Consider the following 69,456-nt stretch of genomic DNA (forward strand, 5'->3'; position numbering starts at 1 on the left):
AGGAAGAGAAGACCAAGAGGCATAAAAGCCCCTTTCTCTTCTGAGGTAGTTGCAACCTTGAGGGATTAGGGAAGAGGTATCATGTTGGGAGGCTGGGACCACAGCCTTTGTAGTTGGCTTCCTTAAAGCAAAGATTGAGTCAGCCAAGCTCAGGCACCACCCTGCATGGGCTCCCACTCAGTGTTGTGTTGTTGAGTAGCCTGAAAGATACAAATGAGCCACCTGTCCGTGTGGGCTTTAGCCTCGCTTGCTTGGATGTGCACAATTCCCTGAGGAGGTCCTTCAAACAGAGATTTCTGAAACATGTGCTCAGGACTGAGTCTTCCTATAAGCCAGCTCTGCGGAACTGATGGGATAGTGGAGGAGGCATAGATAGGAGCAAGATATGGAAGGCCTTATGTCCTATGAAATGAGGTCTGGATCACATCCTAAAAGAAATGAAGCTATTGAAGAGTATCAGACAAAAGAAGGGGCTACATTTTTACTCTGGCAGTTGTATTAAAGATATATTTGAGTTGAACCTTATTACGATTGGGGAGTGGGTGGTGTTAGGAGAGAGGAGAACTTGAGCAGAAGTAGGAATGGGAGACACAGGTTTGGGGAAAGTTATAGATAAGATTGTTAGGGCAGCATGACTGAGAATTCATGCTCATAACGAGTATTTACTATGTGCCAGGCACTGGGCAAAAGCTCTTAGTATACATCTTCATGAATCCTAATACAGCCATGACGTATAAACATCAAAGGATGTTCTATCTTTAGAACAGATAAAGCAATGGAAGAGTAAGGTGGTTTAGTAAACTTGGATTGGTGGTACACATCATATAAGCCACAGAGCCAGGATGCCACTCCTGGTCTGTTCTACCTGAAAGCATTAATCCTGACCCCCATGCAATCCTGCATGGTGGGTTAGGGAGATGGAGGAGTCTAGGATCACTCTCAGATTTTTTGCACAGGCTGAGGAAGCTGAGATAGAAAGTATAGGAGGGTGGATTCAGCTTTGGGCTCTAGTTTGTGCTGTTAGAAAGAGCAAGTCTGGGGACTGTGAATGAAGGACTATAGAAAGAACACCAATGGGTCTAGGATGCTTACTGGTGAAGGTGAAAGGGCTTTCCTAAGAAGTCCCATGAGCTGAAGTTGTGTTGCACACATGTAATCCCAACATTTAGGGGACTGAGGCAGGAAGATTGCCAGTACAAGGTCAGCCCAGACTACACAGTGGGAGGGAGGCCCAAGATGTAGACAATACCTTGCAGGCAGACAAGCTAAGAGGCCTGTAGTAGTCAAGAACTGGGACTGAGAGGCTCTAGGGGCTAGATTTTTGGCTCTGATGTAGGGTCAGATATTTTATGAAAAAGTAAATTAGGAGCCTGATTCTCTTTCCCAGGATGACAAACTTCTCAAAGACCAACCGATAGCGAGAGTCTTATCAGACCAGGCCAGGTGATCCATATCCCCTTGAATCCAGATCATGCTGTCAGATCCAACCTGCCAAGTTCTAGGCTTCAGGATCAGCATGCATAGATTCCTAGGAGTGCTCTGGTCGACAGGCCCTGGGTCACGGGTGAGGGGTATTGGCATGATAGGAATAAAGTTGATGATTGGGGACCATAGGGACCACAAGGAGTCCTTGTGGAAGTCCTTGATCCTCACCCTGGCACTTTGCTGGTAGGCCTCTGTGGCCATGGGCTCCTGGGCTTCTGTGGGTGGGATGACACAGTAGAGGACCCTCTCAAGGTCAGGAATAAGAAGCACTTGTTCCTCAGAAACAAGACAGTGCCTTCTTCCCACCTTGCTGTAAGGGCAGAGCCAATGGACCAAAAAAACATCAAAGAAAGCCCAGGAACTTAGGAACTTTGGCAAGGGGTTGGAACCAAGTGTTCTGCAGACACCAGAGAGGAGGAGACCAGACAGTAATGTCTCTTTCCTCCCACCCATCCAACCACCTCAGCACAGGGGTTTCTTAAACTCAGGGGTCACCCTCCCTGCCACACAAACACACTGGTTTTTACCCAGAAACCTTTTTAGCCTCTAGGTTGTCCTTGGCCTTGGGAGAGAAGCATCCCTGCCTCCAGCTGCTTTTAATTCCTGTCCTTCCTCCAGAGCACTCAGAGAATCGCTGGTGCAGCCTGTTTCTTCTGTCTCCTCTGCATTTACCAGAAGGGATTTCAGGGGCCAGGGATAATCCAGAAGCACCTCTCACTCAAGAACCAGGCCTCTTATTCTGTGAGTATTGCAGTCCATGGACTGGGTGCTGAACCATGGCAAGAAGGAATGGCTACAGGTGGCTGATCAGCTGGGTGGCCTTGGGCAAATGCCTCCTCTCTGAATGATCTTGAGGTACTGGCCACTTAGAGGGTAAGGAAGGCACATAGGAAGGTTGGGGAATGCTGGAGGCTCTGGAAAGGGATGGAAAGCCACTTTAGGCCCATGCTACCTCCAACCACCTTAACTCTGACACAGGACGAATGGCACCAGCTGTGGCCTGGCTCCTTTTCCTCCAGCTTGTTCTCGAGCCAACTCTGGTCATGGACATGAAGCTGCAGCTCGCCATCAAGAACTTCCGCATCTTGCATGTTGACTATCCCAGGGTTAGGTACCCAAAGGGTTTCCATGGCTACTGTAATGGTCTTATGGCTTATGTGCGGGGCAGGATGCAAGATTGGTATTGCCCAAAGATCCATTATGTGGTACATGCCCCCTGGAAAGCCATCCACAAGTTTTGCAAGTATAGTGAGAGTTTCTGTGAGAATTACAATGAATACTGCACGCTCACCCAGGGCTCCTTACCTCTCACAGTCTGCACTCTAGACCCTAATCAGCCACCAACCAGCTGCCGCTACAAAACCACCCTAACTAACCAAAGGCTCTACCTGCTCTGCTCCCGCAAATATGACGCTGAACCAGTAGGAATCATTGGCCTCTATTAGGGAATTTAATTCCCAAAACACCCCCACCTCCTGCAGCCACTGTAGGCCAGCCTGTCGCCATTTCCCAAACTCTGACTCCTGCAACAAGTTTTTCTAGATGACTTCCAAGGCAGGCAGAGCCCCTCCTAAGAGACCATGTAGGTAGGAAAAAGTCCAGCACTTTGGTAACTATGCAAAGTCATACTGTCTTTTAGGTTCTTTCCAACTTGTTTACCACTCCTCATCACCCCCAGCCCCCTTTCTCCCTCTCCCAGCAACAGTAAAACCCACCCAAGAAGCTGGCTGTGTCCAGTTGGCACTGCCTGTCCATCTACTGGGCCAGATCTTGAGTCCTGGATGGAGGCCCAGGGACCCAGCTCCAGTCTCTCCCCGCTTCCTTTCATCTCAGTCTTCCCTGTTTCCCTTATTACTTCCTCCACCCTCACAGTCACTTAGGCTATTTTAGCCTGATTTCCCCACAACCCCTCAGTCACCAGCCTGCTCCTTTCTGTGAGATCACTGATTTTCTCTTCATATAACCTGCCCTTTTTTCCCTCTTCTCAAGGAGCCCAATGCTATCTTTTCTGAACTCCCAACCACTGTTAGTCACCTTGCTTTCCTTTTTCCCAACCTCTGCTTTCCAACCTCTCATCTTGGAATTTCAGGTTATCTTCTCTCATCCATTCCTCCCAGGTTCTTGCATCCATTTCCTTCCAGTAGCTCTCCCAAAATCATCCAGAGTCTAAGATCTGCTGCTCTGAAGGCAGTGGATGAGACAGGCAGGCCCAGCTCCAGTCAAGTAAAGTTTTAAAACCACATCTGAGTTAAAATGGAACACTGGAGGATACTGGGTGAAAGGTACCTGAGATCTCTTTGTACTACTTTTTTTTTGCAACTTCTTGTGACTCTATAATAATTTCAAAATAAAAAGTTAAAAACACATCTGACTCAATTATCATTTTTTCTGCTGTTGGATTCCTGGTGAACCTCTGGCCATATTTCTGTGCTACTCTTAGCAATCAGAAAGGTTTTTCTGTTCTGTGGGTTCCATGATAGAGGTGGGGTGGGTAAAACCCAATTCTGGACTAGGTGTTGAAAATGGTTTCTCCCTCCAACTCTATTGCTTCTCCAAAAAACTCCAACAGATGAGAAAAGGGGAGACGGGATAGGGTCTAATCAGTGATATCTGTGTCACAGTATGTCAAATTGGGAATTGTTCTCACTTTTGGAAAGTAGAAAGGGCTGAGACCAGTGATATATGAACACAGTAAGCAAATTCTTTTACCTCCACATCTGGTTCATTTCTGCTTCCAAATATATTCCTCAGTCCTGTTCTTAGACTAGTTGCTGAGGAGGATATTAACAAGGCTGGTACACGTGAGGATTAGCAGGATAAAGGCATGTGGCTGAAACCATCGCTTCTCCAGCTTTCTCTCCACCCACCCCCACTCCCTACCAATGGGCAATCCATCTCTTGCCCTCATTAGACTGAGCTCATTAGCTGCTACCCACACAGATGATTATTGTTCTACAGGCTCCTTGGTGTTGAAGATGCAGGGCCAGGGTACGAACAGGCTAAGATGAGCCTCCTCTCTACTCTTTGGTCTCCTTATCATAGGTTCCTGCACCCTTGTAGCCACTCACATAGCTTGAGTTGTCAGTAGTCTCTTCCTATCCTTCAATGCCCTTGCCCTTGCCCTTGCCTCTCTCATCAAAGCGCTCCTTGTGGGTGGCCCTGTACTTGCTGGTGTAAGTCAGATGGTCTACTCCACCCACTGCTGTTGCTTTCTGAAGTCGGAGGATGGGTGGAGGGAAACCGCACTCTCACAGCCCTTCCCCAAAGATGGCCTTAGAGTCTATGAACAAGTGCTCAGAGCTCTTGCTCTGCCTCTGCAGGGTCAGATGCAGCTGGGGGCAGGAGCTGTGACGCAGAGGCAGTGGGAATCCAAGGTAGGATTGTGTGTGGTGTGTGGGGTGGGAGAGTGGACACCTCTGTTTTCAGAGAAGTTATACTGACCAGGCTGCTGCCAGAGGACTTCAGCCTGGACCCAATATGCAGAGTAGAAAGAGCTTTTTGTACAGAGAGAACAGTTAATGAAGAGGGAGAGTGAGAGGTAAGAGGTCTGAGGTTAAACCCCAAATAAGAGGAGGAGGAGGAGGACTAGGGTATTAATTCCTCAGTGCTAATGTCCCTCCAAAGCCACCAAGCCCCTAGATGTCTAGATCAGATACTGGAAACTTGGACATAAGTCTAAATCCTACTAGTAAAATGGCTGTGCTGTGACTGGGCATGGAGCTTGGTACCCCCAAATTGCTGTGCACCTTGGGCAAGTTGCTTCCCTGCTCTGGGCTGGTTTTCTTACCTCCTCTGGAATAGGTAAGAAAACTACATGGTCTCTAAAGTCTGTTCCAGTAGCGACAGTGCACAATAGCTTTCTGCCCTGTCTCCCATGTTACAGTGTTGGCAAGGTTTGGGACACTGGAGGGTGGAAGTGGAGACTGGAGTAGGAGGGACTTAGGAAGGCAGAGTCATGGGCCATGGAGGGATGGCTCCATCCTCACTTGCAGTGACACCAGTGGTGGCTGGGTCTTTGCCCTCCATGAGTTTGTAAGTGTCCTTCAGGGCTTCATCTGGGTTCTTCTCCTTAAACTGCTTGTGGCCCAATCCCTCCACTGCCTCTTGGCACTGTTGAAATGTGATAGTCCTGGTCAGTCAGAAATCCAGGAGCTTTGGAGGGCAAACTCACTGCCTCCAATGGCCAACCTTTCCCTCACTCAGATTTATCTCTCTGTCCCATCAATGTTCTATCAATGAGTATCTCTCTCTTTTTTTTTTTTTTGGCAGTGGTACTGGGATTTCAGGGCCTTTGTTCTTGCTAGGCAGGTATTCTACCACATGAGCCATGCCCCCAGCCCTTTTTGTGTCTGTTGGTTATTTACTTATTTATTTATTTTTGTGGTGCTGGGGATCTAACCCAGGGCCTTGTGCATGCCAAGTGAATGCTCAGCCATGGAGCCCCAGCCCAGCCATTGTGTTGGCTATTTTTGAGGTAGCATCTTTTTTTTGTTGTTGTTTACTTATTCATTGATTCATATGTACATACATTGTTTGGACCATTTCTCTCCCTGCCCCCCTGCCCCCTCCCTCTCTCTTCTACCCACCTTGCTTCCAGGCAGAACCTGTTCTGCCCTCTTCTCCAATTTTATTGAAGAGAAGACATAAGCAATAATAAGACACAGTGTTTTTGCTAGTTTGAGATAAGGATAGCTATATAGAGAGATACCTAGCATTGGTTCCATGCACAAGTGTATTACAACCCACATTGGTTCATCTCTACCAGACCTCTTCACTACTTCCTGGTCACCTTCCCATAGTGACCTCTGTCGTTTCAAGGTTACTGTATTAGCTCCTCTGCAGTGGGCATCAAACACTTTCAAGTTTTGGGTTTCCTACCTTTCCCTATTCCTCTTGTATGTATTCTCCCCTTAGCGTGTGACCCGTATCCAATAATATTACTGCATTTGTTTTAGGTCTAAAGTCCACATATGAGAAAGAACATATGATTTTTGGTCTTCTGAGCTTGGCTAACCTTGCTCAGGATGATGTTCTCCAGTTTCATCCATTTACTTGTAATGACAAAATTTCATTCTTCTTCATGGCTGAGTAGAACTCCATTGTGTATAAATACCACATTTTCTTAATCCGTTCATCAGTAGTGGGGCATCTTGGGAGATAGGATTTTGCTTTATGTCCAGGCTGGCCTGGACTGTGCTCTTCCTATTTGTGCTTCCTATGTAGCTAGGATGACAAGTGCATGCCACTGCACCCAGCTATTGGTTGAGATGGAGTCTCACTAGCTTTTGCCCCAGACTGGTCTGAACTTTGATCCTCCCAATCTCCATCTCCTAAGTAGCCTGGCTCAATTAATGTCTTGTGGACAGAGAATAACACAGAGCCAGGCACCTGCTAGGTGGTCCATGGGCCCACAATTGCCTTGCCACATAAACCCGTCTGTGGCCAACCTTGCCTGTGCTGCTCCCCACTCCCCACCTTTGGCTCCTTACTTCACTTTGCTGAACACTATGTCCACATCTGTGGAAGTGACTATTTTGTCACCCATGATGCCACGATCTTTACACAGTTTGGAGAGGTTCTTGTCGTTCATTTCATCGTGACTGCTTGATGATTCTCCAAAGACAGCAAATCAATGGAAAATTCTCTCTACTGATAATGTCATGGTCAGCTAGAGGTGGGGAGCCTTGAGGGTGAGGGAAGAGGGGGAGGACTGAGGAGTAAGGAGAATGGAGGTTATGATAAAATGAGCAACATGAACAATTCTCTTTTTCCCCTCTCACTTCATCCCACTTTCTGCAGCCACAGTTTGAGTTTCCCCTTCCCAACACTACTGTGTATCCTATGTATTGAATCAGCCCTCTTCCCCACTACATTTGTGTACCTAACAGTGCCCCAGATGGTGTCTGAGCCTTCCCAGCCTTTGTAGACAAGTGTGTGTAGAAATGTGAGAGCCAACCATTTGATCCAGCAATACCACTCTTGGGGATATACCCAAAAGACTGTTACTCCAGAGGCACCTGCACATCCATGTTTATTGTGGCACTATTCACAATAGCCAAGTTATGGAAACAGCCAAGATGCCCCACCACTGATGAATGGATTAAGAAAATGTGGTATCTATACACAATGGAATTTTATGCAGCCATGAAGAAGAACGAAATGTTATCATTCGCTGGTAAATGGATGGAATTGGAGAACATCATTCTGAGTGAGGTTAGCCTGGCTCAAAAAACCAAAAATCGTATGTTCTCCCTCATATGTGGACATTAGATCAAGGGCAAACACAACAAGGGGATTGAACTATGAGCACATGATAAAAGCGAGAGCACACAAGGGAGGGGTGAGGTTAGGTAAGACACCTAAAAAACTAGCTAGCATTTGTTGCCCTTAACGCAGAGAAACTAAAGCAGATACCTTAAAGCAACTGAGGCCAATAGGAAAAGGGGAACAGGTACTAGAGAAAAGGTTAGATCAAAAAGAATTAACCTAGAAGGTAACAGCCACGCACAGGAAATCAATGTGAGTCAATGCCCTGTATAGCTATCCTTATCTCAACCAGCAAAAACCCTTGTTCCTTCCTATTATTGCTTATACTCTCTCTACAACAAAATTAGAAATAAGGGCAAAATAGTTTCTGCTGGGTATTGAGGGGGGGAAGAGGGAGGGGGCAGAGTGGGTGGTAAGGGAGGGTTGGGGGCAGGGGGGAGAAATGAACCAAGCCTTGTATGCACATATGAATAATAAAAGAAAAATGAAAAAAAAAAAAAAGAAATGTGAGAGCCAACTAGCTGGGGAGAAGGTGTTGGAAGGGGTGGAGAGTGAAGCTTCTGACTTTGCAGTGTTCATGTGACGTCACTTCTGGCTTTGGCTAGACCCTTGTCTTCAGGGAAGGGGCTTTGTGTCTCTCTACCTTACATGCTGGGTTGAACAAGTTGCCAACCTTCTAGCCTCATCAGATGATCAAATGCCTCATAATTTCAGCCCAGTTTACTAATCCTCTGGGTCCTGGTCAAATTGCTTTCTGCTCTGCCCAGAAAGAGCTAAGAACAGCCCAGGGAAGATGTCTTAGTCTGCTTGGGCTGCTACAATAGAGTAGCATAAATAACAAAAATTTGTTTCTCATGTTCCTCGAGTTTGGGAAGTCTAAGATCGAGGTCCTGGCAGATTCATTGTCTGATAAAGTCTGCTTTCTGATTCATAGCTGGGGCTTGACTGCATCCACATGGCGGGGCAAAGGGGCAAAAGAGCTTCTCTGTGTTTATTTACAAGAGCACTGATCCCATTTCATGAGGGCCTGACCCTCTGAAACTTAATCATGACTCCCCAAAGGCCCCACTTCCTAATACCACCACTTTGGGAGTTAGGATTTTAATATGTGAATTTGGGGCTGGGGGAAACAAACATTCCGACCACAGTAATTGGAATTACTGAAAACACTTTGCTTCAGTCTAACACTGTCCTCCTGTCTGGTCTTCTGGTTCAGGTATGGTGCCAGCATGGAGCATCCACTGGCTTTGGCAGATCAACCAGCAGGAACTTTAAAGGCTTCCAGTGTTGAACCCAATAGGGGAAAGAGCAGGGGTCTGGGAGTGTGACAGATTTGGGTGGGTCAAGGTAAAACGGGTCAGAGTGAGGGTGTTTCAGACTCTGATAATCATCCAGGTAAGTTTCTGCACAGCTCAAGAGTGCTCCTCAGGGGCTTCTCTCTGGGGTTTTGTCTCTGGTCAAAAGCCCTGTAAGACAGACAAACTTCAGGGATCCTCAAAGAACAACTAGATTGGTGACTTCTCTCTGTTTCCCACCTAATCACTCACCAATTCTTGGAAATGTTTTGTTTTTACTCTTATAATTCCATTCCTTTCTTTCCATTTGTATTACTTTCATGCTTATTCAAGTTCTTTCAACTTTCACCTTATGTATGGTCAACTACCCTGGCTTGTATAATGCTTTATTCCCACTCACCCCACAATCCATCTCTATCACCCTCTCCCCTTTGGATTAATGGTCACAAACTGCATTTTTGTAGCCATTACTCCTGCTCAAGAACATGGTACAGCTCAGGAATATTTTATGGTTCCTGATTGCCAAATCTTTTTGCCTAGCATTCAAGAACCTACACAACTTGGCCCCTAATCTATCTTATGAAGCATCACCTACCTCTCAGCCGAGGCCACAATGGCCTAATAGTTATACACTTGCGAGGCTACTTGGTAGTGGAAAGAACACTGGACAAGAAATACACTTGAATAATGAATCTGGGTGGGATTTGAATTCTAGGTATGTCATTTATAGCTGGGTGACTGTGGGCAAGTCATTTAGTATCTCTGAGCTTTCAGTTTCCTCAACTGTTTAGTAAGGACAATAATAGTTACCTTGTATCACTGGAGGACCACATATAGGAAGTGCCTTGCACACAGTAGCTACTTTTTGATTTTTCAAAGTATCTTGTGCATTTCTACCTCTAAACTTTCACCCTTGCCCTCTCTGCCTGGATAGAATGCTACTCAAATATTCCATGGCTGTATTCATCTGGGTGATTCGCCCTAGAAAGTAAGATCATGGCTCTTAGCCTCTGTGCTGCAGCTTCCTGAGGAAAGAGTTTCTGAAGGATGCAAGGGGCAACGGAATCTTCAGATACACAGAAGATGAATATTGCCTTGCATATATAGGTATTGCTACATACAGAGATATTGTGATTATCAGAATACTAAATTATTTGAAAGTACTGCTGAAATTACGGTTTGTATTTTTTCCATCATGGTATACTAGGACTATCATGGAGGAGTGGAAATCTCTGATCTTCCACTTGAGAAGAGTGGGAACCTATGGCTGCAGGACTTACTGATTTTATATATTCATAATTTTCTCTAACTTTTTCTGTTTCTACCTTTTCTTGATTACTGGATCACAAACTTCTAGTGGTCTGACCAAGCTCCATAACTTTTCAAGTTCCATCCATACAGTGGCTTGTATAGCAGGTGCTTAAAACTTGCTTCGTTGAAGGTATAGTTTGAGGCTGCTTCTGGCCCGGAGGAAGGAGGTTAGAGAGGTTGTTCTTGTTGGGACACTCAGGTGTCCCAACCTGGGCTTGGAGTTGTCCTGACAGAAAAGAACCCTACTCTAAGGCAGAAACAGCCTTACTTGGGCCTGCAGCAGGCTGAGGGAGACCCCTAGGCCTAGGAAGCAAACAGACCTCAGTGGAAATTTCCCATCCCTTGCCCTCCCCAAGCCCCTGAGTAGGCCCCTTATCAGGTTCCCCCTGAGTCATCCTGACCCAGAACAGATTTAGATGCTGGAACCTTCAGGTCTTTCCCTCCCCCACTCCAAGTAAGGCTACTTTAGACCAAAGAAACCTGCAGGCAAAAGTTCCCTAGCTTCTCTTTCTCCCCAGGTTCCACTAGGGCTGCTATTTCCCTTTTATCCTATGTCGCTGGGACTATGACCCCACAGCCTCTTTGTCCAGGAGAGTGCTAAATCCACATCCAGAGAGATGAGGGATGGGGGGCTAGGATGCCAGCTTCTGTACGTTTTGTAGGGAAGTTTTTATGATAGGCGTGGGAGAAAGGAAGAGGAAAACTTGGGTGTTCCAAACTGGGGGATATAGGGAATCTCTTAGTTTTGGGATTGCTGAAGGCTGGGTTTGAGCCTAATCAGTTCTCCTACCCTGGGTCCCCTCCTCCCTCTACACTCTTCCTTTCCAATAGACCTGCCAAGTGGGGATGAAAGGGGCATTGATGTTCCTTGGGTGGGAGGGGGGTTGGGGGTGGTGAGGGCGGTGGTTCCCAGGCAGGACGGGGAGGGTAATTTGGGGGTCTTGCGGGGGGCAGTCTGTGCTGGTGTTGCGGTTGGCAGCTCGAGTTCCATTAGCTATTGTTCCCTTCTGGCCTGGCGCCCAGCCCCCGAAATGGCAACTCAAGAACCCGGCAGAAGGGGGATGGGGTGGGGCCGATTCTGGGAGAGGGGTAGTTAGAAGGGGGGCAGGTGGGGAGAAATTCAGTCTGGCTTCCTTTTGCCTGAGACAATTGTGTATTAGCCACGTCAACTATCCCATTCCAGGGGCCTTCCCTTATGCATCTGGGTGTGTGCGTGTGAGGGATGACAAACCCACCCAGGCACCGACAGTCCCCGAGACATCATTGCTTGGGCATTGCCGATTCAACCGGTCTAAGCTGGTCTCGCCCTTCTTTTCAGGGCTGGACTGGGAGGGGTTAGCTCCGAAGCCACAGGGTCTCTTGGGTCTCAGCCCGGGACACCGCGTCCTCCCCAAGCTCCTACTCCACCCCTGCAAGCTTAACTCCGCCTCAGCGCCTGTTTACCCAGGAGTCACAGTCCTTGGGGTCCCCGGCCCCTCCCCGGCCCTCCTTGGGGCCTTGACCCGGGAGTCCCCGTCGGCCATCCTCTCCCCCCTCCTGCGATCGCCCTCTATTTATAGCGGCCCCCAGCATTCCCCGCCCCCCACCTTCGTTGTTATCCAACTTCTCACGGAGCAGCCGGAGAGCAGGCGTCGGGACGCAGCAGACAGAGGAGGTACCAAGGTCCTGCTGGCCCGGGAGTCGGAATTCCTGCGCCCTCGACGCCCCCAACCCTTGGGCACTGGTGCACCTGCCCCTCCCACCCGCGAGACCCCGGCCTCCTCCGTGGCGGCCCTCGCTGGCCCCTCTCCTTAACCTAGCTCTCTTTTTCCGGGCGGGCGGAGTTGAACTCGGGGTGTAGGCCCCTGGGCTTGGTCTCCCCTCTGCCGATCTCCACCACAGAGTGGTGTCTAGAGTGAGACAGGCAGGGCCAGGTCACGGTTTGAGGGTGGGCGTGGGGATCCCTCGCAGGGTTAAGGGGTCCCCACGTACACCCCACATCGTCCTGTTTGCGGGGATGGCGGTGGGGGGAGCCCGGAAGCATCAGCAGTTCGCTTGTCTTGGAGCCCCGCCACCCCCCGCACGGCCCGGGGCGGGGTGAAGGGCGGGCGCGTTTACTGGGGGTCTGGGCGGATCTGCAGGGAGCGGGCGGCCCGTGGGCGGGCCGGGCGGGCCGGGGGCGGGTCTGCGGGGAGCCCGAGCCGGGGCGGGCCCGACTCAAAGGCAAGTGAAGGTGGAAGCGACCGCGGCGGCCGCAGCAGGTAGGGGGAGGGGCAGGCGAGGGGCCGCGGGCCTGGGCGGCGGCGGGGCGGCCGGGGCGCGGGGCGATCCCGGTGGCCCGGGGGGACGGCTCCCGCCCGGGGCCCTCGAGGAGGGGGCGCCCGGCTCCTGCGCGCAAAGGCGGAGGCGCTGAGAGCTGCGGGCGTGTTTGGGATGTCCGCGGGATAAGTCCAGGGTCCGCGCCCGCCGTGAAGGGTGTCGGACACCACTGTGCCTACGGGCAGCGTAGGAACTCTGAGGACAGGTTCCGGGTGCTGGGGCCGGCCAGTCCCATAAGTCATGCCCATTCCTTCCCAGCTGGCGCTTGAGCTCGGGGCCCGTCGGGGAGGCTGGGAGATTATGGGACCGCCCTACCCCCTCCCCTTTGTCCACTCTCAGGACCTACACAGAGTCAGGGTGGAGCAGAGAAATGAAGGCACGAAGCTTTTTTTGTTTGCTTTTAAGTGGTCGAGAGGAACAGTCATACTCTACTGCCCTCATCTCAATCGAGAGCTGTCAAAAATCTTAGGGGTCCTCTAGCTTCCCCTTTTTAGTTTAAAGAAAGGAAATTAAGTAGTAACCAACTGAGCCAAGGTCACACTGGTAGTGGCAGATCCAGGGGTAGAATCCAGAGGTTCTGACAGTCACTCTCGTTCCTCCACATCAGCACTTCCTCCTTGCCACCCTCCACCCCTGGACTGATACCTGCTTTATGCTGCTGCGCAGGCCCCTCCAGCCTGTATTGATTGAAGCCTAGAGGGGACGTGTTCTCTGGACTCAGGCTAGAGACTGGGGAGAGTTAGTGACCTGGGGAGGGTTGATGACTGAGAGAGTCTAGGTTTTGGCTGAAACTTTCTGTCCCTAAAAGACCCAGGGTCTGTTTCCCATGTCATTCACCTTGTTGCTTTGTTTTCTCAGACCCCACAGCCAGGAGGAATAAGAACCCTGACCCCTAGTCCCTTTGCATCCAGCCAATAGGAACTCAGTAAGTGACCCCACCCCCAGGCTGTGGGCTCCTTCCTTTGCAGGTCTGCTCTGTCTCTGGCCCTCTAATGTGAATGCATACTCATTTATTTGCTATTGGAGGAGAGTCTTGAGTTTTGGAAGGCAGAGATTGGTTGGGTTGGATACCCGTGTCCCTCTGTTGTGTCCTGCCTCCCAGTTGGTCCTGCTTTGGCCATTTTGAGTCCCTTTTCCTTTGGGCTTCTGACCTTGGGGCTTTGAAGGTTGGTGGTCATAGTCAATTGTGAATTGTCACTATGGTGTCCCTTGGTACCTTTAGAGTACTCAGTCACTGAGCCATGAGTTTCACCCTGTACCTAACTGGGAGTGTGGGGTGTCCCCTAAATATAGCCTAGGAAACTGGAGCCATACTGCTGCTCCACCCTGGTATTTCCGTCCAGGCTAGGGAAGGGAGGGGGTCCGGAGGTGTGGGTGTGGAGGGGCGGCAGTGGGGTTGGCAGTCTAAAGAGAAGCCAAGTCCTGATTCCTCTTCTGCAATCCCTCCTTCCAGTTGGCCTGGAAATGAGGAGGGAGGCAGGAAAGGCCCTCTGTGTGTCCTGGTATAGTCTTCAGCTCATGATCCCTCTGCACCTGCACAGTCCAGGCCTGAGAAGGGAGGAAGGTGTTTGGGGAGATGTGAGGGAAAAGAGGCAGCTTCCTAGTCTCATTGTTTTGTCACCCTGCCAGGTCACCATGGCAGAGCTGCAGGAGGTGCAGATCACCGAGGAGAAGCCACTGTTGCCAGGGCAGACACCTGAGGCGGCCAAGGTTACTGGAGACCCTCTGACTTCCCTGCCCAGGACCCAGACTTCTGGGCACCTCTCTTGCCTCCTGGCTTCCCAAGCCTATAGCTCTCATTCTAATGCACACCCTGCTTTCTATACCTCTATGCGTCTACCCAGTATACTGCAAATGGGAGCCCAGACCTTTGTCTTGTCACGACACTAACCTTCACCCTCTCCTGTCTCTTTTTGTCAATCTTTTTCTGTCTTTGGTCTCCATTTACCTCCCTGTTTCTGTCTTTCCATCTGTGACTTCGTGGTTGTGTGTATATGTCTGTGTGTGTGTGTGTGTGTGTGTGTGTGTGTGTGTCTCCAGGAGGCTGAGTTAGCTGCCCGAATCCTCCTGGACCAGAGACAGGTAACAGTGTGGGGACAGTCCCAGGGTGGAGGAGGGACTTCTCTTGCCTAGTATTGAGGGGCTTCTTCTGGGGTCTTTCTCCTTTCTTTACTTCCTTGCTCTTCCCCACTTCTCCCCACTCCTCCCTTTTGTCACAGTTCCTTAATGCTCTCCATCCTTTCCACCCTCAAACCTATTTCCATTGCCTTATTTTCCAAAATTCTTGGTGATCCTTTTTTTAATTCTTTGTTCTCTTTACACCTATTCCTATTTCCCTCACTTTTGTGTAGCTCCTTCTTGTCCTCTTTTCCTGACAGCCTAACTCCCCCCATGGTGACTTGTTTTCCTACAGACTCACTCTGTGGAGACACCTTATGGCTCTGTTACTTTCACTGTCTATGGCACTCCCAAACCCAAACGCCCAGCAATACTCACCTACCATGATGTGGGACTCAATTGTAAGACCTTCATTTTCTCCCTCTTTTTCTGGGAAGAGGTTGGGAGGAGGGTTGAAACCCAGAGTGAGGAGAGGGTGAGTGTGGGCAGGTGGGGGAACCCATGCATGTCTTCTGGTCTGACTGGCATCACAGTGAGATGGTGGGTTGTGATGTGGGTATGCCTTCACTGTTTGATTCCATTGTTGGGGCAATGTGGGTTCTCTTTAGACAAATCTTGCTTCCAGCCGCTGTTTCAATTTGGGGATATGCAGGAAATCATTCAGAACTTTGTGCGGGTTCATGTGGATGCCCCTGGAATGGAAGAAGGGGCTCCTGTGTTCCCTTTGGGGTGAGAATCAGCTCTTATTCCTTCACCAGACAGTGAGGCACAGGGCAGGTGGGGAAGAGTGGACCAGGGAGAAGATAAGGAAGGCACCCTAAGGTTGGAGGGCGTAGGTACAGGTTGGTATCTTCCTTAACATGCTTCTCTTCCCCAGATACCAGTACCCTTCTTTGGACCAGCTTGCAGACATGATCCCTTGCATCCTGCAGTACTTAAAGTGAGAGGCCTGGAGTACCCCCAAACTAGAATTCTCTTTCCTTATTCGCCATGGCTCCTGGGCTAGTTTTGGTGTCTGACCTCGATTTGTCTTTGCTCTTCCATGCTTCCACTTTGACTGTTAAGAGGAAGGGCAGTGGGTTTGGACAGTTGTCTAGAGCCAGCAGAGTAGCCCTTTGGATGGGAAGGAAGGCACTATGTTTGCTTGGCCTCAGGCTGAGGAAGGGCTCCTCTGATCTGGAAGCTAAGGAGGAAGAAGTGGCAGTGACTTATCCCTGAGGAACCAGGTAGACTTGCTCTTGCCCTCCCACTCCCCACTCCTCCATGCACACACCTGGTATACTGGGAGCTGTGTATGAAAGACAGAGTGGGAGAAGGAAGAGAGAGCCACAAGAGGCTTCTCTGGTATGCACAGGGTTCTGTTCTTGGGTTGACTTTTCCTAAGCACAGTGGCTTTCAGCACTTGCCTCTGTTTACCCCTTCTCCCTGTTTACTTAAGTTGTGTCTACTTTCACTTTTTTTTTTTTTCTGGGGCTTGAACTCAGGGCCTTCACCTTGAGTCACTTCTCCAGCCCTATTTTTGTGAAGGGTTTTTTGAGATGGGGTCACGCAAACTATTTGCCTAGACTTGCTTTGAACTGCAGTCCTTCTGATCTCTGCCTCCTGAGTAGCTTTGATTACAGGTGTGAGCCACCAGTGCCTGGCTCTGTTTTCACATCTTTCACACTTCCTGTTCCACTAGTGGAACCACAAAGCAGAACAAGTTGAACTTGCTCCTGAAAGTTGAGTGGGCAAAGAGCTGTGCATGTAGGCTGGTAGATGTGTGTTTCTTTTCAAGACACTAGTTCTCCAGGGGGAAGATGGGGATAGATTTTTGGGATCTATACTGACTATCAGTGCCACCTTTAGCATCTTAGTACTTCCTTATTACATCCCCCAAACGAAGTTCCCTTGCTATCCTCCTTTGTGCCTGTGGCTTTGGGAAGGAAGATGAGAAGTTTGACAAGACTGGGCTAAGACAGGTTTTGGACATCAGAGCCCATGAGACTTACATTTCCCTTTTACAGTTTCTCCACAATAATTGGAGTTGGTGTTGGAGCTGGAGCCTACATCCTGTCACGATATGCTGTAAGAAGTAAAGACTTCTGATGGGGGAAAGGAGGGTCCTGACTGATTAGGAGAGTATTGCTTATTATAATTTGCTCAGGGGAGGAATTGAGGGTGAAGGTGGGGTGTCAGGTCATGTGGAAGCCAAGGATAAGGGGATAAGGCCAGGCTCTCTTTCTGATTGCCTTCCTTCTGCTGCCCTTTAGCTTACACACCCGGACACAGTGGAAGGTCTTGTTCTCATCAACATTGATCCCAATGCCAAGGGCTGGATGGACTGGGCAGCCCACAAGGTTTGGAAGGCCTGTGTTCTGAGATCTAGGGTGGGGGCTCTACAAGTGCAACCGAGTGAACTCTGAACTTTAGGGGGGGGTGAGCGGGGCAGGAAAGTGAAGCTGTGTTACTCCCCCTATGGAGCATGTTCCCTCCATAACATCTTGGCTCACCTGCCCTTTCCTCATAGCTAACGGGCCTCACCTCTTCCATTCCGGAGATGATCCTTGGACATCTTTTCAGCCAGGTAAGTGGTTGTGGAAGATGGAAGGGGTAGGGGGACCAAATGGTACTGGAATGGTTGGGGTGATTTCCTCAGGTGGGGCAGGGTCTAGGGAGGGAAGAAGACTTGACTCTTCTTATCTAGTCATCCTTGGCTTCTCTTTCCAACCCTATTTTTTCTCTTTCTTCTGTTCTTCAGGAAGAGCTGTCCAGAAATTCTGAGTTGATACAAAAGTATAGAAATATCGTTATGCATGCACCCAACCTGGAGAACATTGAACTGTACTGGAACAGCTACAACAAGTGGGTGGGCTGTGTGTGCATGTGAGAGGGAGGGAGAAGCAGCTACTGAGGTGGCACAGGGGAGAGGGAGGTTTGGGAAGCAGGCAGAAGGGCAGGGTTCATTGTGCAGCCAGGGCAGCTTCAGGACCACCCATGGAAGTGATTGTGAGACACTGTCCCTTTCTCTTGTTTATCTTCCTTGGACTTCTGGAGTCCCCAGAGTAAGATGATCTCTTGTTCTTGTGTCCTTCCTCTCCCATAGCTGCCCTCTGACCAGGCATCTGGGGCACAAATGATTATAGGCTCTGTGCTTGGGATCTGCCTACCACCTGCCACCTGCTCCTTCTCTTTCCACTTTTAATCACCTATACATATACCTACATATATACACACACACACACATATACATATATATATTTTTGGCATCACTGGGGTTTGAACTCAGGACCTCAGGCTTACTAGGCAGATGCTCTTACTACTTGAGCCACTCCACCAGCCCTTTTAGTGATGGGTTTTTTCAAGATAGAATTTCACAAAGTATTTGCCCAGGGCTGGCTTTGAACACTAATCATCCTGATCTTTGCCTCCTGAGTAGTTAGGATTACAGGCATGAGCCGAGCCACCAGTACCCGGCTTAATCACCAATATTTGACTGTAAAGAAGGAAGATAGCTTCCTTATGGGGATAGCAGGTAGCTTATATCTGGATGGATAGCATAACAGCATTCCCTGCATAAACTTTCTACTCTCTGAACCCCTTTTTAGCCGTCGAGACCTGAACTTTGAGCGCGGTGGTGAGATCACCCTCAAGTAAGACTTTAAGAGATGAGGCTTTGTCCCTCTCCCTGGATCTTCCCGCCATGCTTGTTTAGGAGAGGCTTTGCTGGGGAATTTCTCTGTCACCTCTCACCCCATCCTATGTGGCAAGTCACATCCCTTTTGGCCTTCCCCTTCCAGTCCTTTTGGTGGGGTCAGCAGGGGAGAGAAGGCTGGTTCCCGTTTGAGGACATGGTGAGGGAGTGACAGGGATCACTGCCTTCTCCCCAACATATGCCTCTAGGTGCCCTGTGATGCTGGTGGTAGGAGACCAAGCACCCCATGAAGATGCAGTGGTCAGTAAAGAATTTTGGGGTGATGAGGGAGTGTTGGGGTCCGAGGATGATGGTCAGAGTGTATCTTGCCAAGGGAAAGCTCTATTTAAGACAGGGAGAGCAATTGAGCATTCAGAATTTGATTCCTGTTAAGGAGGAATTGTGGGTGGGGTGGGGAGGGCTGACAGGGAAAGAGACTGAAATTAGAGAGCATGGCCTCATTCATTCACCTCCTGCTTATTCCAGGTGGAATGTAACTCAAAACTGGACCCCACCCAGACCTCGTTTCTCAAGGTCAGCAGTCTTACTCTCTGCTCAGTCTGACTCTTGGCCCCCTGTACAGAGCCATTTTTTTTCTTAAATTCAGCTTCTAAGCCTTCAGGGTTCTGCATGGGAATGAGTGGAGTAAATTAAAAAAACAAAACAAAACAGGGTGGGGGGCGGGGAATGGAATGAGGGACCTGGGAAGGAGAGGTCCTTTGCTATCTCCCGTCCTGGGTCATTTGATTTATGTGTGTATCATTTTTTTCTTGGTGGCTGTCCTGGGCAGATGGCTGACTCTGGAGGTCAGCCCCAGCTGACTCAAGTGAGTACCCTGCTGGCCACGGGATGGGGAAATGGGATAGGATATTAGTGGCTCTGAACTCTGGCCTTTGCCACACATTCAATTCCTGCACTGCTGTGGCCGTGGGCTCTCTCTCAGCTGGCCTCTAACCTCATCTCCTTATAATACACCCACAGCCAGGCAAGTTGACTGAGGCCTTCAAGTACTTCCTGCAAGGCATGGGCTATAGTGAGTATGAGGACAGAGGCTACCAGGACAAGGGAGTGGGATGGGCACTGAGGTGGGGGGTGGGGAACCATTTTAGGTTAATTCCTGCACTCACCACTTTCTGCCAAGTCAAGCTCCTCAGCTCCCTGGCCCCAGTCATAAATCTGGTCTCCACCCAGACGCCCACTCTGTTACCAGCCTCCCCTCTCCATTCTCTGACTGCTTGCTTATCCTTATGTCTCCACAGTGGCCTCATCCTGCATGACTCGCCTGTCCCGGTCTCGCACAGCCTCTCTGACCAGTGCAGCATCTGTCGATGGCAACCGGTCCCGCTCTCGCACCCTGTCCCAGAGCAGCGAGTCTGGGACTCTTCCTTCAGGGCCCCCAGGGCACACCATGGAGGTCTCTTGCTGAATGACCCTTCGTGTCCTGGTGTGGGACCCAGTCCTTACCTCCTGCAGCACTAACCTGGGAGGTGTGGAAGGGCATTGGGCCAGAGTAAGCAAGGAAAATGGGCAGATCATGCAGGGAGATGATCTTGATCTTTGATTGCTACCCTAACCTTGACCTTTAACCTGTGACTCCCCCAGCTCCTGGGAGAGATGTCCTAATATCTCTTAGGGACCCAGACCCCTACATTATCCCCTCTCCCATTTTGGTGTGAAGGAGAAGGTGTGTGTTCTCTCTGATCCAGGTGTCAGTAGATGAGGGATAAGAGGCTGTATGGTTGTCATGGTGCCTCTGTCAGACTCTCCATACTTATCCCAGATTTGCAAGGGCAGGGAATTTGGGGCTGGGGCTTCATTCACTAAAGCTGGTGTGGCTTTTCACGAACTCTTCAGCCCAGAAGGAATGGGCCTAATGAACATGTGTCAGGGGAGACTTGCTGGTGAGTCAGTGGTCCTCAGGATGTTTCTGAAACATCCAGTGTGTAAAAAGGAAGGTGGAATGGGAGATGGTTGGAATGAATGAGTATAGTGGAAGGATTGGAGCTGGGGCCATGTGACTGCACTAACTTTGGTAGCTGTCAGTGTGCTGCGACAAGAGTGGGATGAGGGAGGGAGCCAAGCTGGGGTCAGGCTGCTTGGGGCTTGGCATAAGGGTGGGAAGGGCTACCTTGGGGCTCTGACCACACCATATTATGTGTAGACCCTGTGGCCTCCTGTCTCCCACTTCTGTGACAATAAACTGTAGAGGAATCTGAGCACCAGATTAATTTTGGTCTGAGTATGCTTGTGTCATACCCTTTTCCTGTCCTCAACTTGCCCAGCACTCACATTTTTTTCTTAAAGTGACATAAACTGGGAGACAGCTTATGTAGCATAAGTATTTCACAAAATAGGACCACTGAAACTGGCTCCATTCCAGTATTGTTCTTCATATCATATGTTTTTAAGCTTGGGAGAGGAGAGTTAATTAGATCTAAGAAGACTTCTTTATCAGTTATGGTTCCTTGGAAAAGACCATGGAATTTCAGAGGAGATGCCACCAACATCATGGTCATTGAGAAAGAAGCTGACTGGAATTCTACCCAAAGATGTCTTGTGACTCACCTTCCTGCAGGATGCTGTGTTTTAGATGGCTGGTTCAATACAGCTAGTAGACCAGGACCATGAAGTCACTATAGGGCTTGGGCTGCTCCTAGTTCATCCCATTTGGAAGACTCAGGAGGGTCATGGCCAAGAGGGGGGTTTCCTCTTGGGAATTCCTCTTCTCCCATGGAATCCACGGGATTTGGGAGCTAGTTAGACTAAATGCTTCTAAGAAGTATTTTAACAAAAATGAAGAACAATCATTCAGGGGAATTCAGGTATCTTGTGGCTGTTGCAGGTGGGTTCTTGGGTCCTTGAGGTACAAGTAGTAAAAGCGAGGACACACTTTGTAGCATTATTGGGTGGGATAGTACATGGCTATTACAAGGTGTTTTACAGAAACCCCAGTTATATCCTTTCTTCCATTCCAGTGAGCTGTGGACTGATCCACTGGGCTTTGAGTGCTGGTACACTGACATGGCATGACAGGGAAGTGAGAAACAGGATATGTATGTGTATGTGTTGGGGATGGAACCCAGGGCTTCATGTGTGCGAGGCAAGTGCTCCATCACTGAGCCACACCCCCAGCTCTGAGTCTATTTTAAATGTGGTAGGTCAGGGTCAAGCAGGACAGAGGCTTTGGGTGATCAGGTGAGCAGGGTTATGGAGCTGGCTATTGGATGGGTGTTGGGTAACCACACACAGGGTGGTGAAAAGAAGGGGCATGGCTGGAATCATTGGGGTCCTTTAGCTCACAGGCAAAACATGAGGAAAAGGCAAAGACTCACAGCCAGCATCAGCCTTTACTAACAACAGAGGCTGCTGTGCTCTGTGGAAGGGGAGGCAGGTCGTTTCTGCTTATCTGCTGACACAGGTAACACTATTTGCAGGGTAATCATCAGAAGTGGGAGCGATTACATTGTGTGTACTTGCGTGTGCTGTGTATATCTGCATGTGTGAAATGGGTGGTAACTGCGTACTCTTTCCTATAGATGTCTCTGCACAAGAAATCTGTGTTAAGTAGAAGGAAATGTTTGGCTGGAGTTAGGGAGGGGGTGTTTGCTGTCCTCGACCGACCTACTTTGTTGGTCCTAGACAATCTGGTCTCGCCCATAGAGACACAGCGCCCCCCTGTGGTTGCCATGGTTCTTAATTACTTTACCCAGTTCTCTGGGTTCCTTGCTAAGTTTCCATGATCTACAGCCCCACTGTTCTTTGTAGTTCTGCCTTCTAGCTATACAGGGAGGTCCTCATTACACTGCCTGCTGCTCTGTCCATTCTCTCAGAGCTCAGAGGCTCAGAGGGGTGGGGTATGACTTGGGTTCAGTGACAAACACTGAACCCAAGCTCCTTCCCAAGGAATGTGAGTGCTTTCCAAACGTTAAGGACAGATGCTAAGATAGCTAAGAGAACATTCAGTGGCAATGAGGCTTAAACTAGATGAAATAGAGCAAAAGAGACTTATGGTTTCAGCTTGAATATTCTGGCTCTCTTTAGACTTTCACTGTGTCTCTACAGGTACAGTCATACACTGCATAATGACCTTTTGGTCAACTCAGGGACCACATATGTGATGGTGGTTCTATAAGATTCTATCACTTAGTGACATTATGGCTTTTTTATTTTGTGTAAGTACACTCTATGATGTTTGCACAGTGACAGAACCTATTCTCCTCTTAAGTGGTGTGTGCCTATACCAACAGAACAGTGGCACTGCAGTAGAAGGGATAGAAATTAAACACTGGAGAGTAGTTTAACTGTTAGGGAAAATGTCAGGGTGGGAGGCACAGCTCCTCCAGAGAGGCTTTGGGACTAACTGAAAAGTAAGTCAGTTCTGACTAGGGCCAGGGGTGTGCCCAGGGCGATGTAATTTATTTGTGCTCTCTCTCTTTACTAACACAAGAATTTTCCCCAAATTAGATAAATACACAGTAAAAGCAGGATGCATTCTGTATCTGACAGTCAACAAATCTAAAGACAGTAACTCAGAACATAATTAAAAGAAAAAAAAATTAATCTACCACCAGCATTTTGTAAGCATCCCTGCAAACTGGTGCTGTGTGAGTAATCCTTCCTGTACTCCTTTTCTTCACTTTGATAGTGGCAGTGGCACCCCTCAGGCCAGTGGGAAGTATGAAGGTATCTGGGTGGTTGGCACAATCACTCATACCAACCCATCCAAATGCTGGCAGCTGTTCTTTGCACTTATACTGGAGCCAGGAACAAGGGACTATTTCCTGCAGTGAAAGAGGCTCCCAAACTGTCCTTCAGGGAGGGGCCAAGTGGCACCAATTGTCTCAGCAGAGTTAGTCCAGAGCTTGTTTTTTGTTCCCGGGTATTCTTACTTCGTGTGTTGATGTCTGACTGACCTCCCATCCTGCTCCAGCATATTTTCTAAAATGTGCTTTCTCTCGGTTGCAATTCCCCATCTCTTCACTAATTGCCATCCTGCAACTCTACTACCTAAACCAAACCCTCAGCTTCAAAGCACAGGAGAGGTAGAATTCCAGAGTTAAACAGCAATGTTTTGGTGGCAGGAAAGGAAAGTTGGCTCTGTGAAGGAGGGCAGTTGGAGGTCTATGTATATCAAAAAATACATGTATGGGAGTGGAGAATGAGGGGTGAGGAAGGGTGACAGGGATTGAGGAGACATGAAAATTGTCCCCCATAAATTCTCTCCCAATTATTTGACTAGTGTCCTCTCGTCCTTTTTCCCACCTATATATCTTCCCTCTTATTTTTCATTTTCTTCTTTTTTGGGGGGAGATTGGGTACTGGGGTTTGAACTCAGGGCCTCATACTTGCTAGGCAGGTGTTCTACCACTTAGGCCATGCCCCCTTTTTGCTTTGGTTATTTTTGAGATAGTAGTGTCATGCTTTATGCCTGGGCTGGCCTGACCTCAGTCCTCCTATTTACACTTCCTCAAAGCTGGGATGACATGGGCACACTAGTCTGCCCAGCCATTGGTTGAGATGAGATTCTCAAAAACTTTTTGGCAGGGCTGGCCTTGAACCTTGACCTTTCGATCATCACCTCCCAAGTAGCTAGTGTGTGCCACCATGCCTGGCTATTTTTATTCTTCCACTCTCATCATTCCAGTTATCTTCTGTGAAAACCTATCTCTTAAGGGTGATTGAGTCAGGATTTATTCCTGCATCTGCCATCCAGTGGCCAGGCCCAGGCCTCTCAGCTCTCCTCTACCTTATGGTCTTCTGCCTGTTCTTATTCCTTCCTTGTTTCACTTGTCCCTCTCTGGATACTTGCTGGGAATTCATGCCTTTTGAAAATGATCAAGCTAGAGGTGTGGCTCTCCAATATGAAGGAAACCCTGACTTCAAACTCTAGTACCACCAAAACAAAATACAAAACCAACAAATAAAACCAAGAAAATGGCTGGGTGCCAGTGGCTTGCGCCTGAATCCTAGCTTCTCAGGAGGCAGAGATCAGGAGGATCACGGTTTGAAGCCACCTGGGGCAAATAGTTCATGAGATCATACCTTGAAAAAACCCAACAACACAAAAAAAGGGCTGGCAGAGTGGCTCAAGAGGTAAGAGTACATGTCTAGCAAGAGTGAAGACCTGAGTTCAAACCCTAGTGCTGAAAAAGAAAAAAAACAAAAAACCAGGAAAATGGTCAAAGATTATCTCCTCTTCATGATTTCAATATTCTCCCCTGGTGTTCTCTGTGTGGACCCACTGTAGCTTTATTCCAGCTCTTGACATAATATGGTTCAAACTAAAGCTGGTTCTGGTCCTGGTTGGTATGAACTTTGGGAGAAGGAAAGAAAGTCTGGAGAGGAAAGCAAGCCTTGACGGCTGAGTGGAGAGAAAGCTAAAGGAGAATACAAGGCTTCCCAGATGGAAGAAGGCAGAAAACGTACATGACTCATCAGAGCTTGAAATATCCCAACCTCCGCCTCATTTACCTCAAATGCTGATAGCATCAGTGACCCAGAAACACAAGGAAGAGCCACACAGGCTAGCATACTTCTCATGTCTCCTTTCTACAGCCATACAAGTCCTCTGTACTAGAAAGAGCTCTCTAGCTTCTATACAATTGTGTTCCCTTCAGTTCATCCACGCCAAAGTCCTGGCAAGATCACTTAAGTTGAATGTAGCAAGACTAGATGGTCCATGGGACACCTGTTTACCCCTCTATATCTCTGTTATGCTCTGTGCTCCATGAGGCTGGCCTATCTGCAATGCACCAGCAGCCTCTGTCTGTCCTCTGGCTTCTTTTTGGTTTGCTGAGTAAGACACTGGCTGCAGATCAGAGAGCAGAGAAAAGTAAGGTTGCCCCCTGGCCCCTCTGGGTGGGTTCCTTGCAGGTTGGGTGCATCCCTCTACCAGGGCCAAGTTCTTATTGGTTTCTGTACTTTCTGGTAGTTTCTTCTCTTCAGGCTAGGCAACAGCATTGTTATTACTCAGCCCCAGGGTGTTGCATCAACGGTTCAAACTTTGTCCAAAAGCTGCCCACACCTGACTAAATAGACCCTTTATTACACTTGCCTCAATTATCCAGTGCACTACCAGTTGCTTTGTTCTGGGATCTTACCAATAGGGTGGGAGATGGAAGGAGAGGATCTACCCACTGAGCTTTTCATAGAATCATAGAAATGTGAGCTTGAAATCCAGCTAGCCAAGTGATCAAGCTATTGAACTTTTCTGAATGCCCGTTTCCATAGACTTCTCACAGTGGTAAGCTCTAACTGTTGGGTGTATCTGAAAACGGTAGTATAGTGCATGGCCAGTTAGAAACTGTATTTTTACTACCACACACTAGGCTCTGAGTACACTGAAATACACTGCTCTCAGTGTAGTACCTGTTCCTGCATTTAATACTAAAAACACAATAGAATGGTGTGCAAGGGAAATTCTTTCCTGTATTAGACACATCTATCTATCTATCTATCTATCTATCTATCTATCTATCTATCTATCATCTTCTTACTATCTACAATGTAGATAGATGCCTGAAGCTTGCCTTCTCACTGATTCCCGGGTGTGAAAACTGGGTTTGTATTTTTTTGTGAGGAGGGGAAAAAGATGGAAAGGAGACAAAGACTGAGACAAGAGTGAACTCGGGAGATCTTGACCATGTTAAGGCTATTTGGGTTCCACACAGAAAATCTTAGAAGGGGCAACTGACGAGAGTGAGGGAACTCCCTAGGCATACCTCCTCTTTCCCTATTTCTTCATTAAGTCTGAGACAGTCCTCCAGCTTATAGATGGGCGACAGCTCTCCTATTCCTTCTCAATTCCAGATTACCTGCTTTTGTGTTTTCCCTGAGCACTTTTTAGTGGGGAAGCAACACATCGTAGGGGTTACTGAAACTGAAAGACAATTGGTACTGCAGGCAGTAGGAAAACCATTAAACAGTGGCAGAGCTAAATAATCACCTCAAGTATTTATTTGCAGCCTTTTTCCCTCTCCAAACATGCTGCTTTTTAATCCTTCAGCCTGAGACAGCTGGAAGGAGAGAGAGACTCAAAGAACAGCAATGTCCCCTAGGCCACATAGTTTTGTGAAATATAGAAACTCAGTTGAATGGAAACAGGCTCCATTTAGCCTGATGTTCTTGGGTCTGCCAGGCACATTGTGGGTGGCTGACAGGAGGTACTGGAAGTAGGGTGAGGTTTTAGTATAGGAAAAAAAAGATATTGATGCCCCTGATTTCTGTTTTGAAACCTCTTTCCGTCTAAATGCTGGAAGCATTGGCTTATTTTCTCAGTTTCTGTAGGTACAGGAGGGAGGGGATTACTGAAATTTCAGCAGTGCTTTTATGTCCATGGGCATGACCTGCACCAGCATAGCTGAGATCCCAATTCCAGAAGAAAACACTGCATCCAGCATTCACCCTTCCCATTCTGCCACTTCCCCTACAGGATGGCCTTTAGGCAACAGGGAGAAAGGAAGTACAGTGTGGCTGAAGGGAAAAGGGAGCATGACATTTTATTACACAGAGCAGCATAAATGGTAACAGTCAAATCTGGAGTGATGGCATTGATACCAGTTCTTCGCTAAATAGGCACTGAGCCTAAACATCCTTTTCTCAGTCCAGAGTGAGAAATGGGATCTCATATGGGTAAAGGCTGGGGTCCAATCCAGGGGATTACCCCTCTAGTGAATGTCCTTTAATGTCAGTGAAAAATGCCTGAGGGCCAAAGCCGTAGCCATTTGGGAGGTGTCTCCTGGGGGCAGGGAGGTATCCTCCTAGATAGGTCCATCAGAACAGTCATCTCAGGCCCATAAGGCAACAACAGCCATGAGGGTGAAACCAGCAGCCATGCAGCCCCACTTGGCCAGCGGGGCCCCAGGACCAGCCAGTTCCCGAGGCAGAATTTCTAGGAAGGTGACATACAGGAATGTGCCAGCTGCCACACCCTCTAATACAGCCTGGGCTAAGCCCTGCCCCCCTTCAGAGTCCCCTGTAGCCACAGTCAGCCCTAGGGCTAGGCCCAAGGGGGACATGAGAGCTAATGATAGTATGGAGGATGCAGCCCACTGTGATCCAGTGCCTAACTTCACCAGCCGCAGTCCTACACCAAACACCACAAGCCCCTTATGAGCCAGGACAGCAACACAGAGTTGTATGGTAGCTGCTACTGTTGTCTGTAGCCCCACAGCTAGACCTTCAAACACTGAGTGAAAGGAGAGTGACAGCAAGAGGATGAGGGCTCGAAAGGGGCCCCGTGAGGGTGAGGATGAGGGTAGAGGTGGATGACTGTGGAATCCAAAGGAATGGGACCCACCCCATTCTTCCTCCTGAACTGTTGATCCTCCAGCAGCCCCAGGACAGCACTGCAATGCCAGCGACTCCAAAAGGAAGACCAAGAAAAAGCCCAGGGAGATGATGAGCTCTCCATAGGGGTACTCCACCTAGGAACACAAAGAGGGGCTGTGAGCCAGGAAGGGAAGGGAAGACAGTGCACTGGATGGGCATAGGATTGGGAGGTTGAAGAGAATGGGAAAATGGGTAATAGAACATAAAAAAAGGGTATGGGGGATTAAGCCAGGAATAGACATGCAAGAGCGAGAGTGCCAGAGGAGCTAAGGGACACAGGTTCCATAGGGCTAGGAAACCACGTGAAGCATGTCAGAGAGTCCAGGGAAAGACAGACTAAAGCAAGAGGTTTTCGTAGGTCCCCATAATCAAAAGGATTGGGCTGGCTCCTCTCTTTCTCTGTACTATCTGAGCTGGAAGCAGAAGGGACTCCTGTTACTGTTCACATTGTCCTCTCAGAAAGGGTCTGGGTATGAAATGAATCTGGTTTTCCCCACCAGCATGATAAAGGCTGGTGGGAGATACTTACATGAACTGAACCACCATCATCAGAAGAATTTCCCTTTCTTTCTGTACTGTTCTAGGGAGACAGAAACAGAAATTAGACAGGGGATAGAGCAGCCTAGCTTCCTGTCCTGCTCTTTCAGCAGTACTGCTTTTCTTAAACCCAATCTGACCTGTTTTCATCATTCCACACAAGAGCCCTTATCTTCCCTGTGGTCCCACCCATGTCCTTGGTTCCATAATTTTCTCTCTTTTCTTCCCTCAGTTCTGTTTAGCATTCTGACCTCACAACCTTGCAACTCTGCATCTCTGCTGCTCACCTGCCCCATAAACTTCTGGATCTCTGATTCAATTCCCTCTAGGGCTTCAGCAGTCATATGCATGAACCCTGCTCCCAGGAAAACACCAGCAGAGATGCAGCCCAGGAGGCTGAGGACCCGGTGGTGATGACCTAATAAAAAGGCAAAAGTTACAGTCCAGTTGGTAATGAGGAGATAAACAAAGATAACTAACGAGCAGCAGGCAGCACCCAGTATCCTGAGCTTGGGGATGGTGAAGGAATGAGAGCAGGAATCAGAACAGACTTGAGGCTAAAGGACAAAGATGGAGTAGGGTTATACCTGTAGTTGCATCCATCTGGAACCATTTGAAGCAGATGGGAATAAGGCCACAGCCCAGAGTGAGAACCAGCAAGGCAAACAGGCAGCCAATTTTTACCCCTAGAAGTGCCTCCATCTCTGGGGTGCAGGATACGCAGGGGCCTCAGAATGACAAGTGGAGAAGGAGTAGTTTCTTAGGTGGTCAAAGCTGGAGTATCCTGAGTTTCAGGACACTCGATATCCTCCTGTCCTGGGGTGCCTCTGCTTGCACGGCAAGCATAGCTGACTAGGGCCCTGCCTCAGCTGTGCACCCTCCCCCTACCTGGAGGCCCCTCCCCTGGCTCACGCCTTCTTGAGCCTCCAAACCAGAAACTCCAGACAACCTGCCAGGCACAGTTCAGTGCTGTCTTCTCCTTCTCTTCAATGCCATGACTAATCCAAGGACTCTGGAGAGTCTCAGTTCATGCCTGGGGTTAATCAAAACCCAAGTGGGACAATATGTAGCTATTTCTCAGCTATTTTGTGTTGGGGACAATCTGGTCCTGCCTCAGGACATTTGATCTAAGCCTTCTATACCCTCTCCACCCCATCCCGAATCTTACAGGTTGGTATGTTGATATCTGAACCGAAGCCTTTCAGAGGAGATTTGGGGCCACCTGGGGTAGAGGTGGGGCTGAGGTAGTGCTGCTGCCACTCTGTGAGAACTACTGGTGAGGGACTCCCCTTTCCTGTAACTCCAGAAAAATAGCTCCAGGCATAGAAAAACTAGAGGGTAGTAGAGATTTCTAGCATTACAACATTAAACTGTCACAACTTCTGATAGTGCCTATTTCTGTAATCAAGTCCCTATAACCATTTTTTTCTAAGAGACTTCAACCATAACAAAATCACTTTCTCTAGTTAATGTATATATAAAAAGAAAAAGCTAAAAGCCAAAAAACAGGTGGAATACATTCTTTCCTCTGGTTAAGGTGACCTGTGTCCTTGTTGCCATTCCTATAGCTATCAATTTTTGTCCTTGTTTTTTTTTTTGTGCTACTGAGGCTTGAACTGAGGGCCTACACCTTGAGTCACTTCACCAGCCCTTTTTTTGTGGTGGGTTTTTTTCAAGATAGGGTCTCTCGAACTATTTGCCCAGTCTGGCTTTGAACTTCAATTCTCCCGATCTCTGCCTCCTGAGTAGCTAGGATTACAGGCGTGAGCCACCAGTGTCCAGCTGTCCTTGCTATTTTTGTTACAAGCTTGATTTGTAGAACTATAGATTGCTCAATGGTCCACCACATGTCCACTAGTGCCAAGAAGTCTGAAAACCTTGATTTTTTAAATCAAAACTTCCAGTTTCCCCTGCCCCGGATTCCCTTCTGTGCCTTTTTCCCTTATATAACTCATAATTATGCTTGTAGGGGTAAGGTGGATTTGAGGCCCATCCCCTTCCTTCCCAGTGGGAAACTTCTGGATTAAACTCTACTGCAAGCACTGGTGTTCAGTGCACTGGGCACACAAATCTGACTTTGGGGTTTGGTAACATTTCCTGATGGGAACTATGAAAGAGGGACTTGGAATTTTTGTCTTTTGTAGTATTGGGAAATGAACCTAGGGACTTGAGATTGGTAGACAAGTGCTCTACCACTTGAGCTACACCCTAGCCCAAGTCTTTGTTTTAAGGTAAAGAAATTGCTCTTGAGCTGGCAGAATGGCTCAAGTGGTAGAATGCCTGCCTAGCAAAGCAGGAAGATGAGTTCAACCCCAGTACTAACAACAACAAAAAAAAGGTTGCTCTAATCATGAAACAAGGCCTAGGGGAAAACAGAAATGAACCAAATAAAGTATCTGCCCAAATACTTAAGGATAGAAGTGCAGATTTGGTTCTGATGGGGATCAGTCTTACAGGAAATGTATGAGGAAAAACTCCAGGGTAGTCGAGGGACCCTGTGAAAAACAGAAGGGAGAGTTAGGATTGCCAGGTTTGGTGGCACAAATCTGTAATTCCAGCACTGTGGAGGTTAAGGCAGGAGAATCCTGACTTCAAGGCTAGCCTGAGATACACAGTAAGACAGTGTCTCAAAAATCAAACAAACAAAACAAAAAATAAGAAAAACAAAACACACATAAAAAGAAGGGAAAACAAACAAACAAAAAGGTTAGGTGTGGTGGTACAGGCTTGCAATCCCCACACTTGGGAGGCTAAGGTACTCAAGAGTTCCAGGCCACCATGAGCTAGACACTGTCTTGAAAACCATCCTCCTCCCCCCATCAAAAAAGTTAAGTAGCTGCTGGTTCCCCTAGTCAGGAGGCCCACATTAACAGCTGTGAGACCTGCTGAGCCAGTTCTGAGGACTGGGGGTGGCTTTCCCCACTATCCTAGATTATCTTCCCAGGAAGTGCTGGTCTCTGTAGAAGCAGCAGTGTTCTTACAGGAGAGAGTGAGCTTGAGATTTGTGTGGGGAGTTCAACAATGAAAATCTCAGGACAGGCCAGGACAACTGACCCCTGTACTTTTATAAAGAATTGTAAAACTCATTTGCATTCATTAAAAGTTTATTATTATTCAAACTTTAAACACAGATATGCAGGAGTACCAGAACTCCCTTCCTGGATACCAGGTAGCATTAGCCTTGGCAGGTGTGATGGAAGAAAATGTTTTGCTTGTCCACATTCTTGTCAACTCTCAGGAGGACCTTCAGTAGGGGCTGCAGGAGATGTAGATGGAGTTATCACAGGTAAAAGATCTCCCCAGGCGCTGACACGGGCACAGCGATACAAATCCCTGCCATGGAGGCGGGCTGTGATGACAGCATGCTGCATGTGCCCACCTGGACAGCAGAGGTGACAATGCACATGGCGGGGCCGTTTAAGGACAGGCTGAGTGATACGGGGCCAGCAATTAGCTTCTTCTGGAGACCCCCTGGCAAGAATCACCATAGAGAATTTTTCCTCCTTTGGCTTCTTGTTCTAAGAGAAAATATGAGACTAATTAGGGAGAAAAGATGGGAAAAAACCTTTTTGGCTTCCTTTCCCTCACATTCTTGTGTCCCTTTTTACATTCTACAGATCATAGACATGCATGCTCTAAAATCTCCAGGCCTTTCTAAGCATTCACCAACAGTTCCCACTTAGCTTTTTCTTCCTGCTTTCCCAGGTTATTTTCTCCCCACAGCAACATTCCCAGATACATACCCAGCTGAAGGGGATGGGATGATAAGCCTGAGAGAAGCTACAGGCCATGGGCGTAGAGGCTGTCAACTGAGGACACGGAAGTTCATGGGGACACTGTGAGCACACATAAAGACACGAAGACAAAAAAGCCATCAATCATAAAATTTAGGAATGACTGAATCAAAAGGGCATGGAGAGAAAAGAACAAGAGAGGGGGTAGAGAGAACTATGGGAATCACAAGGTAGAAAGTGGATAAGCACAAAAAGTAGGGGAGCATGGCTTAGCTTTATTCTCCCACTTTTCCTGGCCACACCTGAGTTCAGATCTAAGCAATGGGACAAGCAGAAGTAGTACTCACTGGGGCAAAGACAAAACTAGGCTGAAGGTCCCAAGGTGACTTTTCTTTTTCCTGAAATCAAAAAAAAAATAAAGCTGGGCCTGTGGGATTGATTTTCACAATTCAATCTCTACTCTTGGTAAACTGAGGGTTTCCTTAGCATTCAATCCTCATAATGATGAACTATGCCTCCTGAGTTAAGCTGGTTACTTCTCTAATGCTCTACACAAAGAATGTTCTCTTTGCAGAAGCAGAAAGGCAGGAACTTGGCACACAGTATGGTGTTCTCCCTTGTCAGCAATCTCTACGCTCAAAAAAAAAAAAAACCCTCACTCCAGGACAATTAAATTTATGATTATATACTGGCTCATATCCTCCCATACAGACAAGGTTTTTGGATCAGCAATGCCCTAGAACAGGGGTTGGCACACTTTTTGTTTAAAGGGCCAGAGAGTAGGCAAAATGTATCTCTGTCCCACTACTCACTTCTACTTTATGCAGTGTGAAAAAGCTGTCATAGACAACAGAGATGTCAATATGCATGGCTCACATGAAAACAGGCGCAAGCTGGATTCGATTCACAGGCCCTCATCTGCCAGTCACTTCCCTCTATCCTAATGACGCTGTGTGTCTGGTTTCCTGAAACTCACCATGACGAAGGCTTGACAGTCTTCAGTTTTCAAGGGAGTACAGTAACTGAGACAGAAAGGAGTAAGGGAAGGACAGGAGAACTTACCTTAAGGACCAGGTCCCTGGCATCCATAAGAAGGCTGTGTCCAGCTTTTGTTCCATTCTCCACTAATACCTGTTCACAAATGGGGAAAACAAGCAGAAGTCCTCAATCGTGTGAAATCATAAATGTCAGTAGCTCCAAGAGCATTTGCAGATGAAGGTCCTAAAAGGAACAGGCATTACATATAAAAAGGGGACAGAGATCCCAGAGGATATACAGAGATCTATAAAGGAGACAAATGTTCAAAAAGGAAGACAATGAGAGAAGGAATAGCATAAGGACTATGAAGCTGTTTTAAGACTTGAAGAGAAACTGTATTTTAACTCACCAGAAAATGGCTCGTCTTGCGCCACAAGGTTTCAACCACTTCAGTTCGGTCAGCCTTGCTGGGTAGTTCACTAAGGGCAAAGGCTGATACTACTACATCAAATTGTACCTGAGGACCGAGATAAGTAACACGATAGACCAACATCTCCCCATTCCAAGAGTACAAGCAGCTCCTAGTCCCTAAGTTTCTTCTAGTGCTTTTTTTTTTTTTTAATCTTCCAATATTCCAGGTTGGTCTGCAAAGGTGAGGCCACATTTTCCCATCTGCTAATCTTGCACTTAGGATGCCCTAAACAATGCTACTTGCCTTGGGTGATACAGGTAGAAACTGTCTGAAAAAGACACCTGGAACATGAGGCTCCTTTGATTCTGAACCACCTGTGGGAGAAAGAAGAGAGGTGGTAACTAAGAATGCAATGAAGTTTATGGCCGTGAGTAGAAACTGAAGAGACACCCACACAAGAAAATGGTCCCGAAGATAGGGAAACACACTAGGTAAGAATGAGATGCAACACTGTAAGTAAATATTAAAAACGGCAGGGAGAACATCAGCTCCTCTATCCTGGTGACATTATCTAACTCAGCCACAGTTTACCAATGGCCTCTAACACCTCTGTTTGACCATAGCACCGGAAGGGGACTGGATTCTTTTTAACTTTGAATCCTCTCTTCTACTTCCCAGTAACACACTCTTTCTAATACTCCTTTGCTTTCTTAACTCCCTCAATTTTGGAAGAAGCTTACCTAATAGCTTTTTCTTGCTGTTCTTACCTTTTAGTAGCTTTTCTGCCAAACTCAACATGGCAGCAGAGCAGTCCACACACACATATTCACGTAGACTCTTGCCCCACATACTGTGAGCAGCCCTGAAATGGCAAATAAAAACCACTAATTCTCACGACAAAGAGTCATCCCAACAAAAGACCATCTATTCCCAACTCCACCCCTGGGAAAACAGGATGCTATGTCAAAATAGAGAGATTAGCAACATTAATTTTGTATTTATTTACAACTCCTGATAAAAAGGTACTCAAAAATCTACCTGTATGGCAAAAAAGTTTTTCTGATTAGTATGTAAAAGCTATTCTCTACACCAGATTCCTTTCCTTTTTAATCTTTCTAAACATGTTTTTTTTTTTTCACTTGACATTCAAGTTCTGGACCCAATCCAAATACCTTTTTCTACTTTGCCTAATCTGAGGGAAGCAATATTGTAGTCCAATTTTCCTATTCTGCCTCTGGTAGATACTGTCTACAAGTCTGTTGATACCAACATGATTAGTAAGTAAGGCTCTCTAGAGCTGGAATTGACAAGAATAGGACTGAAGAAAGTTACTCACCAGGTAACAGAACCAGTACCGCAGCCAAAGTCCATCAAGGTTTGTGGCTGGAACTCTGGAATTCGAGCCTGGATCTGAAGAAATATACAATACTCCACAGAAGGTCATGTAGAGGCTTACTTAAAACCTTAGTAAATATGAATCGAGGGGACTATGATAATCAAGAAGAGATATGAATGTATTTTGAGATTCAATATAAATGCTTTATAGGATAGGAAGCTTCTAAACAGTGATTTTAAATCTTCCTTGGGTCACAGAATCCTTTCAGAGGATAAAGAGAACTTCTTTAAAAATGTGTATGCAACATCCCAAGAATTCCTACTCCAGAAGAATAGGGGAACTGATAAAAGGTTCAGTAAGGAAGTTGAGCAACGTTCACCTCATGGAAAGCCCTGGAGACTGCTGCAAAGCCACCATCCAGTCTTGCTGCCATATATACAAGGCTTAGTTCTTCATTGTAGCTGCCATGAAAATCAAAGAGTCACATGGAGTGGCAAATAATCTCAATCCCATAGTTACCTTCTCAACTTTTAGGAAATGAAATGGGTTGTGTAGTTGTACTTCCAACTCTCTGCAATTCAATGCTTCTTCCTTTTGCACCATCTAGCTTTCCTCACCTCAGTTTTTGCCAATGGTAGGTAGTTCTGCGCAGGGCATGCAGTACTTTTTCACAAAGTTTCTCCTCTGTCTGAGGTGAGTCTGGGGTGAGAACAAGGACTGGAAGTGAGGACCTAGGGAGAATAGGGATTAAATCCAATAGTTGAATATACTGCCCACCCAATCCTCCTTCATTCCCACCTGAGAAAAACCTCAAAGCTTGAGAGAAGCCAAACCTAGAGAAAAACTTCAGGTAAGAACAACTATCACTGCTAGAGTATATGAGGCAGTATCTTCCTCTAACAGCAGTTTATTAAACTTAGCCAACCCTCTCCTGCAAGTTTTGTTTTATATTAAAGAGAAGTGTAATAAAAATTTAAAGGATAGGAAAAGGACCATATTTTGAGGATGTCCTCACTTCCCCAAAACGTAAGATTGTGACGTCCCCAATGTTCCCCTGGGGAGGAAAGGGGAAAAGGAAATAAGTTTCATGACTGTGCTCAGATCCACACTATTTACCAACAATCTACTGAAAGCCTAGTCTGGGCCAGGTACGATGGGTAGTGTAGGGAATACGAGATGATAATGAGCATGTCTGCAAGATGAAGGAGCTCACAATTCTGAAAAGAACGTGACAAATTATATTCATTTTCCTATCTCTGACAGGGAGCCATACGGGGACTTTATTTCACCTGAATAAAAACATAGGTCCTAATTTAGTGGACTTGCAGGAAAAAAATTTAAAAAGCAAAACAAACGAACAAACAAAACAAAAGCCAAAGATCTAGATTTCTAATGTTTATCCAGACCCCAAGAGTAATCTCTGGACCAATCTTTTACTAAGGCATCATTATAACAATTGCCGTCACTAAGAACCTCAAATAAGAAACTGCAGCCTCTACTCAGGACACTGTGCAATTATATTATTCCTTGCTCTTTATTTCCTCCTGACATTTCAATCTGATGTACTCTGTAATTATTCTTCAGTCCTACCTGAATTTTCCAGGAATTTTTTCTCAAGATCCATAGCCCGTCTCTGTAACTCCTCTGGTTCTACAGGCAAATGTCGGCTCCAGAGATAATTGGTCAGGGCTTGCACCTGCTTTTCTATGTTGGGCATTGTCCTCTCTGGGGGCCAAAGATGAAAACCGTTATCACCGCGTGCTGGCCTCGCCTTGCTCCTTTTCCGCTTCGCTTCCCGCCGCTACTCACCAAGCAGCAGCAACTGCGCGGCGCTGGCCAGGGCCCGCGGCAGCCGCACGTGCGGCAGCTGCAGGATGCCGGGGTGCCGACGATGGGGCATCTTCCCCAGAAAGCCGGACCTGTTATCCACCTGGGTCACGCCGGGCACAAGGGTGGCGAGCGCCTGCACAAAGGGATAGAAATGATGATGGCAAGGCAGAAAGGAAGGCTGCAGCGTCTGCTAAGGGAGGGGTCTGCCTGGAGCGCTCGTCCTCGGAGCGGAACCTTCTTGGAACCCAGTCTCGCCGACAGCCGAGGGAGAACGCTCTTACCCGGGGCTGGAGAGCTACTCCCCCGCTGCGGCACGTTCGGCCCACTGTCAGTAAGAACCTCAGTTTCCTGGCGGTCGCCATAGCGCCGGACACAAACCGGAAACGGAAGTGTAGGTACCTGCGCCTCTCAGCCCAACGTCACGGTGCGCATCCATCGCGCAACTTCCTGGGACGGTATCAGCCAATGAGAAGAGCGAGTATTTGCTAGCAGCCAATAAGTCTCATTCAGGCGGAAATTGTACGTGGGTGGGACTTAGGACCCTTTCCGATGTAATCAGGAGGAGGGGAAGTGGCCTCCAGGCTGTGCTGGGACTAGTCACAGGGACCGGAAGTTAAGGGGGCGGGGCTTGGGATAGGGACAGCATGGACTGGGAAGACTTTCTGCATGTGCGACTGTGTTTCTTGTTCTCTTCCCTGGAGATTTCTGAGGCTTGGGATGTTTCCCTGTGTGAAAAGGGAATACAGCAACAAAACGATGATGTGACCAAAAGCAGATTTAGGCGACCAAATATAACAAAAGTTAATAATTACTAAATACTCAATATTTTAAGAAGTTTTAAGCTTAGTTAACAGGCCTTATTTTTCTTACATTTGTTAGTTTCTCTTCTCTTACTAAATCGATCCTCTTAGTAACATGTATTTACCACATACTGTACCAAAACCTTTTACAGAATACTGCTTCATTGGGTTCCCATAATCCTATGAAGCCGGTTCTGTTGACCCCATTTTTCAGTTAGGAGAGTGAGGCTTCTGGGGATCCATGGTGCTCAGGATCAAAACATTGTTAGGTAACAGCTGAATTTAAGCTTGGGTAGTATTTAGTCTGAGTTCCATCTTTAAGTAATATGCTGTACTGCATAGTTCTTAGTGTAAGTTCACTAAGAACTTTATGCTAAATGTTCAGAAGTGTGAACTCACTATGCTGTATTCCTGTAGCAACACTTTAATCAACTATGGTTGTGTCCATAGTTGATTAAACTATGGTTAACCTCTTGGAATGAAAAGATAATGACAGAATAGGTTGTTGCTATAACTTTGAGAGTCAAAATGTAATAATTATGGGAAACTATAGCAATTGGAAAGTCAAATGTCTGGTTTGTATTGGGATCATTAAGATTGGATTCTAATAAAGGTTTTCCTTTACAATCTCTGGAACTACTACTCATTGCTCTCCTTTCCAGGTTTACCTTTTTTTTTTTTTGTCAGTGCTGGGATTTGAACTCAGGGCCTTTAAGCTCGTGAAGAAAGTGCTCTGTCACTCTGCCAGCCCTGTTTTGTGTTGGGTATTTTCAAGATAGCATCTCTTGAACTATTTGCCCCGGTTGACTTTGAACTGTGATCCTTCTGATCTCTGCCTTCTTAGTAATTAGAATTACAGGGGTGAGCCAACAGCACTCGGCAGGTTTACCTTCTTTTTGATTCACACTACCACGTGTAAGTTTTATCTTTTGTGATAATTTGCTTTTTACTTTAAATTACTGGCTTGTTTTGACACAATAAAATATCCCTGGACTGGGGGGCATGGCTCAAGTGGTAGAGTGCCTGTCTAGCAAGAACCAAGCCCTGAGTTCAAACCCCAGTACCACCAACAAAGAAACATCCCTGCCACTTACAGATCAGCTGTAATACAAGATGATGATGATTTTTGTAGGGATGTAGCAGAACACAGGGGTAAGGTATTTGACCTCTGCAGCCTGGCATTCTGAGGCTGCATTCTAGAGTAGTGAGCTAATAGTTGCTGCCTCAAGGGTTGTTGGAATGAAGATTAAATGAGATAATGTCTGGCACAAAGTAAATGCTCAATGAGTTTATACTACTATTGTTTTCATATGTGTTTGGGAATTTAAAGGGACATAATCATATCTTAATTTTTATTCTGAATTCATGTCATTTCCAAAACAGACACGAGACTGGCCATAGTTTGGGGCAGGGTAAAACTGAGCACTAGAGAGTGAAACTAAGGAACAGGAGACCTGTCCTTAGTTTCACTCCTGAGTGAATGTCCCTCCTGTTTTTCCTGTCAAACTGCAATAGAGATGTCGCTTCCTTTATTCTGATAATGGCCTAACTGGAATTGTTCCTTTCCTATGGTTATTTAACATCTCAAAGCTGACTTAGATCTAAATTTATGTTTCCTTGTTATTTTTTTTACATTAATTTTACAAAGGGATTTCATTGTGATAGTTCCAATGTGCATATAATGTTCTTTGATCAAATTTTCTTCACTAAAGCAAACTCAAAAATCCCACATCCACCCTCTTCATAGATCAGGGATGTCCTTGAGGTATCTAAAACAGTACATTGAACATGCTTAATTAGTTCTTGTTAACAGTGTTGGTAAGTGACCACTTTTTGTTTCCATGTTTAGAAAAGCTCAGTGGGGTTGGAGGGTGCAGCTCATGCTTGTAATCTGCTAGCTCCAGGCAAACAGTTCTCAAGCCAGATCTTGAAAAACCCATCACACACACACAAAACAAGCTGGTGAAATGGCTCAAGCAGTAAGAGCAACTGCCTTAAAAAAAAAAAAAAAGAAAGGAAAAGAATAGCTCAGAGGGCTGCTTATGGTGTGTGCAATTGTAATCCCAGCACTTGGGAGGCTGAGGCAGGAGGATAAAAAGTTTAAGGCTAGCTTGGGCAAAATAGCAAGAACCTGTCTAAAAAGAAAGAAGAAAGGGCTGGGGATGAGAGAGAGAGAGAGAGAGAGAGAGAGAGAGAGAGAGAGAGAGAGAGAGAGAGAGAGAGAGAGAGAGAGAGAGAGAGGAGAGAGAGAAAGGAGAGAGAGAGAGGGGGGAGAGAGAGAGGAGAGAGAGAAGAGAGAGGAGAGAGGAGAGGAGAGAGGAGAGGAGAGGAGAGAGAGAGAGAGAGAGAGAGAGAGAGAGAGAGAGAGAGAGAAAGAAAAGGAAAGGAAAGCTCAGCAGGCTAGAGTAGTTGAGGATATGGGTCTAGTCAATATGACCAGGTCACAATTCCCTGAAAGTAGAGATCAGTCCATTTCGTACTAATGCATGCATTCTGCTGTTAACACTGGTTACCTTGACCTGGGTTGTATTTACAGTTAGGGCTCTACATGAAAAAAAGATATAAATGTGGAGAAACTAGACAATATTAAATACCCACCAATCCCTAAAGTAAGTAAAAGAAAAAAACAAAAAGATTGTGAGGAAGGCTTGGATGGTTTGATTAGAGATAGATAATGACTAATGAGTTTTTTCTATTGAGTTTATTAAAAAGAAAAATATCTAATAATTTGGTTATAGAGAAACGCTCAATAATGGAGGTGTGAAGCAGCCAGAAGAAGTTTCTTAGGAAACAAAAAGAGATTCTGCCTCCAAAGATCCCAAGTACGATTGGCCCGTGATGATCAGAGACAACCTTGTCAGGAGGCAGAAATTGATGTTAGTGTCTGGAGAGTTCTTTCAGCCCTAGAATCTGAAGACTATTTTATGATCTCCAACACCCTTAAGTGATCCCACAGTTCTATCCAAATTTAATTTTGGTCAAGGTAATACAAGTGCCCATTGTCCTATTCTGATAAATGCCAATTCTGCCTCTTTTTCTAGTATTGTTCTAAGCCTAGAAATTTCTTCCTGGAGTCATGGATACCCCCAAAATATTGAAGTCAACTATGATTTCGCTTTTTCTATTATAACTCACATCTGAGCCGCTGACAAATTTTATTGGTTCTAAAGATAGGTCCAACAAGCTGGGCAGGGTAGTGCATACCTGCAATCCTAGCATTTGGGAGGCAGAGGCAGGAGGATGTAGAGCTCCAGCCCAACCTGGGCTACATAGAAAGACCCTGTTTCAAAAAGACAAAAACAAACAAACAAATACCAACAAAATCTATCCATAACCTGCAGTGTTATTGCTCTGATTCAAGCCACCACAATCTCTCACAGTGATTATTAAATTAGCCTTTTACCTAGTCTTTACTTCTGCTTTTACCCCTGACAGCAAGCTCTCCACAGACAGCTGAGTGATCCTTTTAACGTACATGAAATCATGTCACTACTTTCCCTAAAGCTTTTCACTAGACTTTCATATCACTCTGGGTTAAATTTAGAATCTTTAGAGTGATCCCCAAGTCTCTTTGACCTTTCCTACTATTCTTTTTCTCTGAGTCCTCACAGCACCAAGGTCAAGTTCCTTGGGGACAAACTTTGCAAGCTTTCTGAACTTTAGGCCTATACTTGCTGCCCAAATCCTTCTCACTCTTAGAAGCAGTCTCAGCAGTCTCTCTCTCTCTCTCTCTCTCTCTCTCTCTTTCTCTCCTCCCCCCCATCCCTCTCTCTTTTTATTTTAGTGGGACTGGAGTTTGAACTCAAGGCATCACACTTGCAAAGCAGGGGCTCTATTGCTTGGACCTCACCTCCAGTCCATTTGCTCTGGTTATTTGGAGATGGGGTCTCGTAAACTATTTGCCTGGGCTGGTCTTGAACCACACTCCTTCCTCTCTAGCTTCCCAAGTAGCTAGGATTACAGGTGTGAGCCACCTAAGTCCTTAAAAGGGGGAGAAAGTTTTCAGGGCAGAATTTAGCAATGGTTAGACATGAAGAGAATATTTTAGGAATGTTCTCTGAGAATAGTACAGATAAACTTGAGTTGGTTTTGTATTGATGTAAGGAGTGCAGCTTCCACTTCAGCCATGAAGGCTGAGTCCAGAGTTTAGATTGAAAGAACTCTGCTTCTTCAGAGATCAAGGGATAAATAGTTCTGGCTCCAAACTGGGACTGGCAGTACACATGAACTTTGAAATGGAACTTGAGATGACTTCAAAGTCTGAATCGGGTGAGTTTGTGCCAAGCTGAATTGTATGGCAAGAGACAGTATCTGTAAAATTTCCCTAATTATATCTAGTATGTACTATGAAAAGTCATTGTTACCATGGTAAAATAATATGAGCTCTTTAAATAACTGTTCTTCAAGGGAGGACCATACCAGGAAGGTATAAGGATAGAAGAGGATTTAAAGCTACTAGTTTTGGAGAAAAAGACTGTCCTTCAATATTGCAGAAGCAATTTAACCAATAGCAGCAAAGCTGGCTCAGGAGCCCTGGAGCTATGCTTTGCCAATACTGCTTGTTTCCTACTGCTGCTTTCCATCTTCATTTAGAAGATTAAGGGCTGAAATTTTAGAAAACAGACTTCGCAAATTTCAAAGGACAGGAGGCTAGGATCATTATTATAGACTGGCACTTTTCCAGAAATTTTAGGTATCTGCTGCTGCTGACTGTGAGATTCTATTTCATGCCTGCAGCTCCTATCAAGAAAATGGAGTCTGTAATGTAGAAAGTCAAGTACCTATGTCCTATAGGGAATTTAGGTTGTAAGTTCCCTTCTATAGAACATTGATGTGGATCTATACAGACTAGGAAAAGACATCCTTCCTCCAACTACAAATTTGGGTTGGTAGCTTCTTTCTTATCAGAGAAAGAAATTTGCTGTAGCCTTGGCAAGCTGTTAGAAGATGATTACTGGGATATAAAGAGAGAATTCACAATTGGCAATTATAATTAGTGAAATGAACATTTCACTGTTCTCTGGTAAGGAGATACATGTTAAAACATTAGGGTAAAATTTCTATTAATAAATAGCAAGTTTGTTCTGCCTAGTAAGTTCAAGGCTCTGAGTTCAAACCCCAGTACTGCCAATAAATAAACAAATAACAAACAATACACAAATAAAGAAATGAAATAAAATAGTAAGGTTGCAATGAAACTCGTACTGCCTCCATAGCAGATGGCATTGTAAATATATACAAACTCTTTGGAGGGCAGTTTGTAGTACAGCAAGAGTCCAAGGGATGTTCATACCCTTTGATCCATTGCTCCCAATTCTGTTGTTCTAGAAACATTTAGAGTCCCTTCTATGTGACAGATAGCAACACTCCAGGCAGAGACCACCAGGAAGGATGTGGCTTGTGTCCTTTGGGCACTGACTGTTTCTTGTCAGGAAACAGACCTATGGTCAGACAATTATAACACAAGGTGAGCAGGGAAGATGAAGCTTAACTTCAGGTCTGGGGAGTGTGCAGTAGAGGACAGGGAAGCTTCCTGCAGGAAGTGATACTAAACTGAATCTGGAATGATGAACATTAATGTCCCTAGAAGACTAAGTCGGGAAGGGTGCTCCAAGCAAAGTCAAAATAAGGACTGGAGGTGGCTGGAGGACAGGACAGATCTGAAAATATTTCAGGAAGTTACTTGACCATTCTCCAGATTGACTTTAGAAAAGCTTTCATACATTGAAAGCTATATATATACATATATATATACACACATATATGTATATATATATCTTTCACACACATAATCTACCTTCACTTCCTGTGTGAGGGGAACAAGTGACAGTGGTGACTCCATTTTGGATGAGAGAGACATTTTAGAAGCAGACATCTGAAGGAGCATGAGGAATAACAGGATTCTTAGAGAAACAGCAGACCTCTTACCAAGATATCAGAATGCATCTGCAAGATATGGATGGTAGGCCCCAAGGCCAGGAAGACCTTCTCAGAATGTTCTGTTTGATAAGGATGTGGTCAGGCAGGTGGCCAGTTCAGCAGAAGTTGACTAGGCACTAACCAATCACAAATGTAGTAAGTTTCAAGATGGAATAGTTGGATCAAAGCCAGGGAGAGCCTTCTATCACTCCCTAGACCCCTGCTATACTATAGCTTAGCTTCCCTAAGCTTCTCTGGTGCTGGGAGCTTTGATATCTTTTCCATAAATCTTGTGCTTGCTTTTCTCTTGATTCCTGATTCAGCATCTTCATGCATTCACCTTGCCAGGACACGAACTCAGGATCAGCAGTCCAGTATCATCTCAAGGTAGGAACAGGCAAGTCATGTCACCTTGACCACAAAATCCTCTGTGGTGGTGATTGGCAAGCATGAGCTGTGTTCTTGGTTCCTTTAGCACCATGGAGGAAGTCAGTTCTACCTGAGCCACTAAGGGGAAGTGGAGATGGCTTCTTGGGTAGCAAAGTCTGGCTGCTGGAGCCCCAGGACACAAGACAGGCAGTTTCTACTCGATTCTCTTTCTTTTCCATGGCATCTCCACCTGGCAAGAGGCCCCCGGTGAGGTGGGAGGACCTTTCTGATAGAAAAGTTAAAAGAGCAGGCTTCAAGGATCTGATTTTATATCCCTTCCTCTCGGATTTCTTTTTTTTTTTTTTTTGGGCGGCACTGGGGTTTGAACTCAGGTCCTCATGCTTGCTAGGCTACTGCACAAGACTTTCCTTCTTCTATGAAAATGGAACAAGTGAACAAGTGAAATACGGTCAAGTGCAATTGTCTTTGTGGTCCTAAAAGCATTCAGGTGAGAGTAGCACGTGAAAATACTCACTGGCAGCGTAGAGCCAGGTAGACACTCAGCAGGTCTGGGAGACTCTGGAGACCCCACAACAGAAGGCCCATCCTCACCCTGCCATACTGCAAGGGATGGATGAATGAGATAACGGCCTAGGGTGTGAGGCAGCCTTCTTTCATTAAGGCATTCCCATGTCATTCAGAAAAGAATTACTTAGCACATCCTATGGATGGGCCACGTATCATAAGTGAATATACATCTTTTAACATCAATTTTCCAGATTAGGAATAATGAGTGATTGCTGTCTACAAGCCTGTGCCAGATCAGGGTGGGGTCTTAATCACAAGAGAAGCTTTGAATCCTGAAGGAGGCCAGGCAGGGATGAGTGGGCAGGCTGAAAGAACCAACTAACATGCTGGGCACTTGTGGCTTATGCCTGTAGTCCTAGCTACTTGGGAGGCTGAGATTGGGAGAATGAAGGTTAGGAGCTAGCCCAGGCAAACAGTTTGAGGGACTCCATCTCCAAGATAACCACAGCAAAATGAGCTAGAGATGTGCCCCAAGTGGCAGAGCAGACTGACCCAGCCTGTGAGGGTGTCTGGGCTACAGTATGCAAGACAGGCAAGGACTTTAAGGATCTATCCCAGAAATAGACTGTGGCAAAAGTCTTGAGGCCAAAATTGTGGCTCTGAGAGTGAGGAAGGGGTGGGGGCAGAGGGAGGGGTGTGCTCAGGGGTTGGCTTCATTGTAGAAACTGGAAGGGCATTAAAGAAGGAGGAGGTGATCACATAATTCACAGACTTTTTCCCTCAGGTCTGGGGTCCCATTCTTCCTCCTCCCATCCAAGGGTCCCTGCGCCATCTTCCCCTCCTTTCTTCTTGCTGACCTTTGAGCTGCCCTATCCTCACTCAACAACTGTGATTGCTATCCTTTTTTTTTTTTTTGGTTGTATTGGGGTTTGCTGGAAGATGCTTGATCACTTGAACCATACCCCAAGCCCTTTTTGATTTAGTAGGGTCTCCCACTTTTTTTCTTTGCCCCAGGGGAGGGGAGAGTACTGACCTGTACCGTAATTCTATTTGCACCTCCAGTGTAGCTGGAATGGCAGGTGTGCAACACCATGCTAGCTTATTGATTGAGACTGGGTCCTGATCTCTATTTCCTTCGAAGCTAGGAATACAGGCATGAGGCACTGTGCCTGGCCCCCAGTGCTATGGTATGAATATAATTTGTCCCCTCCAAAATTTATATTGAAGTTTGTGAAGTATTAAGAAAGTAGGAACCTAATGGTGTTTAAATGTGGGGCCTTTGGGAGATGACTGGGTTTAGATTAGGTCTTCAGAGTGGAGCCCCAATGATTGAATCCTGGTGACTTTATAAGAGTGATACAACACATAAGCACTCCCAGTCTCTTGCCATGTGATACTCTGTGCCACAGGATTCTGCCAGTCAGAAGGCTATCACCAGATGTGGCCCCTCAACTTTCAACCTCTGGAGCTGGGAGCCAAAATAAACCTCTTTTCTTCTTCTAATATTAGCAACAGAAAATAGGCTAATATACCTAAGCTCTTCCCTGTATGATCTGTGGGGAAAAATAGGCGTGGGGAACAAAGACCATTATTTTGAGAGCCCAGAAGTCAGGGCTCTCAAACCTTCCACTGGCTTCCCTTTCCCTGACACACCATGCTGAAGCCTGATTCACTCAAGGACTGCTAGGTTTCTGCCATGCTGCTGTCCTAGTGTGTCAGGACTGAAAGCTTCAGCTTTCAGGTGGTGGGGCAGGACCCCAAGTACTCAGCCCCACTTGTCCCACCTCTCTGTACAGCTATTCCTAGAACATACATCTTTGGAGGAGTCAGGTTCTGTATCTCTCCAGTCACAGAATCCCTGACTCCAATGCTGTGAGATCCTCAGCCCAGGGTTGAGTATAGGAGAGTACATGAGTGAGATCAGGACTGGGAAGGTGAATATAGAGGTATCTGTAGCGGCCCTTCTGTAGTCCTGTGGAGAAGACTGGGAAGGCACCTGGACAAGTCCAGTGAGGTTGTTATAATTAAAGTATAGTGAGTTTAAGGAGAAGAGGAGGCTGCTGATTTCTTAGTTTGCAGCATTAAGCAGGTTTCTGATGCTGGAGGACATTATTTTTATGAGCAATTTGAAAGTTCACTGTTATCCCAGGCTACTTCTCACTTATTAGCCATCTAGCTTTGGACAAGTCATTGAAACTTTCAGAGCCTTGTTTTCTCTTTATATTAATGGAATTGTGAAATACTTGCCTTCAAGGATGTGGAGGAAATCAGATTAAAAGAAGAGTTTTGTAATCCCTAAAGTGCTTTACAAATGTAAGGAGTAATTAGGTAAGAAAAAAGATCCTTTGGGACAAAGTCTCTTATTTTTTGGATAAGATTCTCTGGGATAAGAATCAAGGATCCTTTGGAATTCCCTTATACTGTGTCTAGAAGGATGTGGGAGATGGTCCTTTCTCTGAGTGACATCTCCCTATACCTCAGTTCCTTTACTAAATTTGAATGGGAATGTGTTAGGGGTGTGCTGGACCAGGGCAGAGGGACAGGAATAAAGGAAGGAATCCTGAAGGAGAAAAGGAAGGCAGTGTCAGGTAGAAGAGGGTGTGACCAGTGAGTTTCTGAAATAGTGCAGAAGAGGGATTTGGATAGAGTAGGATGGAGAGTGGACAATTTCTCTAGGCATTTCTTGACTAGGAAGGGAGGGAGGAACTGGCCTCAGGAAAGGGGCTGATCCGCATTTCCTGGCCTTCACAGGGTGCATGGTTTTGATTAGGATCCTCCTCTTGCTTCTGCTGCTCCATTAGACTGTTTTCTACCAGCTGAAGACTTCTGCAGATGCCATCATGACTACCTGAGGACAGGACTCTAGGTACTGCCAGTACCATGATGTCATGATGCCTTGCAAAGTCTACAAGCCATCAACACCTTCATTCGCCAAAGGACAAATGACCTGCAATGCCATACCTACCAGATGTTGGGCTCCTGCCATGGACAACTGTCACCTCAGCAAGCTCACCAGTGCGGGGTCCCTGCGGGGCCAGTCCTCTGACTGTCACTGTAGGTGCAGGATGTTCTGGTGCCACACCCGCAGGACCTGTGTGCAGAGGACCAACTTCATCTAGGGGGCTGGACTGGCTTCATGGACTTCCTACCAGGCCCTCCTGGAGCACCCTAACTGGACTGCCCTTCTGTGTCCTCCCTCCCTCTCCTACTTCTTCCCTGACCTCATCCTCACCAGCCCGCCCACTCTCACAGGGTTCATTGTCTGGGAAGGTGAGGGGGGCGGGAGGAGAAGGTCCACTCTGTGTCTCCCACATGAATTGCCTTCCTGCAGATGACTGCAGGGGCCACGGTCACATCCTAGGCTGAGATCTGCCTCTTTCCAGCTTTCACCCCGGAATCATCGCTGGTACCGGTGCATAACCAAGAAAAGGTCACGTCTTCTGGCGGTTGCCTCCCCTTCTTCCCTAGAAGCCCCGCCGCAGTTGCCGGCAGGGGGCGCTGTGCACCTTGCTCCTGGGAAGCAAGAACGTTCCAGCACGGTTCTACTTAGCACGGCTGACGGGGGCTTTATCTTATCAAAACATCACAATGTACTTCATAAATATATACAAATATTATGCGACAATAAAAGACTTTTCGGATCCCTGAGAACAGAGAAATAAACACATAGTTATCTCAAAACAGATCAACGTTCAAAGCGCAGGATCTTCATCTTTCTGCAGCCAACAGGCCTGAGCTCATTCTACTTGTTGTCTTGGGGTATGCACACTCCTCTTCAGAAGGCAGATAAACCTGTTGGGCATCTGCTTTGTGCCATGAGCCCCGACCACCTCAGTGGGATGGAGATAGAGATGGATAAGGAAAAGAGTGAGTATCTGCAGACATCTTGGCTTCTCTGCCCCAGGAGCAAGGGTTCTAGAAGTGTGCCTGAGGCCAAGTATGTGCTCCAGAATTTTGACAGTTTCGAGTTTCGTTTCATCAGTTGTTCAGCTATGAAATTTGTGTTCACAGGACTCTCTGAACAGGCTGAGAAAGGGGTAGTATAAAATAGTTGTGTTTGAGTATTTTATTTATTTTTATTTTGGTTTTATGGGGTTTGAACTCAGGCTTCACTCTTGCTAGGGAGTTATTCTATCACTTGAGCCACTTCACCAGCTCTATTTTATAATATATAGTGCATGCTTAAGGTAAAAGTACAAACTCAAACATTAAGGAAGCATAAACAATGAAAAGGACCTGTGCTACTGCACACATCGTGTATGTTGGTTTGCATCCAGGTTCCTGGCTCAAAACTTCCTCTCCAACTCAGACCATCAAAACTAGAATTTCTCTTTCCCAAGGTGAGTCATAGAAACTCAAACCTTTCCCCACAGTTCTGTGTTTGAGCTGATTATGAAGAAATTCTCTGACTATCTTGTCTGATAGTAGATAAGACCCTTCATTTCAGGAGAGAAAGATCAGGACAGACAGACCTTGCTGGCTTCCATACTCAGTCTATTATGACCTTTTTGTCCAATCACTCTCTACACAGTTGTCCATGCTTTGTTCATGCCTGTGCAATGAAGTCTCCAGAAAACCCAACAGACAGGGTTCAGAGAGCTTCTGAAGAGCTGACCACATGGAGGTTCCTAGGATGTGGATGCTGGAGAGGGTGTGGAATCTCTGTGCCCTCCCCCCACACCTCACCAGATGCATCTCTTCTTTCGTAGTATCCTTTATAATAAACCAGTAACTGTCTGCTTGACTTCTGAGAGCCACTACAGCAAATTAATTAAACAAGAAGAAAGGATGATGGAAACCCCAGTTTATACACAGAAGTGCAAGCAAATAACTTGGTGAGTGGGACAGTCTTGGGAACTGAGTCCTCCACCTGTGGGATCTGATGCCGTCACCAGATAGTGTCAGATTTGAATTGAATTAGAGCACAGTTAGCTGGTGTTTGTTGCAGAATTGATTGATTACTTGCTAGCGGGGAGAAAGCACCCACATTTTGGGATTACAGAAGTGATGGATTCTGAGTGTATACATAACAATCTGAGTTTGAGTTAGTTTTTTTCTTCTATATTAATAGAGATGTCTCTGTGTTTTGGGCCCCCAGTTTTTTGTTTGTTTGGTTATCAGCATGGGAAATTGAGCCCAGAGCCTTGGGTATGCTAGGCAAGTGCTTTATCATTTGAGCCATGCCATCAGCTCTTTTTTCTGTATTTTGTTTTTTAGAGAGAGTCTTGTTAACTTATCCTGGGGTGTCCTTGAGCCCAAGATCCTCCTGCCTCTGCCTTCCAAGTAGATGTGATTAAAGGCCACCATGTTTTCTTTTGTAAAAGCAATAAATATTCAGTGTCCTTGCAGCCTTTCATAGTTTGTACATATGTGCACAAGGGTACACACATAGATAAGCCTATTGTTATGCACATGTGTGCTTCTCTGTATCATTGTGTGAGTGGTGGAGATTGCAGGTTGCCAACATCGTATCTTCCAGATGCACATTGTGATATTGCTCCAAGGACACTTGACAGAATATTATTTTCAGAATGTGGTAGTCTCTCTTTTCCACAGTTTCACTTTCCATGGCTTCAGTTATACGTATTCAACTGTGTTCTGAAACTATGTGGAAAATTCCAGAAATAAACAATTCATAAGTTTTAAATTAAGCTTGGGTTGAGCAGTGTGTTGAAATATTATAGTATCCCACTCAGTCTCACTAGGTCCTGCTGGAGCATGAGTCATCCCTTTGTCCAGTGTGTCCACACAGTATGCAGTGCCTTCCTGTTACCCACCTCGTGGTTCTCTTGGTTATCATATTGGCTATCATAGTATCACAGGACTTGAATTCAAGTATCTTTATTTTGTTTAGTATTGGCCCTAAACTTTAAGAGTAGTGATGTTGGTGAGTTGAATGTCAAAGAGAAGCCATCCTTTGTCTCCTTTAAGAAAAAAGATGAAAGTCTTGATTTGATGAGGACAATAATTGTATGTTGACATTGTGAAGGTCTAAATAAGAACAAGATCTAGTGAGGTAGTATAAGAACAAACATTTATCTGTAAATTTGTAAGAAGGAAAAAGAAATTCATGCTAGTTTTGCTGTTGGATCTTGTAGTGTAGCAGGGAGGGGGACCAGAAGAGAAATAGACAACTGTGTTCTGATAATGAGGTGGGGGGAAGGGATGACAAAGGAGAGAGATAAAACTTGAAGAATTGAAACATGAAAGTCACATAGCACTGGGGAAATGAAATAGCCAATGGAGTCACATGCAGTCATATGTGGGTTGAGCTTTACTTTTTTGCTTCTGTAACCTGCTTGCAAGTGTATGTAAGGTGAGACCCCTTTGTTCTCAGGGCTCAGTCTTTGGACAGGAGTCCTCTGGGTCTGTGCCAGCACAATAAACGTTGCTTCCTGCTCATCTGCCTCAGTGTCCTGAATCTCAGCTTCAGATTCCTGCAACAGTAGATGTTAAGGTCAGAGCATGTGCTAAGTGCTTGGTTCAGAGGGAAAGACATTAAATTGTAGAGTTCAACACTCTCTGAGTTTTAGGCATTCCGTAGGGTTTTAGAATGTTACCCCAAGGATAAGGGGGTGATTGTATAACAGCATGACCTGGTGAAGACCCACACAGTAATTTTCCTTGCAACAGGAGCCTAGGAGCATCTCTGCATGTACAAGTCAGCATTATTGTTTCAAAGTTCTGACTTTCTAAGACTGGGGAGAGTGAAATTATGAATTAGATAAACAGATAGATAAAAGTAAGGACAAATGGCTTTGTTTCTAGTCACACAGAAAATTTTTGAGCAAATTGCACTCTCTTTTTCAAGTGACTTCTAGAAGGTAAGCACTTTTTTTTTTAGACAGCAATGTGGTTTGAAATCAGGGCCTCATGCTTGCTAGTCAGGTGCTCTTACTGCTTGAACCACTCTACCAGCCCTTTCTTTCTGATTTTTTTTTCTTGAGATAGAATCTCCAGAACTATTTGCCCAGGGCTGGCTTTGCACCCTTATCCTTTTGATCTCTGCCTCCTGAGTTGGGGTAGGCATGTTTCTTAAAGTGACTCATTCAACCCTCACAACAATCCACAAGGTAGATGCTATCGTCCTCACTTTAAATAGGTCAAACAAAGACCCAGATAGCAGATAGTAGCTGCAGGATAAGGAATGTCTTCCTCAGAAGCTGGGGTGTCCCATTATTCTGGACTGCCTCTCAGAGGGCCTGGCACCTGTCATATAGTCACAAGATTCTCTCCTTCCTTCTGTTTCTTCATCTCTAAGATGCCTTGCATAGGGATAATTATCCAGGATGACTACCTGTATTGTCAGGCTTGTTTTCTAGGTAACAATGTTGTTTCTGTAATTGAACATGGATTGTAGAAGAGGGTCTCCATTCTTTGGATCTTACCCCTTCCATACCCAAGGACCTCTGTCATTATTGCTGCCTGTGAAGCTAATGTTTTTAGAACACCCCAAATAAACTAATATGCACAATTTTCCTAACAAGACCCACTACAGTTTTTCCTTTAATTTAAATAAGTGTTGATTTTTTTTTTGTTTGTTTCTGAGATAAGGTCTTGCTATGCATCTTAGGCTGGTCTCAAACTCACGATCTCCCTGCCTTAGCCTCCCTGCTAAGTGTTGGGATTATAGGTGTGTATCACCACACCTGGCTTTAGGTATTGGCTTTTAGAGGTGTAATTGGTCTCTAATATTTATAAGGATCATTTTTTTCTTCAATATAAGGAATTATTGCCTTTGAAAAACATGTATAAGCTCACAGTTTGCTTCTGCCTGTCCCATGGTTTTTGTTTGATGTGGTCAAGTGTGCTGTGAGGGAAAGTGTGTCGGTTTGTGAAACAACTGATTAGGGTGGGATCAGAACTCTGTGATTTGCCAGTACAGACACTTGCACAAGGAAAGACGCATCTTGAAGGTACCAGGGGCACTTGAGTGCAGTCAATACCACAGACAGACAAAGAAGAAGCATGGTAGCCAGTCACCTGGACCCTGAGCACACGTGAGGTTTCATGTCATCTCTAATCATTGACACGATAGTTGTGCATTAGAAATCAGCATAGCTGCGATGCTTAAGTTAAAGAAGTTAAAATACTGGATACAAAAATACATTTAAAGGCACAATGATTTCCTCCTTTATCCCTGTACCTCCTTGGAAGGCCATAGAACAGGTACGTGGAGAATGATGCTGTCTGTCTGGGGCTATAATAAAGTACTCACATGAGTGACTAGTAAACATGGACACTCAGTTCTCACATCTGGGAGGCTGAGATCAGGGCGCCAGCATGGTGAGGCTCTGGTGAGGGCCCTCTTTAGGTAGCTGTAGCTGACAGGGCAGAAAGAGAGCTAGAGAGCTCGCTGGAGCTTCTTTTGCAGTGACACTGATCCCAGGCATGAAAGATTCACTCTCATGACCAAGTACGTCTGAAAGATCCTGGCTCTTGACACCGTCTCACTGGGGTGAGGATTTCAACATATGGAATTTGAAGGACCCTAACTCAGTGTCTGAGTCCATAACACACTGAAGGATTCAGGCTAGGTATCACCACTCACCTGGGATGTCCTCGTAAGAGTTAGGAGTTAAATAAAGTCTTTGGCTTTCTGTTAGGCTGGAAGCAAAGGCAGGCTGGGAGCCTCACCTAGAGACAGGTGAGGAGAGCGTGAAGTAAATTTTGTTGATGTCTGAGCTCTCCAGGCTGTTAACAAGTCTGTTAACCCAGATGATCTCAGAAGTTCTTACTCCCAAATCAATCCTCACTGTTTCGTGCTAATCCTTTTTCCTGCCTAAATGCAAAGATAGCTCTGCAGATCATGGTATAATGTAAGTTTTATATGTAGAGACTTAAGTTAATAATGTATCATGGATATAAGATTATTTTATCTCATATAATCATAAATGCAAACCCAATTTATATAGAAATGCACTCTTCCCCCGGAAGAGGTCATTATGTCAAGCCTTACATTTTCCAGGTGAAGAAAGGGATGTTGGGAGAATCTGCATGGATTCTACAGTCCTACAGTCAGTGAATCAAAGATCTGGATTAAATATCACAGCTTCTTGCCCTCACGCTTCTATTCACATTACTGAGATCATGTGACCATGTGGCCTCAAATGCCACCATCCAAACTATGGCACTCCTGTGCATTGTGGAATGATCCCTTGTGGGCAGTTTCTCAAGAAACTCAGCAGATCTCATGTGCTTCCACCAGGGCCCATGGCCAAAGGCTTGTGTAGGGCCTCACACCACGTCTGTGCAGCAGGACAGGAGGAGGAGAAGGGACTCGAGTTCAGCTCAGCTGGAAATGTGTAAGTGAGCTCTTCCAACATGACCTCTCTGGCCTTCTGAGTTATTTTCAGTGTTCTTGCTGCAGTGGGAGCCATCCTGACTTTCCTTCTGCAATTCCAGAACCTTTCTCTGAGCTAGGGTTGTAGTGGGTGCTGAATGCTGGCTGCTGTGCACTGTGTGAGAGCCTCCTACATGCCCTCTCCCCCATGCGCGTCCTCAGAGGACAATGATCCTGACTTCCCTTTTTATTCTTGGTCTCATGTCTCTCTGTCTCTGTCGCTCTTTTTTTGTGGTACTGGGGTTTGAACACATGGCTTCATAGTTGCAAAGCAGGTGCTGTACTGCTTGACCACAACTCCACTCCATTTTCTTCTGACTATTTTTAGAGATGGGAGTCTCTTGAACTTTTTGCCAAGGTAGTCTCTACCTGCAATTCTCCCAGTGTCAGCCTCCCAACAGCTAGAATTACAGGCATGAGCCACTGGCACTTGGTGTTCTTATGTCTTTTACTACTTTCTTCCCTCCCCTCCCCTCCTCTCCCTCCCCTCCTTTCCCTTCCTTTCCCCTTCCCTTCCTTTCCCCTTTTCCTTTCTTTCTCTTTCATTTTCTTTCCTTTCTTCTTTTTAGTGCTAAGGATTGAACCCAGGGCTTTGCACATGCTAAGCAAGTGAAGCAAGTGCTCTACCACTGAGCTACATCCTCACCCTTAGTTTTTTCAGACAAGGTCTCACTATCTCTGGCTGGTCTCATGGCTCCACCTCTTCAGTGCTGGGTATGTGCCAGCAACCCTGGCTTCTTCCTTTTTTTCCTCTTTCTTCCTTTCTTCCTTCTTTCCTTTCTCTTCCTTCCTTCGTTTGTTCCTTCCTTTCTCTCTTCCTTATTTCCTTCCTTCCTTCCTGCCTGCCTTCCTTTCCCTTCCATTCCTCTTTCTTTTTTCCTTCTTTCTTTCCCCCTCTCCCTCCCTCTCTCCCCTCCTTCCTTCCTTCTTTCCCTTGCTCCCTCCCTCCCTCCATTCCTTTGTACCTTTATTTTTGTTTTCCTTCCCCCTCCTTCTTTTCACAACACAATATACCTTCTAATGTAAATTCTGTGATTTTTTTTTCCTGAGTAATTCAAAAAGACAAACTGGAGTGAGGTATAGCTCAGTGCTAGAGCACATGGGAAACTGAGAAGCAAATTTGCCTCTGGGTGGGAAAGAGGCAGATTCAGGTGAGGCCTAGCTCTGTCGGCCTAAGGGAGGACCCAGCACAAGTCAGATGTGCATTATGGTGCTTCTGAGTCCCATCAGTGAACAAACCCAGAGACTGGCACATGGTCCTCTAGTGCAACAGGCTTCCTTGTATTGTGACTTGGCTGATTAACTCACACCCAAGGCCAGAACTGAACTGCTACTGAAACCAATTCAACTGCAAAGGAGTCTGCTGCTGCCAGCTGGATCTGGCCTCCTTTGGCAAAAATCTATGTTGGAGAGAGCAAGCTGGTTCTGGAGGCATTATAGATTTTTATAACTGCTGGGAGAGGTCCAATGAGGACTTACTGCAGATACGGGACTGGGAGCGCCATAGAGCAATGCTAATTTTGGCTTGGGATGGCATCACTGGTTCCCATGACTCGTGTTCTAGATGAGTCGTGTTCACACAGGAGCTTCTCACAGAGGAGCTGTGTTGTGTGCACAGTCTTAAAGGAAGAACCAAGGACTGGATACCTTTTGGGAGTTTCCATATCTCTCTGGAGGAAGTGACACTCTAACATGGGGACCTGAATTGCCGTGACAGTGTGAAGATGTAGATGTCCTCCTGATTCCAATTCATGACTCAGAAGAAAATCCTAAAATTATTCCATTATTATGGTCTGGGCAAGGGACCTCTGCTATCAATAATTAGTTTGGTGGTTTCCAGTTCAGACTCAGGAGAGAAATCCCTAAAGAAAACTCAGGTTCACCCTCAACTTCACCCTTGCTTCTCCAAGCTGTCTAGAAATATCATGTCTAAAATATTGCCCTGAAACAGGGACTTACTGAAGCAAGAACATTCCAGAAGGATCTCTGTTTCTAGAAATCAGTGGAAATAAACACTGTTTCCTTACCCAGAAGGCTGTCTAGAAAATGAAAAGTGTGAGAAGAAAGGGATGGAGAAAGAGGGAGGAAAGGTGTATAATGGAAAGAGAAATTTATCTACAAGTCATTCCTGAATTATTGAAATTCTTTACTGATTTTATGAGGTGTGCCAAGCTCTGTGTTAATGGAGAGGAGAAAAATGTGTTGTAGGAGGTGATAACTTCTTTTTTCTCTACAAATCTGTTGCAAACTTCCATACTGAACTCAGTAGAGATGCCTTTATCCAAGCTCTGAGGATGTCGGGGCCATCAGACATCAATAAAGTCTCCTAAAATTCTCCAGGTCAGGTGTGTCTTCCTCTTCCCCTTTCTTCTTTGTGATCCTGCTCAGCACACATAAGGGCTGTGTGACATAAACAGAGACCTAGAACTCAGAGTGGGGCAGGGCTGTTCCCAAAGGAGGAACCAGGTTCCTTTTGTTTTCAGTAATATGCTTGGTTCTCTCTTCTTGTTACCCTTTGCCATCTCATCAGCATCTATGCTGAGAGCTGGAACCTTTGGATTTGTTGCTGTTCAGAAACTCTGCAGTGTTAGAGCAGTTTAAGATCCCCTGAGGTTTCCCTCTCTTCCACCTGTGTTGGAGTTACTTTCTCTAGATTTCAGTCTTCACCTGACTGTTGCCTCTACTCCACACCCACTAACATCACCTGAACAAGCAGAGACCTTTCTGTACATTCTGTAAGAGCATGAGGAGCTGGTGTGGTGCAATCTAAAATCTTGGCTTTGTTCTCACGTGTGCTTTCTACCCAACTGTCACATACACTCCCAGTGTGCTTGTATTTCGTTAGGTAAAATGGGAATTTGATCTGTAGTTATAAGGCAGGCGTCCAGGGCTAAGCACTGCATTCCTGCAACTGTGTTGGTCACAGTGTGTATTACTATACATGACACACAGTTTTGGCCCCCAAGTGGCATATGGTGAAATGGGGAAACCAAGTGTGGGTAGAAGCATTCACACTTGTAGGAACCTGGTTTAGTGGGGCAAGGAATGAAAGAAGCTACTTTGTCTGATGGGTCAGGAAGGTTTCCATGGTGAGTCTCCATGTGAGCAGGACCATGAAGGATGAGCAGGAGTTTTCTGGAGAATTAAGTGAAGGGACAAACTTTTTTTGGTGGTGTACTGGGGTTTGAACTCAGGGCCTTACGCTTGCAAAACAGGCACTCTACCACTTGAGCCACTCCTCCACTAGCTCTGTTTTCTGTTGCATATTCTTGAGATAGGGTCTTGCAAATTACTTGTCAGGGCTGGTTTCGACCCTTGTTTCTAGTCATCTCTGAGTAGCTTGGATCATGACTACATTACCAAGCTTGACTTATTGGTTGAGATGGGGTCACAGTAATTTTTTTGTCTGGGCTGGCCTCAAATCATGATTTCTGCCTCCTGATCATGGTGTCCTGATTTCTGCCTCCCGAGTAGCTGGGACTATAGAAGTGCACCACCATACTAACACTTAAGTGTCTCTTCTTTTAAAGCAAAACCCAGGGGTCTTCTCTGACTCCACTCCTTCCTTCTGACTCATCCTGTCTGATCGCTCAGTAATGACACTTGCCTGTGACCTCGAGACATTTGGGTTTATGATCAGACTTGTTATGCTGTTCTAAGGAATGACCCAGACATACCTACCCCATCCTCGACTGTTCTTTAAAGCATATTCAAACACTTTCAAATTGATTTTCTAATTGCTTCTTGTATAGGCCCCTCTACCCATATTCAATTGTTCTGTATTGTGTCCAAATTAAATCCAAATGCTAGTTGACATGTAAGATCTTTAGCTAAGGACCAGTTTATCTGAAGCAGGAATTAATCCAAACACACATTAGGAAACTGTTTGGCTGGTGGGCAGCCACCCCATGGCGATCAGGGACTCTCTGCTCACTTTCCACTCCATCCCCTCCTTCCCTTCATGGTTACCACAGCAACTCCTGCTGGCAGGCAATGGGTCCTGACCTATCCTACAGATCCAGATTACCCCGAGCTCCTCCCCACCAAACCTCGACCTATCCTGATGCCCCATAATACCTTAAGCGCTTGACTTCACCAGGCTATCTAAAACTGGGCTGCCATTTCTCCGGCGCAACTTCTCCGGCCCTGCTCTTTGGGGACGGTGAACCTCGCCCAAGAGCGCGCTCTCAATAAAGCCTGTTTAAAGCCTGCTTGCTTTGTTATTTGGCGCCAATTTGGCCCCAATTTGGCCTTCCCATCAGCGTCGACCTAACAGAAACTACCCTGGTCACTCAGGTTAATTTTGTCCCTAGAATCAAGAGACTGCTAAATGGGGGTTTGTTCTATATTTTATTGGCTTATTACCACATCAGTGTCTTGGCTAACGTCATCTTACCGTTATTGTAAATAAGGGACGTGATAAGATAACAGTCCTAGGAAAAGGTCCTCTGCACTGAGGTAAGAGACTGTTGAGGACAGTGGTCACAGGGCTGCTCAAAGCCACCTTGATGTCCAGCACTGGACATTTCTTCACTTGTGGGTGCCTTTGCCATGTGATAAGGAGACAGGCACCAGCAATACCTTCCCGGCCACACCTTCCCCAGTGCAGTGCTGCCTGTGGCAAAGACGCTGCACACTAGTTGCCTGCCCCACACGGGGGGAGCCACTGGGACCTGGTGAGGTGATAGCTTTATGAGAAGCGGGAGAGAGAGCAGACAGACACACATACGCACTCACACTCCCTGTCTCTGCCATAGGATGCCCTGTGCCACCTGGGACTCTACCAGTGTGGCCTTTGTCCTTGGGCCAGAACTACAAACCAAAGAAACTTCTTTCTTTGTTTTTTTTCTTTGTCTTTTGTTTTTTGAGACAAGTTCTTGCCCAGGTTGACTTTGAACTTACAATCCTTTTGCCTTATTTTCTCCAGGGCTGGGACTGTGGGTATGTACCACCATACCCTGCTAAACCGCTTTATAACTTACCCAGTCTGTTGTATTTTGTTACCAGCAACATAAAATGGATTAACACAGGTTATCAATGAGGCTTACCTCGCCTTCTTTCTTTAAAAATGCCATCCATAGTGCTGGAGGTGTGGCTCAAGTGCCTAGCAGCTCTAGGTCCTGAGTTCAAACTCCAGTTCTGCCAAAAAACAAAGCTAGCCATAGCCTCCCCCGTTCTCTTTTTTCTGTATTTTCCCCAGTACTTTGTTCATGTAAGACCATTAAAAAATGTCACATGAATCTCCTTGCACAATTATGTATGCTAATAAAAAAGAAAAAAAAAAGAAAATTGCTTTAGGCTTAATGAGGAGGAAGAACTGGAGCAGGAGAAAGGAATGCAAAATTACTAAACAATCCCAGTCACAAGTGTGTTCTGGTGGTTATGTAACAAGTGCTTAAATTGCTTTTGCTGAAAAGCAGTGACTCCTACTTGGGCCCAGGAATTCACTGAAAGCAGGAGGAAGACTTGGCGTCTCCACCTCAGTTTTGTGTCTCTCTTTGCTCTGAGCCATTCTCTTTGCAGTCCTTTTGCAATCAGTTTGGGATTAGGAAGAACTGATAACATCTTTACAACAGGGATGAAAACTGCCCGTAAAGCACAGCCTCCTCAGGATGCACCACCTGCCAGGCGACAATGATCTGGACAACAGTTTTTCTGGAACCCCTGAAGAACAAGAGATAATGACCAGCCAGGTCACACCTGTGACTGGACTATGCACACCTTTGTCCTCTGCCCTCATTCTTTGTCTATTTATAGCTAAAGCTCACGAGTACACCCAAAGATGGCTAAGATGGGGCAAGTGCTTACTCTACCTGGGAGTTTCCTCGTGAAAACTCTCCTTTCTGTGCATTCACCATGCCCCTTTATTTGGAAATTGGGACAAATGGCCAAACCTGGCATGTGGAGGCCCAGGAGTTTGGGGCTGGGGTTCAAAAGTGCCGTTTAGTCATAAGTGGCAGTGAGTCACATGTGGTCTGGTTGTTCGCTGTGTCAGGACTGGTCAGGTGGGGCCTTGGTGCACTAGGAGTTATTGCTGCCTGGCAGGGGTAGCTTTGTCTCCTGTTTTCTTATACATATATTGTTATAGAGATAGTTAGCATGTATTACTCGTACAAAGGGGTTTCATTGGATATTTCATATTCCCTATAATGTCTTTTATCACATTCACCATCTCTATTACTTTTTCTCATTCCCCTTTCCTCCTTTAAATCATTTTTTAATGGGTTTCAGTTTTCTTCTCTCTCTCTCTTTCTCCTTCCTTCCTTCCTTTCCTGGCTGGGGTTTGAACTCAGGACTTCCTGGTTACAAAGCAGTGATTCTACTGCTCAAGCCATTCGTTTAGTCTGTGTTGCTGTGGTTGTTTTGAATATGGGGTCTCATGAACTGTTTTCCTGAGCTGGCTTTGAACCATGATCCTCCTGATCTCGGTTTCCCAAGCAGCTAGGATTATAGGTGAGAACCATTAATACCCAGCCATTTTTCTATTTTTATACATGTGTATAAACTACTTTGATCATATTCATCCCTTTACTCTGTCCTTTCCCCCTCCTTCCTCCTGATAGTTTCCACTCCCATTTTACACTCCTGACATTCATATTTCAAGTCAAGATTCTATACGTGAGAGAGAGGAGTCTGCCTTATTTCACTTAACATGACTCTCATTCGTCCATTTTCCTGCAAATGACATAATTTCATTTTTCTTAATTGATGAATAGTACTCTGTTGTGTGTATGAACCACATTTTCTTTATTCACTCATCAGTAGTTGGGCACCTAGGCTGATTCCATAGCTTGGTGGTTGGAAATGTGCTGCTGTGAACATGGGTGTGCAGCTGTCTCTGTTGTAAGCTGACTTCCACTCTTTGGGGGTATATATCCAGGAGTGGTGCAGCAGGATCATAAGATAGTTCTGTTTTTCCTTTTTGAGGAATCTCCATACTGATTTCCAGAGTGGATGTGTAACAGGTACTTTGCTGAAGAGCACTGACTCCAGGATTGACCCCAGGAATTAACTAAAAGCAGGAGAAAAATAAGGCATCCTTGATTCCATTTTGAATCTCTTTGCTCTGAGCCATTCACTTGCAGCCACTTTGGAATCCAGGAAGGACAGGACTTACTGGTAACATCTTCAAGAGGAGGTATGGAGGAAAGTGCCCCTAAGGGAAGTATTGGCACAGCGCAGTCAGGATGAACACGATCCCATTAGTCAATTCCTGTTCTTATTTCCTGAGTCATTGGAGTCCTACTCAGGAAACATTACCAGTCCCCTATCTTCAAGGGTTTCCCATATGTTTTCTCTAGCAATGTCAAGGTTTTAGCTCTTAAGACCTTTGATCCATTTTGAGTTAATTTTTGTCCAGGCAGAGTGGCTGGGGTCTAGTTTCCATCTTGTACAGGAGTCATCGATGTTTGTCTATCAGCCCTGTGCTTCCTGGATGACTACAAAGTGAGTGCAGGACAGACTGGCCCAGAGCAAAGGACACAGGTACAAAATGGAGGCAGTGACACCATATTTTTAGTTACCCTTTGGACACTTGCTGGCCCAAGTGAGGAGTCTGTTTTGCATGTTTGCATATATGTAAATTCAAAAGCAGCTTCTAAGTACCTGTCCCATTGCTGAGATGACAGAGTCACTGTGATATGGGCTCCAGGTCCACCTTTGCTAGCTGCTCCTGTGATCTTCTGGCTGGTAGCATCGTCAGGAGTGACAAGTTGCTGGGACCCACTCCTCTCTGTATGTGGGAACTCCAGTCCTGCCTGACAATGCTTCCTCTCGGGTTCCTCACCAGGGTCCCTCATAGCCTCTCCAGGGCTGAGGGCCCAGGTGACCCAGCTCAGGGACGTCACGTGCAATGGCGGCTTCCTACCGGCAGAGGGCCGCTCGGCGTCCGCGCGGTCTACCGCGGTGCCCCGCCGTCTTCCGTGCAGGAGGAGGGGGGACCGAAGAATCGGCTTAGAGAAAGCCTTCCCGGGGCTCACGGAGCCGATATGCCTCAGGCCGCTCCAGTGTCACTCCCGATGGCGGGTCCCAGGCTCCTGGGGAGGGGTCGGAGAAACCCGGACCTCGACGCTGACCTCAACCGAGTGCGGAACCCGCGCTGAACCGCAGCGCTTGTCTGCTTCGCGGCGGATGCCGAGACGGCCAGCAGGGGGCGCTGCGGCCCGCAGAGCTTGCGCGGTCCCTGTGTCCCTGCAGGCTAGAGGTACCGGGGGAGGCGGAGATTGACCTGCTGTACTGCTGGCAGTGATCTTCCAGCAAGAGGAAGGGCTGGCACGCATGTGCCGAGGTCCGATCGTGTGCACGCGCGTCTACCTGTGCACGCGATCACGTGCACCCGCGCCCACATGTGCACCCCCGTCCACCTGTTCACACGACCCACTGTGCCCGCGCCCACCCTGTGCACGGCCTTCCCACACAGCCCACAGTGTGGAGGAGGACAGAGGAGACTGGCACTGCCTGGCTGTCCCCTGCAGAACGGCCAGCGGACAGAAGTCACTCCCCATGGCCTGCGCGCTTGGCCGCCAGACTTCTCCAAGCAGGCTGAGCAGTTTTCTTCTTTAGACAGCTGAGAACATACATGGATCAAGGAGCACGCTTTCCTACACTTTAGAGTAATGCAGAAGGCAGACAAGCCCTGAAACTGTGGGGAAGAAATTTATCTAATAAGATACTGTCCCTTGGGTCACCACAGCGTACCAAAGCGGGAGTACTTTTGGGATTCAACTGTTTCTTTTCCACTAAAATTATCTTGGGGCAACCACCTGAAGAGATCTGCTAGTCCTTTCAGTTAAATGCTCCTTTTAATGGCTTACCAACCAAGTGGACATATGTGCAAAAGTTATTTCAAGCCAGAACAAAATGGTGATGGGCCCCTTCTCCCCCACCCCAGTTAAAGAGATATTTAGAAAAATTCAAGTGATTCCTTACTTGAGGCTTCTGTAATTTTCCACTTTATGAAGACCATCCAGAAACGCAGAACAAAAAATAAAATTGTAAAGGGTCATCATCAAAATCATCCAATGTATTTGAAATGTACTTCTGTCCACTCTCTGTACTGAGGTCCTGTACTGAAAAGCACCTGAAAATGGAGGGAAGACAGCTCTGACATCCTAGGAAAGCCATGGTCAAGATTCTGTGTACATAAAAGCTTAGCGTCTCCAAAACACAAGAGGTTTTGTTTTCTTTTGTTTTGGTTCTATGCCTAAAACTTTCCTTCAATTTCAGGCTAACTTAAAATTCGGGGAAAATAAATGTAAAAATTTTTGTGGATGAAGATTATTGAACTGTGAGATTAATTTCCCAGATGACAAGCCATACTCTCCAGAAGTGTGAATAAATGTCAGAAAGCCCAAAGTGAAATCGGCACATCAGCACGCACGATCAGGAAACCTGGGCTTCCATGATTGAAATTAAATCTTGGTAGTAGAAGACAGAGTTTCCTGAGGATGCCGATTATGTCCACTGCTCATGAGCCACACACACATCGCACCTGCGCTGCTCCTACTTTGTGATAACTTCGAAATCAAAGTTAACCCCACAACGTATGAATCTGGAGCATGAGTTTGAAGAGAGACAGTGGTTACGTGGAACCTGACTGAAGCAATCATTTATTTCTTTCCTTTAGGGCTACAGAAAGTCCACACATGCGCAAGGCAATTCATTCTCATAACAGAAATGAGTCCCTCCACCTAGCCACCGTGTCCCTCTTTCAGATTCCACAATGGGTGTGAATCGTGCACATTCTGTTCCACAGGTGTAGCTCCTGGTGAGTCTGCAGGGCTGGGATCACTTCTTTCTGGATTAGCAGTTTTGCTGTCTCGTGATGTCCTTGTAGTATGTGGGTCTGTCAGCCTCATGGTAAAGCCTGGTGTCTTTATTCTGATAAACACCCCATCAATTCCCTAGAAAAGTCCCAATAGTAGGAAAAAGCTGGAAGGCATTGCTCTAATTTTCACACTGAGGCTCGAAACTCCATGATCCTGCAGCTCGCCCTCAAACAGGAGAACTTCCTCAAAAACTTGGTCTGTTTTCTGGCCTTCGATTTCTTTGTATCTGTGTGATCCGTTGTAGGTACACCCTTTAACTTAAAAGATTCTCAAGTAATGTTCGTTTGTAGGCTGTTGGATAGGTAAGTTACATAGTCTATTAACCTCTTTGGAGTGTTCACCCTCCTCCTGCCTTCCTGTCACTTTTTCCTTTTCTTTTTTTGGTGCAACTGAGGTTTGAACTCAAAGCTTCATGTTTGCAAGGCAGGCACCTGCCACTTGAGCCACACTTCCAGTCCATTTTGCTCTGGTTATTTTGGAGATTGGGCCTCACGAATTGTTTGCTGGAGCTGGCCTCCAACTGTGATCCTCCAGATCTGAATCTTTCAAGGAGCTAGGATGACAGTGGAGCCACCAGCGCTCGGCCTCCTGCCACTCTTCAGCACAGGCTACTTTAAGCATTCCTTTTTAAAAGTAGTTTATACATCTTGACCCATCTGTAGCAAAGCCAGAGCCATGCTGAGTTCTTAAAACATTGTCTCAAACATCATTTCAGGAGATGATGGCACAAGCAACTCATCGGTTAGCCTGAGAGAGCTGAAGGAAGCCAGCACTTGCTCCCATGGACTTCCAGAAGGATCGTGCCAGCTCACGTTCCACCTTCTCAAAGCGCCTGAACAACCTCTGTATCCTGGTCCTGCAGTTGGACTATCCAGTTTCTGTGCATCCTGTCACAGAGGCTGGAGACCTGGGTATATAATTCACCTACATACTCCTTACTGCCCATACACTGCCTCTGAGGCCTGACCCACTGAGCAGTTGAGCCAAAACGTCATAATTTGGGAAGACTTACATGTTTGTCTGTGTCCCCAAAGAATTGCATAGTTTTCAGTACTGTCACCACCAGGAGAAGGACAGTCATTGCATATGGAAATCACTGTCATCTGTGGGCACAGTGGCACACGTCTGTAACCCTACCTATTTGGGAAGCTGAGATTGGGAAGATCTGGTTCAAGGCCAGCCCAGGCAAATAGTTTGTGAGACCCCGTCCCCCAAATTACCAGAGCCAAATGCACTGAGGTGTGGCTCAAGTAGTACAGATTCTGCTTTGCAAATGTGAAGCCCTGAGTCCAAGCCCTAGTCCCACCAAAATAAATAAATACATAAGCAAATAAATCAGCTTCATCTTATTACTTCATGCACTGGTCTCTGAACACCCAGGAGGGTGGAGAGTAATTCTGTTTACATATTTTAGAAAAACCTAGCTGTTGGGAAGGACAAATAACGTAACCCCGTGAGCCAAATTCTAAAACGTTGCAAGTTGCTGTTTAAAAAGAGCTGTAGGGAGGGGCTCTGTGTCGTGCCTGTGCCTCTAGGCCTGGGATGGACTTGCTTGGGAACTTGGGGTTCTTCTCGGAGGTGTCCAGCCCATGTTCTTAGGATGGCCCTCCTGGGAGAAAAAGTCATTTCACAACCCTCCTTTGTGCTCACTTGACACCAAAGTCCCCTTCTTGCTGTTGTCAAACACAGCGAGGGCTCAGGTGACGCCTTCAGTGCCAGGCTGATAGAGGAGTTCTGGAGATGGGTGTCGCTGTGCCAGCCACACTGGGATGTTTCTCTACCCCCAGTCCTATTAGCAGATAGAGGAAAAATTCCGCAAAAGAAGAGGAGGGAATGGACAGCTGGCGAGAGAAGCCAGGGGGAGAAGCCTGCATTGTTGGCAATAATGGTGCCAGTAGGTTTGTTCTTACTGCACCCTTAAGCTTCTATTTTCCTGGATCACGGTCCTGCCTCCCAGGGTCACGGTCCTGCCTCAAGTCTAGCTTGAATCCTCCTTCTGCCCCACCTCCAATCAGCATGAACCATAAGATCCTAACCAACCAGATCATGCCGAGTCCCACTGAGGGGTATTTAAGCCCCTGCCCCTCTCTCCCTCTCTCTCTTGGCTCTCTGCTCTCTCCCTCTCCCACCCGGCAATAAAGAATCTCTTGGCCAGATCACTCCTCTCCACGTGGGCATTTTTGGGGCCTACATTTCCAACATTTTGGTTCCATGACTTGGATGGAGACTCCTCACTAATCCTGGTGGGACCCCAATTCCAACTCACCCCATGACCACCCTGAGGACGTGACTGGCCAGGACTCATCCTCCCAATCACCCTGCTTGCATCCAACACCGGACATTCTTTGGTGAGTCCACATACCCTTCTTGGGCTTCCTTTGCGGTCTCTCCCTTCAGTGTCTCTGGGGTTTTCAAACACTTCCCCTGTTTGGCTACCTCTGGGCAGCTCAGGCAGTAGAGGGATTCCCTTCCTTGTCAGGTTTGGATCCATTTTGTTGTGGGTCTCAGAGACCCGTCATCAAAAAGCCTGGGCCCAGGTGACCCATAGCCCTCATCCCATCGGCGGCCTTGCAAACCACCTGAACTCAGTGATGACTGTTTCTTGTGTGTTTTGTATTCTCTCAGATATTTGTGCTGTGCGGGGATGCTCCACAGTACATAATATCCTCCTCTCCCATTCCGGGACCAGGTCCCTCATAATGGGTGCCTCTACGTCTTCTCTGCCATCTGACTCCCCACTGAGATGCCTCCTCAATAATTTAGACACCTTGGGTTTGACTCCAGATGTAAAACCAAAAAATTTAATCCGCTTTTGCACTCAAATCTGGCCCACTTATCCTTTAGACAACCAAAATCACTGGCCTCTCTTCGGGTCTTTAGATCCAAACCTTTTACGGGATCTATATAACTATTGTGAGCGATCGGGACAATGGGGAGAGATTCCATATGTTCAAGCCTTCTCATTCCTCCGTCTAAATCCGGCTCTCTGCACCACTTGCAAACCTAAACATGTACTCCTTGCTCTAACGCCTTCAGCCTCAACCTCCGCTCTCTCTTTGGACTTCGACCCAGCCGACGAGCCCCCTCCATACCATCAGCAGGCTCCACCCAGTCCTCCTAATCCTCCTCTTCCCCAACCTACCCTGCCATCTTTCAACCCGCCTCCACTTCCTGCTTCTTCACCCCCTTCCGTGCTGCCCTCCACCCCCATTTCCCCTTCTGCTCTGATTCCTCTCTCTTCCCCCACCTTCAGTCCTCCTGCCACTATGTCGTGCACTCCCGCTGCCCAGCCTCCCCCTCCTTCCCTCCTAGCACCCCTTTGGGAGGTAGCCAGATCTGAGGGCATTGTTAGAGTTCATGTTCCCTTTTCTATGCTCGATCTCTCCCAAATCGAAGCCTGCCTGGGCTTCTACACAACTAACCCCTCTGCCTATGTCAAACAATTTCAATATTTACTCCAGTCTTACAGCCTGACCTCCCATGATATCTATCTCATTCTCTCTAACACCCTCTTGCCTGAGGAACATAGAAGGGTTTGGGAACAGGCTTGCATGTACGCAGATGAGGTCCATCAAACCAGTCCTGCTCACCCTACTGGTGCCCTGGAGGTGCCTGATCATGATCTCAATTGGGACTACAACACCCAGGCTGGACTTACTCTCTGAGATCAATTTGCCACCAGTCTCCTGGCAGGACTAAAACGGGAATCACAAAAGGCCATTAATTTTGAGAAACTCCAAGAAATCATCCAGGACAAAACAGAGAACCCCTCTACCTTCCTAGATAGATTGACCAGGGCCCTCCAACAATACACCAACATTGACCCAGATTCCACAGACAGTAGACAGCTCCTTATGACTTATTTTTTCTCCCAAAGTTACCCCAACATTAGGGCTAAACTAAAAAAACTCGATAGAGGCCCCCTGACTCCTCAGACCCAAGTGCTGGCAACCACCTTCAAGGTGTTCCACTCATGGGATGAAAAGGCAAAATGCCAAAAATACCAGATGCTGGCTCAGGTTATGAGAGGCCCAAATCCTCATACAAAACGAGAGGGTCAATGTCTGCCAACTGGGAGCCCCTCAGGCCCCTGTTTTAAATGTGGACAAGAGGGACATTGGGCCAGGGCCTGCCCTTGTCCCACGCTGCCACCACGACCTTGTCCTAGATGCCATGCCTCTGAGCATTGGGCTATTGAATGCCCCAGCTCCTGGTGGGGGGCCGGGTCGGCTTCTTGCTCCAGTCCTGACCTCATAGGGCTGGCAACTAATGATTGAAGGGGTCTTGGGACTCCCCTCCCGGCAACTACCATCTCGTTTCTGGAGTGCAAGGTAAGTCTTCTGGTTGATGGGTGCCCCATCTGCCTTCTCCTGGACACTGGTGCCACTTTTTCAGTTCTGACAGTTTTGGGGGGCCACCAGCCCATCACAAACCCCTATTGTCGGGGTAGGGGGACAAACTATTTTTCCCAGAAAGACCCACATGCTTTCCTGCTCCTTTTTGGGTCATCCTTTCGCCCACCAGTTTCTAGTCATACCCCAATGTCCCACCCCTTTATTGGGAAGAGATATTTTGACCAAATTTCAGACCTCCTTCTCATTTAACTTCTATCCCATTCCTCTTCTCACCCTTATGGCTATGGCTGGCCCTTCTGATTTCACCAGCCAGACTCTTCCCTCAGGGGTGGACCCCAAGGTATGGGACACTAATACTCCCTCCCTGACCACTTGCCCTCCCATTAAGATTCTCTTACAGGATCCCCATTGCTTTCCATGCCAGCCTCAGTATCCCCTCCCTACTTCCAGCCTGCTGGGACTACAACCAATCATTAATGATTTACTTCAAAAGGGGTTCCTCAGACCCACCCACTCCCCATACAACTCCCCCATCCTAGCTGTAAAAAAATCAAATGGCGCCTGCCGCCTTGTCCAGGATCTTAGACTCATTAATAATGCTGTTAAACCCATACACCCCCTCGTCCCTAACCCTTACACCATTCTCTCTTCTATTCCTGCCTCCTCCACTCACTTCTTGGTCCTTGACCTCAAGGATGCCTTTTTTACCATTCCCCTCTCCCCCGACTCACAGGACATTTTTGCTTTTACCTGGATGGACCCACACACACACCACTCACGACAGCTCACTTGGACAGTCCTCCCTCAGGGTTTTAGGGATAGCTCTCATCTATTTGGCCAGGCACTTGCTAATGATCTCAAAAACCTCCATCTCCCTAGGTCCACTCTCCTCCAATATGTAGATGATTTACTCTTATGTAGCCCGTCTCTAGACATCTCTAAAACCAACACCACTTTACTCTTAAACTTTCTGGCGAACAAGTGATATCGGGCCTCTCTCCACAAAGCCCACCTTTCTCAATTTACAGTTACATACCTGGGAGTTCAATTGTCCCATGACTCTAAGGCAATTACTCTGGACAGAAAACAGCTCATTCGGGAAATGCCGGCTCCCAAAACGAAGGAAGAAATTCTTTCCTTTTTGGGACTGGCCGGATACTTCTGGGTCTGGATCCCCAACTATTCCCTCCTGGTAGCCCCCTTATATGATGCCACTAAGGGAGACTCCTCTGAACCTTTACTTACCTCTATTGACACCCCTTTCTGACGCCTTCAACAGGCACTTCTCCAGGCCCTGGCCCTCCACCTGCCGGATACCCAGAAACCATTCACCCTCTATGTCCATGAAAATAAGGGCCTAGCCTTGGGAGTTCTGGGTCAAGACAAGAGTCCCACATTTGCCCCAGTAGCATATTTATCCAAAAAACTAGACCCCACAGTCTGGCGATGGGCCCCCTGTCTACGGGCCTTATCAGGGGCCTATGTTTTAGTTCAGGAATCAAAGAAACTCACTTTCAGGGGGATAATCACAGTCATTTCCCCCCACCACCTGGCAGAGCTTCTCACCTATAAGGGCTTAAGAACCCTTCCCCCTTGCCGGATCTTGTTGCTTCTTGTCTCCTTCCTCCATGATGCCTCCATTACCCTCCGTGCTTTCTCCTCCTTAAACCCTGCCACCTTCCTGCCCACCTCTACCACCATGCCTACCCAC

General features: G+C 46.6%; 5 protein-coding genes across 12 annotated transcripts; 2 read left to right on the plus strand and 3 right to left on the minus strand.

Annotated features, from left to right (window-relative positions):
* The first annotated feature begins 217 nt into the window (after positions 1-217).
* On the plus strand, positions 218-3,892 carry Rnase13 (ribonuclease A family member 13 (inactive)). The gene is made up of 2 exons (XM_074066928.1): positions 218-2,226; positions 2,464-3,892. The coding sequence occupies exon 2, from the start codon at positions 2,469-2,471 to the stop codon at positions 2,928-2,930; it is 462 nt and encodes a 153-aa protein (XP_073923029.1). The 5' UTR covers positions 218-2,226; positions 2,464-2,468; the 3' UTR covers positions 2,931-3,892.
* A 610-nt stretch (positions 3,893-4,502) lies between these two features.
* On the minus strand, positions 4,503-7,270 carry Tppp2 (tubulin polymerization promoting protein family member 2). Its single transcript, XM_020170600.2, is given in 4 exon segments — positions 4,503-4,697; positions 5,476-5,614; positions 6,954-7,085; positions 7,266-7,270. Coding segments are annotated over 4 exon segments (471 nt in total).
* Ndrg2 (NDRG family member 2) lies at positions 4,713-20,675 on the plus strand. Of its 6 annotated transcripts, none has more exons than XM_074068447.1 (17): positions 4,713-4,859; positions 13,515-13,581; positions 14,286-14,366; positions 14,697-14,738; positions 15,070-15,175; positions 15,383-15,503; positions 15,652-15,714; positions 16,781-16,841; positions 17,027-17,113; positions 17,284-17,340; positions 17,515-17,618; positions 18,362-18,406; positions 18,657-18,708; positions 18,934-18,981; positions 19,238-19,273; positions 19,429-19,480; positions 19,707-20,675. In XM_074068447.1, the coding sequence occupies exons 3-17, from the start codon at positions 14,292-14,294 to the stop codon at positions 19,871-19,873; spliced, it is 1,116 nt and encodes a 371-aa protein (XP_073924548.1). In that variant the 5' UTR covers positions 4,713-4,859; positions 13,515-13,581; positions 14,286-14,291; the 3' UTR covers positions 19,874-20,675. The 6 variants fall into 6 exon arrangements, with proteins under 6 accessions (XP_073924548.1, XP_073924549.1, XP_020026152.2 ...); XM_074068448.1 differs by lacking the exon at positions 4,713-4,859 and adding an exon at positions 11,784-12,020; XM_020170563.2 differs by lacking the exon at positions 4,713-4,859 and adding an exon at positions 11,784-12,012.
* Positions 20,676-25,970: 5,295 nt separating this feature from the next.
* On the minus strand, positions 25,971-29,702 carry Slc39a2 (solute carrier family 39 member 2). Of its 3 annotated transcripts, none has more exons than XM_074068451.1 (4): positions 28,999-29,702; positions 28,602-28,732; positions 28,307-28,357; positions 25,971-27,872 (listed from the first exon to the last, which is right to left on the minus strand). In XM_074068451.1, exons 2-4 carry the CDS (start codon positions 28,662-28,664, stop codon positions 27,234-27,236), a joined length of 753 nt encoding a protein of 250 aa, XP_073924552.1. In that variant the 5' UTR covers positions 28,665-28,732; positions 28,999-29,702; the 3' UTR covers positions 25,971-27,233. The 3 variants fall into 3 exon arrangements, with proteins under 3 accessions (XP_073924552.1, XP_020026195.1, XP_073924553.1); XM_020170606.2 differs by having other exon boundaries at positions 28,902-29,694; XM_074068452.1 differs by having other exon boundaries at positions 27,733-27,872; positions 28,307-28,352; positions 28,902-29,698.
* Positions 29,703-31,400: 1,698 nt separating this feature from the next.
* On the minus strand, positions 31,401-37,004 carry Mettl17 (methyltransferase like 17). Its single transcript, XM_020170604.2, is given in 14 exon segments — positions 31,401-31,649; positions 31,652-31,832; positions 32,058-32,150; positions 32,396-32,446; positions 33,111-33,179; positions 33,436-33,543; positions 33,742-33,812; positions 34,206-34,300; positions 34,775-34,848; positions 35,154-35,235; positions 35,392-35,473; positions 36,365-36,499; positions 36,584-36,737; positions 36,886-37,004. Coding segments are annotated over 14 exon segments (1,365 nt in total). The 5' UTR covers positions 36,967-37,004; the 3' UTR covers positions 31,401-31,560.
* Positions 37,005-69,456: the final 32,452 nt, after the last annotated feature.

This window comes from Castor canadensis, chromosome 3 (genome assembly GCF_047511655.1).
Source record: "Castor canadensis chromosome 3, mCasCan1.hap1v2, whole genome shotgun sequence".
Lineage (NCBI taxonomy): Eukaryota > Metazoa > Chordata > Mammalia > Rodentia > Castoridae > Castor > Castor canadensis.

What these genes read in the sequence shown, in the direction of transcription:
- Rnase13 (XM_074066928.1), top strand. Translation starts at nt 2,469, where the DNA reads ATGGCACCAGCTGTGGCCTGGCTCCTTTTCCTCCAGCTTGTTCTCGAG.
- Ndrg2 (XM_074068447.1), top strand. Translation starts at nt 14,292, where the DNA reads ATGGCAGAGCTGCAGGAGGTGCAGATCACCGAGGAGAAGCCACTGTTG. An exon ending in AGACACCTGAGGCGGCCAAG is followed by an intron (nt 14,367 to 14,696) that starts GTTACTGGAGAC and finishes GTGTGTCTCCAG; the next exon opens with GAGGCTGAGTTAGCTGCCCG. An exon ending in CCCAGACCTCGTTTCTCAAG is followed by an intron (nt 18,982 to 19,237) that starts GTCAGCAGTCTT and finishes TGTCCTGGGCAG; the next exon opens with ATGGCTGACTCTGGAGGTCA.
- Slc39a2 (XM_020170606.2), bottom strand. Translation starts at nt 29,016, where the DNA reads ATGGAGGCACTTCTAGGGGTAAAAATTGGCTGCCTGTTTGCCTTGCTG. An exon ending in CCAGATGGATGCAACTACAG is followed by an intron (nt 28,733 to 28,901) that starts GTATAACCCTAC and finishes CCTTTTTATTAG; the next exon opens with GTCATCACCACCGGGTCCTC. An exon ending in TCCAGAAGTTTATGGGGCAG is followed by an intron (nt 28,358 to 28,601) that starts GTGAGCAGCAGA and finishes CTGTCTCCCTAG; the next exon opens with AACAGTACAGAAAGAAAGGG.